Below are 70,559 nucleotides of genomic sequence, written 5' to 3'. Positions count from 1 at the left end.
GACACCAAGTTATAGGTGGCTATGCAGATTGGACACCAAGTTATAGGTGGCTATGCAGATTAGACACCAAGTTACAGGTGGCTATGCAGATTAGACACCAAGTTACAGGTGGCTATGCAGATTGGACACCAAGTTACAGGTGGCTATGCAGATTAGACACCAAGTTACAGGTGGCTATGCAGATTGGACACCAAGTTATAGGTGGCTATGCAGATTAGACACCAAGTTACAGGTGGCTATGCAGATTGGACACCAAGTTACAGGTGGCTATGCAGATTAGACACCAAGTTACAGGTGGCTATGCAGATTGGACACCAAGTTACAGGTGGGTATGCAGATTGGACACCAAGTTACAGGTGGCTATGCAGATTGGACACCAAGTTACAGGTGGCTATGCAGATTGGACACCAAATTATAGGTGGCTATGCAGATTGGACACCAAGTTACAGGTGGCTATGCAGATTAGACACCAAGTTACAGGTGGCTATGCAGGTTAGACACCAAGTTACAGGTGGCTATGCAGATTGGACACCAAGTTACAGGTGGCTATGCAGATTGGACACCAAATTATAGGTGGCTATGCAGATTGGACACCAAGTTACAGGTGGCTATGCAGGTTAGACACCAAGTTACAGGTGGCTATGCAGGTTAGACACCAAGTTACAGGTGGCTATGCAGATTGGACACCAAGTTACAGGTGGGTATGCAGATTGGACACCAAGTTACAGGTGGCTATGCAGATTGGACACCAAGTTACAGGTGGCTATGCAGATTGGACACCAAATTATAGGTGGCTATGCAGATTGGACACCAAGTTACAGGTGGCTATGCAGATTAGACACCAAGTTACAGGTGGCTATGCAGATTAGACACCAAGTTACAGGTGGCTATGCAGGTTAGACACCAAGTTACAGGTGGCTATGCAGGTTAGACACCAAGTTACAGGTGGCTATGCAGGTTAGACATCAAGTTACAGGTGGCTATGCAGGTTAGATACCAAGTTACAGGTGGCTATGCAGATTAGACACCAAATTATAGGTGGCTATGCAGGTTAGACACCAAGTTATGGGTGGCTATGCAGATTAGATACCAAGTTATAGGTGGCTATGCAGGTTGGACACCCTGTGGTAGACACACTTGTCCCTCTCTTCTTTGAGGTCCTCATAACGGTCATTTAGAGGGACTGGTGAATGCTGGGTCTAGGATAGCTTACCACAGGCTAGGTTCTATAAATGCCAGTAGAGCCTAGTGGTCGAGATCATAAACTCTAGAAGTAAATCTAAGTAGAATCCAAGATCTAACCCTGTTGTGGCTGCGCTTCCCATGTAAACTCTTTACGCTTCCATATTTCTGGTCTCACCAAGTAGTTTCTACAGGATGCAGAGTATGTTCAGAAGTCTGCATGGCAGAAAGTTAAGGACAGAGCTGGCTGGTGGTGGGAGGCTAACTCTGGTGGCATTTGGGATCAAGGATGGGCAGCAGCTGGAGGCTGATGTAGAGGGGCTGTAACGGGAAACCCTCAGACTCACATGGAGGACCTGAGGATATGGAGGGAAAGCCAGCTACGGTGGCAACTCTAGTGGCTGCAAAGTCAGCCGAGAGCAGCTGCCTTGTATCTCATGGCCCCACATTGGTGAAGTATTTATCTTCTTATTCTTTTATCAACAAAACCCCAGGAGTCAGATATCAGGGCAAACACCTGATTGATGTGGTCATATATTATTTATGATTTATTAAAGCTTGCCTGAGGATTCAGAAAGCAAAGTCAGCAACAAGCCACAGAAGCCAGGCACACACATTTAATCCCAGAAGCTAGAAGCTAGGAGGTGGTGATACACACCTTTAATCCTAAAATTCAGGATTAAGAGGTAGAAAGATCTCTGTGAGTTCAAGGCCACCCAGGGCTTCACAAGATTGATCCAGTCCTAAAGAGAAACAGCTCACACAAAGATGAACTCCGCACCTGGGATCTCACACCTTTAATCCCAGCACTAGAGGGGTATAAAAGATAGGAGCAGGGTCTTCAGTGGTCAGTATCAGGCATTTTATTCTCCAGCCACATTGAGGATAGAAGACATTGAAGTCTCAGGATTCTCCAGCTACGCTGAGGAGAGGTTACAGTCTGAGGTTTGGTGGAGCCAGGATCACCTTTCATTCTGAGGTAGAGTAAGAGTTAGTGACCAGCTGCTTTGCTTTTCTGATCTTCAGCTTGAAGCTTGAACCCCAATATCTGTCTCTGGATCTTTAATTTTTCGTGCTACAAGATAAATGGCAGAGTGAAAGACCCCCGAAGAGGTACTTTCGTAGAAGGAGACCCGCACCCAGGAATCAGTGAGACCACAGACTTGGATGCAAAACCGCAAGAGGTTTTATTAGAGACGCGGGTACCCGGGGCGACTTAGCTTCTGTGTGGCTAAGTGCGCCGAGCCAAGGGAGAGGGGTCCTTATATAGGGAAAAAGGCGCAAGCTAGAAGCAGGGATTCTATTGGATAATTCTAATGAGGCATCGTACAGAGCTATTCCCATTGGTCAATGTAAATGAGGCGCTATACAGGGTTATTCAAATGAGGCGAAGTATAGAGTCATTCAAATGAGGTGAAACACAGAGTCTTTCAAATGAGGCGAAATACAGAATCATTTCTATTGGATGGTTCAAATGAGACACAGAGCCATTCCAGATCAGCATATTCTCAAGGTCTGGTGTCTGGTACAACAGATTCAATTCCCTCCGCGTCCGGATAGCTGACCTTGGGACGGAGTGTTCCCCATCAGGTGGGGGTGTGGGGGCGGGGCCCCGGGCCGGCCTAACTGGTGCTCTCGCCCTCGGGCCAACGCACCTGGTGCTCGCCCTCGGGCCGGCCCACCTGATGCTCGTTGCTCGGCCCCAACCCCGAGGCGCGGTGCGGGGCAGGCAGGGGGCGCGAGCCCTGCCGGGGTGAAGGCTTGGGAGGCCCTGGCAGCTCCGCGGCCCCCGTGTCCTTGGCCTTGGAGGCGGCTCCCCGCTCGCAGCTCCTGGACAAGCAGCACCGCTGCTCTCCCAGCTCAAGTTCCCCTTCCAGGCGCCGCCTGCGCTGCATTCTCCAGCCCCTGGCCGAACCCTGGCCCTGCCCTGCTCAGTCCCCGCCGCGCTGCCCTCAGTCAACTGCTCCTCCCGCCTGCTCCAGAGAGAACACCCAGCACCGGCACAGGCGGGGAAGACAGAGGGGCAGGGGGCATGCAGAAGCATTCCGAGCGGGTCTTTCACAGAGAAGTGGCCAGTGAATTCCTGTCTGTCTCCTTCCTCAATCCAAAAGGACTGGAAAATTTTATAAGCCCCTCCCTAGTACTTCCATTGTCTTTCTGTCCTCAGTCCTCCAGAACCTCTATGTCTGATTTTGGTCAGCTAGTAGCTAGCTTCACCTTCTGATTCAAAGCAAACTTTATTTTCAGTCTCAGGAGTGTCATAGTGTGATCCAACTACCCCACAAGTGCCATTCCCTATGAGCTTCTTGGGGAGCAATAATTCAAACCACTACACCAAACATGGCTCTTTAACAAAATTATCACTTATGGGCCCTAGTTAGGGTTACTATTGCTCTGATGAAACACCATGACCAAAAGCGGGGTGGGTGGGGGGAGGATTTATTTGGCTTACACTTCCACAGCACTGTTCATCATCAAAGAATTCAAGACAGGAATTCAAACAGGGCAGGAACTGGAGGCAGGAATGATGCAGAGACCATTGAGGAGTGCTGCTTACTGGCTTGCTCCTCATAGCTTGCTCAGCTTGTTTTCTTACGGAACCCAGCACCACCTGCCCAGGGATGACACCACCCACAATGGGATGGGCCCTCCCTTAATCACTAATTAAGAAAATGTCCTACAGGTTTACCTCCAGCCTGATATTATGGAGGAATTTTCTCAGTTGAGGCTCCCTCCTCTCAGATGACTGTAGCTTGTATCAAGTTGACATAAAACTGTCCAGCACACTTATGTAAGGTTTTAAGTCCTCCCACACAGTCGGAACTAGGATGCTAGAGAAAGGTAAAGGTGACTGACATACCTTTGAGGAGACCTAAGTGGGGGACCAGTGACTTTTAGCCTCACCTTGGGCTACTCTAACTCTTAAATAAGCCCTCAGTCTATGGGCTGATATCCTTTAAGTGAGAGACACAAAGATCTTTCCAGTAAGACATAGAGGCTAGGGGGCAAATGTCATTAAAAGCTTTTAGAAGCTAGGCTTGGTGATGTACAACTATAATTTCCAGGAGGCTAAGGCTGAGGGATCTTGAGTTCCAGAATGGTTGGGCTAAATAATGAGTTCCTATTTATTTATTTTTTGAAGAGTTATTCAAAATGTTGAATAGCCCCTGGAGGGGGTGGTCCTATTGTTTTTAACAAAATCTCAATTGTTTAATTTTACCAATAAAGACTCAGGGGCCAGATACTGGCATGAAAACCTGCTAGCTCAGAGAGGCAGGGCAAGCACCTGGATGACCAGCTGACCATCCTCCTCTGCCCATGTTCCAGAAAGCTTCCTGCTACACTGTCTCAAACAAAATTCCTCAAACTGAATGTCCCTCCCTTCCACTTCCTGTGCATTTCTCTATCCATCCTCCTGACTTCCTCTTACTCTTTATGGTTTTTTCCCTATCAACTGGTTGTTTGCTCCACTTCTTAACTGGTTGACTTTCTTTAAACCTTTTTACAATATTCAAGCAGAAAGCTCTTGAATTAAAGGTGTGTGTTAGGGTTGAGCCACACCACAACTAGAAACAGATTTTTCCAGTAAACAACTCAATCTCTGGGTTCACAGTGTGATCAGATATCCCACAACAGGGTACAATAACCTAAATGATTTTTGTGTGTCTCTAAGATTCTACTCTGTCCCACAAACCCAGAATGAGACATTACCATGTGGCTAGGGAGGAGTGGACACCCCTATACATGTTCTGCTCAGCGATTAAAACATGGCTACACTCAGTGTTGAATGAAATACAGATACTCATCAAAAGGCCAGTACAATAACTGTGTGGGCAGAGAAAGCAACTGTGCTAGGATATGTTTTCAAGGTAGGAGCTGGGGTGCAGTATACATGGGAAAGGGGAACAAAGAGGACCTGAAAGGAAGACACCTGAAAACTGCATGTGCTCCTCCAAATTTAGGAGCCAGGGCACAGGCTATGCCTGAGGGATGGGCTCATGACTACCTGTGTTCCAAACCTGGGGCTCCATCCTGGATTCCTCAGGAATATAGCAGAGCCCTGTGCAAGATTTACCTTTTTTAAAAAATTATTTTCACACTGTGGTGGTTTGAATAGGTATGACCCCCATAAACTCACGTGTTTGAATGCTTAGCCAATAGGGACTGGCATTGTTAGGAGATGTGACCTTGTTGGGGTAGGTGTGGCCTTGCTGGAGAAAGTATGTCACTATGGGGCAGGCTTTGAGGTCATATATGCTCAAGTCATGCCTAGTGTATCAGTTTACTTCCTGTTGCTTGCATTATCAAGATGTAGAATTCTTAGCTCCTTCTCTAGCACCATGGTTGCCTGCATGTTGTCATGCTTCTTGCCATGATGCCAATGAACTAAATATCTCAAACTGTAAGCCAGCCCCAATTAAGTGTTTTCTTTTATAAGAGTTGCAAAGGTTATGGTGTTTCTTCATGGCAATAGAAACCCAAGACACACACATTATATTTGATCATGTTTTCCCCTCCCTTAACTCCTGCCAGATCCTTTCCAAATCTCTATCCATCTGTCTTAGTCAGATACCATGACCACAGCAACTCTTATAAAGGAAAACATTTAACTGAGGTGGCTTACAGTTCAGAGGTTTAGTCTTGTCATCACGGAGGGACATGGCAGTGCATGTCAGATACGGTGATGGAGAAGGAGCTGAAAGTTCTACATCTTTGATCCAAAGGTAACAGGAAGTGAACTGAGACACTGGGTGTGACTTGAGCATATATGAGATCACAAAGCCCACCCCCACAGTGACACACTTCCTAGAACAAGGCCACATCTACAAAAAGTCACACCTCCTAATAGTACCACTCCCTATGAGCTTATGGGGGACAATTACATTCAAACTACCACACCACCCAACTCCATTTTTATTACAAACAAACAAACAAAAAACAGCTGGGCAGTGGTGGCGCACTCCTTTAATCTCAGTACTTGGGAGGCAGAGGCAGGTGGATCTCGGTGAGTTTGAGGCCAGTCTGGTCTACAAAGCCAGTTCCAGGACAGCCAGGGCCATTACACAGAGAAAACCTGTCTCAACCCCCCTAACCTAAAACCAAACAAATAAAAAACAAAAACAAAGAGCAACAAAACCCCCAAAACTCAAAATCCAAAACAAGAAAAATCCAAAAAACAGAAAAGTTCCAAAAGTTTTGTTTGTTGAGATTTACCTTCCCCACAAAGCAGCAGAACTAGGCAAGCAGAGGACCAGGCCAAGGACATCATGACCATGGAGGATGCCTGTCCATTGATTTCCCACGTGTGGAACAGAGCAAGTCTGCTGAGCAGCCAGGGAGACAAGAAGCTGGTCCAGGAGAAGTGGGGAAATCTTATGCTTTCAAAGCAACCTAACATCCTCAAGATCTCTTCATAGTTCTATTTATATGGCGAACATCTGTGCCCGGAATCAGGACTGTCTCCAGGCAAAGAAGGTGGGAAAATGCCTGGGGCAGTGTAAGAGACATGAGTGCTGCCATCACATGGCAGACGTGGGGCACAGAAGAGCTCTAGCTTCGTTTTCACTCCAGATGCGCTGGCTTTAGATATTGCTGCTTGAGTGATTGTACTGAAGGCAGATGTATACAAATAGATGCTTGGTCAGGGTGGGGCTGGAGCAGGAAGATGGGGAAGAAAAGAGTGAGTGTGGGGTAGCACCAACCAAAACTAAGTGAGTGAGGAAATTGGATACTTTGCATTAATTTAAAAAAATAGCTGGGCGTTAGTGGTGCACACCTTTAATCCCAGCACTCGGGAGGCAGAGGCAGGCAGATATCTGTGAGTTTGAGGCCAGCCTGGTCTCCAGAGCGAGTGCCAGGATAGGCTCCAAAGCTACACAGAGAAACCCTGTCTCGAAAAACCAAAATAAATAAATAAATAAATAAAATAACGGCCTGGGGAGATGGCTCTGTGGGTAAGGATGCTTGCTGGGTAAGGATGGCGACTTGAGTTTGGACCCCCCAACACCCACATAAAACTGAGCTGTGGTGGCTTCAATCTGTAACACACACACACACACACACACACATACACACACACACACATACACACACACACACTCACACACAAATACATACCCATGCTGAGAGAAGGGGCAGAGACATGTGGATCCTCTCTGGCCAGCTAATCTATACAAAATGGTGAGCTCTAATATTAGTGAGAGACCCTGCCTCAAAAAAATAAGGCAGAGTGTGATGCTGGAGACACTCAGGGTCTACCTCTGGCCTAAACACATGTACATACTGAATAAATGAATGAATGAATGGGTGAATGAATGAATGACCACCCAACCAGACGATACTGCTTCCTGGAGAGGTCAGGGGAAAGACAGTCCTGACTGTAGAAATGGAATGGCAACTGCCTCTCCACTCCAGACTTCCCTGAGAGGGTACCCTTCTCCTCATTCAGGAAATAGGAAAGATAGAAAAGCGTATTTCTTTACAATGCAGATAGATCCAAAGAGACAGTCCCTACCAGCTCTGTCTTCCTCATGTATCTAGATCACCATGTTCTCTTGTTTTCCCTCTTGCCTGACAAGTTATTCTTGGTTTCTTTTGCTAAACCAACCCTTTCCACTCAAACCTTAGCATTCTTCTACACTCATCCCATTAATGTCCATGCAGGTTAATTTCTGTCAACTTGACACAAACTTGGACATGGCTGGAAAGAGGAACTCATAACTGAGAAACTGACTCCATCAGATTGGCCTGTGGCCATGTCAGGGAGACATTTTCCCAATTGCTAATTGATGTAGGAAAGTCCAGCCCACTGCAGGCTTAGGAAAGGAGACCTGGACTGTAAAGAAAGGTAGCTAAGCAACCCAGAGGAAGCGAGCAAGTAAGCAGCGTTCCTCTATGGTCTCTGCTTCAGTTTCTGTCCTCAGGTTCCTGCCTCGATTCCCTCCATAATACACTGTGACCAGTAAGCCATATAGATCCTGAAGGGTCCTGACCCTCACCCAGCCCCTGCTTTAGCAGCCATGACAGGCTGCAGAAAAAAAACCAGCAAGATGTGCTGAGCTTCCTGACCTTGCCCTCTTCCCAATTACTGGGTGATCAGATACCCTCCACATGGCAAGAAACCATTCAGAAGTTAGCTGGTGGGCTCTGGATGTGCTTTATGGTGCTTTATGGTAAAAGTGGTGTAACAGTGACTAGCAACCACCCTGGGAGGGCCTATAGGCCATAACAACCAGTTGACCAATCAACACAGGACAGGTCGTCCAAGCTCAGAAGTGCACCAATCCTGAGACTGTTGCATACCCTAGACACTCCTCTTGTTCCTCCCAATAAATTCCCCTTGGGGTCCTTCTCACTCCACCTGCCATGTGGAATGAATAGAGGGTCCAAATTAATGGAGTTAACTCGCCAAACAATAAAAGACTCTCTGCTTTTGCATCAGACTGTGTCTCTTGGTGATTTGGGGGTTCAGAATTTGAGCACAACAACTCTTTCCTCCCCAGGCTGCTTTGGTCATGGTGTTTATCACAGGGAGAAAAAGCAAACCAGGACAGGTCCCCATTTGGTTTCATAGTTTTCAGTAACATTTATTCACTGATGACTACGACATTTATATTTCCAGGCCAACCATTTCCTATGATCTCAGACTCACACACTCAGCTGCCTCCTCCCACAGCTCTGCCTGGCTCACAGGCATCTCTAACACACACCTCTCAGCCTTCCACAGAACTGTGTCTCCTGCACACTCTCCCAGTTTAGAAGCATTCCCATCTGTCTTGAGACTCAGGATGTAGATCTTGGGTTATCGACTCTCTCCCTTCTCTCATTCCAAAACAGGATCACAAGTGAACCTTGCTAGCTTTATCTAGCTAGACAAAAGGCTCCCCTTCTCACTCTGTTGCTACCATGGTCTAAGCTACTCATCATCTGATAGACTCCTGACTGTCTCTCTGCTTCCTTCTCTGTGGTTTCAGGTTGTTCTCAATAGAGAATCCAGAATGGACTAAGAAGAGGCCTCCACAGGTAAAGGACTTGCTGTGTGAGCAAAAGAACCTGAGTTCAAGCCCCCAGAATTCATGTGCAAGCTGGAGGCTGGAACCAATGAAAATCTGTAATTCTGGAGTTCCTACAGTGAGATGGGAGTCTGGAAGGGAGCATTGTGGAAGTCCCTGGGCCAGCAGGCTTGGAGGACACAATGACAAATAACATAGAGGCCCTGTGTCAAATGGGTGGAAGGTGAGGACCAACACTGAGATTGTTCTCTGACCTCCCCAGGCACATCATGGCAACCGTCCCCCACATGGTAAATAAATAAAAGTAAAAACTGCTCTCTTTGTAGACTCCACGAATGGTTTCCCATTTCTTTTAGAGGAAAACCCCAGCCCTACAGTGGCTTATGAGGCCAACACTATCGGCCAACCAGCCTCTCCCCAGTTCCTTTGAGCTCATCTCCTACCCTCCTCGGTCCTCCTACACAGAAAGAATGATCATCCATGCCTCCATCAGTACCTGCTGACTCCTGTCCCAGATGGTCTTAATTTCTTCAGGGATTTGCTCTAATACCACCCTCCTGCAAGACATTCTCTGAGACTTGACTAAGACTGACTTCCCAGAATCCTACATTCCTGCTACTACTTCACTTTTGTCCTCCATGTTTATCATCACCTAACATATACATGCTTTTCCATATCCTAACACGCTCCAGGGTTCCCCAGAGCCACACGATCAGTGTCTGGCATCAGGGTGCTTTTATGAAACACTGAGTAGGCAGTGGGCACTAAAACTAGAACAACCTATTTCTTTCTTTTTTCCTAAGTTAGCGTCTCTAGTCCCTCACTGACTAGTGGTAGTAGCACACACCTTTAGTCCCAGTGCTCAGGAGGCAGAGGCAGGCAAATCTCTGTGAGTTCAAGGCCAGCTTGGTCTAAAGAGTGAGTTCCAGGACAGTCAGGACTATACAGAGAAACCCTGTTTCAAAAAAAAAAAAAAAAAAAAAAAAAAAAAAAAAAAAAAAAAAAAAAAAAAAAAAAAAAAGCTGGGCGTTGTTGGCGCACGCCTTTAACCCCAGCACTTAGGAAGCAGAGGCAGGCGGATCTCTGTGAGTTCAAGACCAGCCTGGTCTACAAAAGCTAGTTCCAGGGCAGCCTCCAAAGCAATATAGAGAAACCCTTTCTCGAAAAAACAAAAGCAAAACAAAAAAAAAAAAAAAAAAAAAAGAACACGGACTCTAAGAGAGTCTGATAAAGCTATGATTACCCTCATCAAATGTTCCTTTTTGTTAGCCCATGCATGTATCGATTGGTTGTTGTTTAATTGCTACTATATATATATATATATATAATATTATATATATATTATATCTTGGATACATTGTTTTTTTCACAAGCAGCCATCCCTTCCCAGCTGATATGTGGGTGCTGGGGATTTGAACTAGGGTCCTCTACCTGCTAGACCATTATCTCCTACACCCTGGATATGAATCTTGTCTGATGTACACTGGACGAAGATTTGTCTCTTCATTCTGCAGGCTGTCTCTTCATTCTGGTGATATTTTTCCTTTGCTGTACAGACAACTATGCTTTTTTTTGGCATGGTTATTTACAATCCATATGGTCAGACTGAATATCTTCCATCATTTCCTTCCTTCTAACAAGCTCTCCACCATGTATAGCCAAGGCCTTCCCCAAATGCTCTTTTGAACATACATACACACACACACACACACACACACACACACACACACACACACACACACACACAGAGAGAGAGAGAGAGAGAGAGAGAGAGAGAGAGAGAGAGAGAGAGAGAAACCCATCTGTGAGCTGTGAATGAGAAACTCTACCCAGACACATGAGAAATGGTGTCTGGTTAAGCCTAGTTTATTGGAAATCCACGCTACAACAGGAATGTGTTATCATTCTCTGTAGCACTTGATGTTTCTGAGAAAAGCCCAGGGATGGCTCACCCTCTCCTGACTTCTGTATCAGAGCAGCCATGCAGATGCATTTGTGACTGCAGCTGTGGCCTCCAGGCAACAGTGCCCAGAGGCAATGAATCCAGTTTCTCTTTGTTATGAAACACAGGGAGGTCACACTCTACTCTGCCAATGCCCAATTTTCCTTCCCCCATGAGAGATGAAAATCTACTCTCATGGGGCCGCTGTAGTCTTTCAAACTGAGAAATGTCTCCTAAACTTCCTGCTTTGAACTTCATTTATCATTTTAAGCCATTCCTGTCAATCAGGAAATGCTATTTTTTAAAAAGTTCAGACTAGGGCGATGGCTCGGTGGATAAAGTGCCTGTTGTGACAGCATGAGGACCTGAGTTCGGATCCCAGGTATCCATGTAAAAATCCAGGCATGGAGGTGTACACCTGTAATCCCAGCAATAGGAGGCAGAGCACATGGATCCCTGGAGCTCAGTGGCCAGTTAGTCTAGACTAGTCAATAAGTTCCAGGTTCAGTGAAAGGACCTGTCTCAAAAAATAAAGTGGACAGTGGTGGAGGAGGATACCTGGCATTGACCCAGGGCCTTCACTAACATGTCCCCACATGTGCACACAGAGGTTCACTCTTCAAATTTCTATTTGCCACATTTGGGTGGTTGGCTGCCCAAGGTGGAAGACCTACATCTGGCTGCCTCTCTGGTATGTGATTTTAGGTTACCTGACAGAAAGGGAAGGAGGATTCTTAGATCAATACAGGCAGAGCTCCAGGATGGGTCCTACTGGCACTGCAGTTCTCTATGGCGCAAGGACAACCACGAAGTCTGGCCAGGCTTTGCATTTCTCACAGGGATGGGAAGGGGAGGGGGAGGAGGGGGGTGTTAGAGGATTAGCTCAGGAAACAGGGTTACTGAATTTTCCAGAAATGTTTGAAAAGAGATACCAGACTAAGTCCAGAGGTGATTCCTTCTCAGTAGCTGAAGGCCTTGCCTAGCCAATTAAAAAACAGATTTTTCTTTGGGCCACTAGCTCACACAAAACAACATGGAGATTTATTATTACTTATGAAAGCTCGATTTGGGCTTAGGCTTGTTCTAACTAGTTCTTTTTGTTTGTTTGTTTTGTTTTTTGAGACAGGGTTTCTCTCTGTAGCTCTGGAGTGTGTCCTGGAACTCACTCTGTAGACCAGGCTGGCATCCAGATCTGCCTGCCTCTGCCTCCTGAGTGCTGGGATTAAACGCCCAGCTCTAACTAGTTCTTATAACTTAAATGAACCCATATCTTTCTCTTAATCTATGTTCCTTCACAAGGCTCAGTTACCTTTATCTGTACCGCCCATCCTGCTTCCTCAATGTCTGGCTGGGGAATTCACCTGTTTCTTCTTAGCCTTCTCTCTCTGGCAGGAAGTCCCACCTATCTCTCCAGCCTAGCTAATGGCTGTTCAGCAATCACAGCAACACATCTTCAGAGTGTGCAAATATCCCTCAAGAGCCAACTGTTTGGCCAAGGTCCATGTTTGGACAGATCCAGAGACAGGGGAATAAGAAGAGTGCTGCAGACATGGATAGCAATGTGGAGAAGGTTCTAGACATAACACGCTGGCTCTTTGGCTATGGACTGTGAGACTGTGATATAGTCAGATGTCCTCCACCGATTTAGGAAAAGCAAGGTCTCAGCACCTCTGACAGATTCTATTGAAAGTGAGACGCATACACACACACTCTCCATACAGGATCTGGGGGTAGGGGGCTTGAGAGGGGAACTAGAATCAGTGTTTGAATCTTTCTGAGGGTTGGGCGCTCTTATGTTTAGATGTGGGATGAGTTCCCATTCTCCCTCTGAATTGGCTATAGTTTGGGGGTATCCCCAGGGATTGAGTAATCCCTGACAAAGACCGGGAAGCTGATTGGTTCCTGCCACAGGAGTCCATCAGTGAGAGATTACACACACACACACAAACACACACACACACACACACACACACACACACACACACACACACACACACACACACACACACACGGGGCAGGAGAGCCTACCAAGTCATTGTCTTGAAGAACCTGCAAGTTGGCCACCTTAAATGTTTAAGTGGAAAGCACACTGATCTACCTGAGCATCTTTTCACCTACTCTCAGCTGGGATCATCTTGGTGCCAACAAGAGCTGAGCTGAGCCAGAGCACACAGCCTGTCCATCAGCCATGTCACGGAGGCTCTGTAAGCAGGAGTGAGGGAGAAGACAGGGCTGTGGAGAAGGCTCTCATCCCTCTCTCCACCCAGACGTCTGCCTGTGGGCGGCAGAGGCAGGCTCTGAGGAAGCAGTGTTTCTGCTCTGAGGTGCCTCCACATGTGGGCCCAGAGGCAGATACTCAGCTGTTGGGGAGCACTGCGATTTCACCAAGCCCTGCACTTCTCCCTCCTCAACGGGTTGTTCCTACTAGAGAAGACATGGAGGTGTGTGCTGACGAGCAGACTTGAAGTTAGCCTACACCAGCATTCTAAAGTTGGCTCCTGAAAGTGTAAATCGGATTCTGGAACAATCCTTAATTTTGTAGGGAGTGGGTGAGTGGGCTTCCCACAGCCAATCCAACCCTCACGGGCTTTCTAGAAGCCATATTGGAGGGACACAGCACCATGTTGGTTCTCCTTGAAATGTAAGAACAATAACTTAAGAAGAGAGTACCCTAGCTGGGCGTTGGTGGAGCACGCCTTTAATCCCAGCACTCTGGGGGCAGAGGCAGATGGATCTCTGTGAGTTCGAGGCCAGCCTGGTCTACAAGAGCTAGTTCTAGGCCAGCCTCCAAAGCCACAGAGAACCCCTGTTGGAGAAACTTGTCTTCTGGAGAAAGATTTATAACTTGTTGAATTGACCTTGCCAGAGACACTGGAGCTATGAGACTGTGGTGGGCAGGGTGACACTGCTTGCTGAACTTTTGGCTGTGTATGTCTCTTGCTTTCTATTTATTTAAAGCATAACTTCCATTTTATTTATCACGTTTTTTTCTTCTGTCCTTATGAAGTCAGCTTTGGTGGACGTTGTGGTGCAACATCATCATCTAACTTGTGGTGGGAGTGGCCCATCTTTCCAAGTTTCAGCAGATTCCCGACTACCTTGCCAAGATCGCACCACTCACGAAATGCAGCTTGACGGAGTTTGGGAAGAACATACACATTGTCCCTGGTGGCAGAGGCTTCTGCAATGCTCCTAATGACAAACTTAATGGCCTCTTCCTTGGGCAGTTCACGCAGCAATTTTTTTTTGGCACAACCGTTGTCTTCTTCCCTTAGTCATCTTGGAGTCAAAACCCAAAAGAACAGCCATTTATTTTTTAATTTAAAAAATTTAAAGAGTGTGTTTCTGTGTACATGAGGGCATGTTCACAGAGGCAAGAAGAGGATGTAAGATTTCCTGGAGCTGGAGTTACAGGTGGTTATGAGGCCACCATCTTGGATTTAGGTCCTCTGCAAGAGCCTCAAGACCCCTCAACTGCTGAGTCATCTCTCCCAAAGAGCTTTGCTTAACCAGAGAACTACTTTTAGCCTCATTACAAATTCCACTCTCTGGGCAGTGATAGAAAGACGGGTGTTCTTAGCAAGTTTTAGAGATGTGCCTTAGAGAGCCGCCAGAGTATACAAAGACTTCCCAGGGTTCCTCTGTGACAAACCCACTGCCTGAGATTCCTTCACACTTTCTGCTTCCTATTTGACTCAGTCTGAAATTCCTTTCTTCTTCAAAGCCTGGAACCCCAGCTTTGCCTGGAGGGCTGATTAAGAACTCTTCAGGCCACTGCAAGGACAGTATGGTGCTGTATCCTCATGTCCCAGACAGAAGCACCACAGGTATCCTCCAAATAGAATCTCCCCTGCTAACAGGGGGGCAGGGGGGTAAGTGGGCTTCCCACAGCCAATGCAATCCTTATGGGCTTTCCAGAAGCCACCCAGGAGGGGCACAGCTACCAAACTAGCTCTTTGACAGGTAAGGATACCTCGAGAATAAAGCAGGGCACCTGTTGGGGACCACAAATTATTTTGGAAATATGTTCCACCTGGCCACTATTTTCTTAGAACTCAGAACTTAGTGTCTTTTAGATATGTCAGCTGATTACTGCTGGATACCTGGCCTAGGTGGGGAATGGCTCCTATTCTTTATAACAAGACTTGGGCCAGGGGGAGTCTACGTCTACCCTGAGGGCTAGTGCTGGTATTGGGTACCTGAGGGCTTGAGTACGTGCTACTAAGGAATGTCTCTAGTATTAAAGTTAATTATTTGCTATCAGCCTTTTATATAGGATAATGGATGTCTTCTGCCATTACCCCCACTTCTGGATGGTTACTTAAAATGGTGCTTCAATAAACCGTGACCTTTAGTATTTCCTGGGAGCCCTCCAGATATGACCAGATGTTTGTCTCATCCTTAGAGCCATTGGATGGATAGCTAGGCCTTCCCTCATCCACATACCTCCACTCAGGGTCGAACCCAGGATTGTTAGGCTGGTTCCGATTGTAGCCCCAAAGACATCAGTCTGGAATAGATGGCCCCTGTGGCGTGGGGATAATACAGACAGGACCATGACATGCACCTAGGATAGGAACCAGTTATTTTCTCCCCGTCACTAGAACAGAACTTGGTTCACCTAAGAACTTAAGGACAAGTCCTATTGTCACCCAGGTGACTAAAGGCAAACCATAAGCATTAGACTGTTTGGCACCACCAGTCCTTTTTCATGTGAGAGGGCTTGGTTTTTGGCAGGGCAGGCCTGTTGCATCTCAATCTCATTTTGAGCTCCCAGGCTCTGCTTTTTCTCGATTATGGTTCCAAGAGCTTCCTGGGATACATGGAGAAGCCAGTCTTGGTTGTTCAGATTTGTGGAGATCACCAAGCAGCAATAGGACCAGAAGGCTGTGTGTTTTGCAAGTACATCCATGTCTACAGAAGCCAGGTCAACCTTGGCGTGTCATTCAGGTCTGTCCACTTCTTTGAGATAGGGTCTCTTAATGGCTTAGAACAAGTAGGCCTGTCTGGCTGCTCATTAAGCCCCAGGGATTGCCCTGCATTTGCATCCTTATTGGTGACACTAAGTTCAGCTCCACCATGCCTCTTGCATGTGATTTCTAGAGCTGAAAAGATGCCTCCCAGGCTCAGATGGAGATAGCTTCCCAGACCCACATATGAGGGTTGTTCTAGTGATGAAAGGTTAATGCTACTCAGAGGTTTATTTATTTATTTATTTTTTGACAACTTCTAGTAGTTAAGGGACCAGGGAGGGGACAATTAAGAGACCATAAAGCTGAGAAGCCTGACACCTGATATCATGTTTATTTCTAAAAGTCACAACTTCAACATTATGAATATGTTTCCAGGCACAGGACATGCAGATTCCTCAGATGTCACCCAATCTGGGAATGGGGTGCACACCTGGCAAGGCTGGAAGCTCTTGAGATGGAGACCAGCCTGGGCTACAAAAGAAAAACCAAAAAGTACCACCCTACACAATAAAAACCAAAACAACAACAAAAGCCAAACAAAATAAAGTCAAACTACTTTTTAGTATTTTTATAAATTTATTTAAAAAAAAAAAACAATTGCAATGACATCAATGATCACCTGTACTCCCCTTGGTGGTGGGGAGACCTACATAGTTGAGTTCCAAAGGAAAATCAAGACATTATTATCAAGCACCCTGTAGCCATGAAAGGCTGTTGGTGCAGTGTCTAGACGCTGGCGTGTCCCATTACCAGTGCAATTAAAATATATACATTTAGTTATCCTGCTCAGGAAGTACAGAGATGCAGTAGACCAGGGGCCCACCCCTCCACTCACTCTGTGTCTTTGAAGCCATCACTACAATTCCAAGAACAAGTAAAAAGAACTAAGTTAAACAAACAAAATCAAAAAATCAGCCCCACCCCCATGGGCTATTATGTTGTGTTAGAATGACCACAATGAAAGGGTTATGAGCTAACTGCAATGCAGTGACAACATGGAAACCCAAGCATCTGTTTCAAAGGAAATAAAACTCAAACTCACTTTCCTCAAAATGAAACTCAGCAACAATATGAGGTTAAGATATGTACAAACTTACAGACACAAATAAATAGCATTCTACAATTGCTGGCTTAAGCACTAGACATTAGGTCTGAGGAATCCCTGAACCCTTCCTTCCCTTAGAACCCTTACCACCACAAAGGTAGAAATTCCTCATGGTTTTCAGTAATATCTGAAAGCTCATGTGAAGAGCCAGAAGTTTCTAGTAAGTTTACTAAAAAAGGATTAGCCCCCTCTGACATCTGGAAGCCAGGAGAAAATGGCAAGATTCCTGGGAGAAGGGAGTGATGGCTTAATTCCTGCTTCTCCGATTAAACTGGTCTCCCTGTGATGTTCCTTTATAAGGTTAAAATCTTTCCCATCTTTAACACAGAACAAAGTCAAAGAGCCAGTCTTCAGACTTGATTGGTATTTTAACCAACCCCCAAAGTCTTTGGAGTGACTGCATTTGGCTTTGACTGCAGAGCAGGCGGCCAGCCCTTCTGAAAAATCAACTGTGGCTTTCTCCTCCAGGCCTCAGCATGCACAGTAGATTCCGGGCTGGGTGTGTGGCTCAGTGGTAGAGTGCTTGTCCAGAAAACGGATTTCTGAGGCCCAGCTCACCCCCGGGGACTGTGGCCCAATTCCTGACCCTGCAGGAATCTTCTTCCCAGTCTGTAGTTGATCCCTACAGCACAGATGCACGTGCAAACCTTGCTGCAAGGCCACAGAGAAAGGAGAAAACGAGTGGAAACTGGCACCAAAGAAATCAGCTGCCATGGGAAGAACATTTACCCTCTGGGCCAGCAAAAAGAGGCGGGGGTGAAGCCCAGTCTCTCCTCCACTCTGAGCTCCAGCAGTGTTCCAGTCTGCATCCAGGACAGCTGCCCCAACAGTGCTTTTTCAGACAATATAAGGAGCACACCTCCAACCTCCCTTTTAGTGCATGGCAGAAGGTTGTCAGTGTGAATGTAAGTGACTTGGTCTCTTCAGCGTTAGACCCATGCCTGGTATCCAGCCACTGGAGAATCGTGCTCTCTGGCAGCACTCGGGCAGGCAGGACACTTCTTGCTCTCTGGACTGAGATGCAAAGATCCTTTCGTTCCCTACTCGCTGTCATAAAGCCCATGATTAAAAATCCTAGGTTTGCCTCTGTTGAGACAACTACTGTAAACGTTGATACTTCAGCACAGATGTTGCGAAGTTTTGTTCTCTACTGGGAAAATCTGCTGCAAGGTCCACTTACTCTCTAAACTGTCTTTAAAGTGACCCAATATTAATGATGGCCTAGATGCCCTGTTAACAGGGATGAGCAGACCACAGCCAGAGCTAGAAAGATTCAGTGATGTACCTTTTAGATCCTCAAGGTCTTCTATCCTTTTATCCTGAGTCCAAAATATCCTCTTTGAACTTTCTTGGCTGAAGTAAAACACACCAACCTAGCACGTGGGCAGACAGGTTCTCATGACACGGATCAGAAGACTGCAGCCCAGCCTGTTGCTCTGTGCCGTGACACGAAGCTTCTTTGCTTGGGAGGCACCTGGGTGCAAAGTGTCCATGTATCAGCCAGCCCGACATCCCCCAGGGGACGGATGCTGGTGAGACTTCACAGGAAGGCATGAGCTGTGGCTGCCTTGACCGTAGACCAGGATGAGACGGCTACTCTCCCCTACTGCAATGGCTGACTGGTTGGCCTTATACACTCAACTTAAGTGCTTGTATACGTAATGCTGGGCAGGTAAATACCTCCTTGTATCATCCAAATTCACAAAGGTCAGTGTCACCAACAGTCTCAAACAGGTCCTGAATGAAAGGGTGAGACAAAGGCTTGCAACTTCAGTTCATCAGCCATCACTGCAGCTGTAATACTGAGCTAAGCATTTTCTGTCCTGAGGAAGGGCAGAGTGCAGTCGTCAGTGTCCCATTGGAAGAGTCAGTCCATTTCCAAGAACAGTGGAAACAGCAGAGAGGAATGTGACTGATCAGCTCTGCCGCCCTCCTTCGGTTAGGAAACTCGGATAATCTGTGTCATGGCTTCTTCATCAGCTTGGTTCGGATCCTACAGATAAAGACAGCACAATAGTCCTTCACACCAGTAACAGGAGTTCCTGGTTCTTACAACTCATCCCAGGGAACCCACACAACTTTCAAGTAAAGGGAAGCTCCAGACTGATCTCTACTTCCATATTTAAACACAACTCTACCACAAAGAGGCGGCAGAACCATTCCCTAAAAGCACTACGGCCTGGCCTGGCTCCCCACCAAGCACTGCATTCATAAGCACCCTGACCTGTGCTACCCTTAAGGTGCAGGTATTTGGGTAGCTTGGACAAAGACCCAGAGCAAGCACTATGATATGCTGTATATTTGAGTCATTATTTTATATATGATGATCTCAAAATAATGGAATCCTAATAGTATTCTATTCCACACATGAAGAGACACACTAAAGAGGCTAAGGAATTTACCAAGACCCTCCTGTAAGCATGGAAAAAAGGAAAGCCTTTAATACAATGGCCTACAGCTGGTAGTTCCTAATCAGACATTCGCAGACAGCAACAAGAACAGAGGAGCTGTCATGCTGAAAGAGACCATCAGGACTGAAGGAAACCATCAGTGCTCACTTGTGGACATGCCAAGGAAGCCCAGGCTGCCTTGAGCAGACTGCAAAAGCCTTCACTATCTGATACAGAACTGCCTGTGGTCAACTGAAGAGACAGAGGAATTCCATGCTGATGATAGCTAAATAAGTCAACAAAAGGAATCCATTAACCCAACCAGTATTTACGTTGGGTGGTGGTGGCCCATGCCTTTTGTCCCAGCACTCAGGAGATAGAGGCAGGTGGATCTCTGTGAGTTTGAGACCAGCCTGGTCTAAAAGAGCTAGTTCCAGAACAGCCAGCCTCCAAAGCCACAGAGAAACCCTGTCTTGAAAAACCAAAATCAAAACAAACAAAAAACCAACCAGTATTTACTACTGAGTATTTGTTCAGAACTGGATCCTAAACTAACCCCAACAAACACAAGAGAACAAAACCTTCTACTTTGATGTAACTTATATTCCAGTAAAGGAAGCAGTGTGGACGAAACCAGAGAAAATCTCTTGATGATTTTTATATTTTAAAGAAAAGGAAGAAATTGTAGGAAGATATGAGAGTAAAAGAGCTCTATCTAGAGATGAGAGCAGGCTAAAGGCCTTTCAGAGCTAAGCCAGGTCTAAAAGTAAGGGAGACAAAAACTGCCTGTGGTGGCACATGCCTGTAATCCCAGCACCTGGGAAACTGGGTCAGGAACATTTCAAATTTGAGACTGGCCTAGGCTACATAGTGGAAAGAGATACCTGTGTAAAAAAGATGCAGAAAAGAGCATTACAGACCAGAAAGTGTAAAGACAAAGGACCAGGTAGAACAGATACATGGGTAATCAGCAAGCAAAAAGGATCAAATGAAGATAGAAGTAGGTAGACAAGCTCACTGGCCAGAGCCAGGACTGTGGGTATTTCAGCACAAATGCCACAGGAGATTGCTGAGAAAGCAAAGGCGGGGTGGGGTGGGGGATGGGGGGATGAGGGGATGGGGGGATGAGACATCATGGAAACCACACTAAGGTGTGGGGATGTGAAGTGGGAGGCCAAGAGTGGGAGACAGTGGATATACTAATGCACAAAGAAAGAGGGCCAGGCCAGGCGGGCATCAGTTAGCCGGGGACAGCAAACAGATCAAATTATGTTCCAGAGATAAAACCAAAAGAGCTTCAGAATCCAAACCATCCAAACTTTTAACAATCGGGTGGTGACAGGCCACTTGTAGAGATGAGGCACTGGTTTGGTAATAGACTAATGAACCAAGCACTGCATTTTGGACATATGGATTCAGAAACATCTAAGAGGTAATTAGTGGACTTCTACTCCCTAGATCTGAATTTAGTCGATGGGCTTATTTGTGGAAGAAATAGGGTTGAACCTAATGTATGCCAGTCAAACACTCTCCACTACTGAGTGAGCTTACACCCTTAGACCTTTATGAGACTGAGTCTCACTAAATTAGCTCGTCTCTCACTCTATAGCCCAGGCAGGCTCTCTACTTGTTATCTTCCTGCCTCAAGTTTCCAGAGTAACTGGGCTGACAGGTCTGCACCACCAGGGCTGTCTCAGCTGTGTAAGTATTGACTTTATACATATAAAGACTTTATTCATATAAAGTTACTTATTTCTCAAAAAACTCATGCCCCATATTCAACTGTAAAAGATGGTGACAAGAAATCATTCATATCCCACAGACCTGAGGTTGCTAGTCAGTAAAACAACAACTAAAGTTTACTGGAGTGCTTAACACAAGACCGCCACATAATAAATATTATGTCACCTACTTCTAATATAGCATGCTAAGAAGATAATAAAACTTTTCCTTAGAAAAGAAAGAATCGAGAAGATAAAGCTTCAGAAAAATAAGAAGGTAAAGGCCAAAACTTTTAGTGCTTTTAAAAAGAAGGAAGCTAACCAACGGCACCACATTCTGTGGAGGACACATTTCCTTGAATGCTGAAGAGAAGGCAGGCAGCTGAGAAATAAAGGGTTCCACCTCCTTACCTGAATATGAGGACCATCCTTTTCCTTTGGAGAGAAGAACCGGCCCCCTTCACCACGCTTCCGTGCCATGGCATGTCGATGCCGAGACTCATGGAGGTATTTCTGAAGAAAGAAAATGAGACCATGTGACAGTTAGTGAGAGCTAGCTAGTGGTTACCCAGTGCACTGAGTCAGTTGGTAAGACAGTGGCAATCACAGGAACAATGAAGACTGAATGGTGGAGAAAGCTCTGAAGAAATAAGGCAGCGGGTGGCCACATAAGCACCATAAAAAAAGCACACGCCTTTAATTCCAGCACTCAGGAGGCAGAGGCAGGCTGATTTCTGTGAGTTTGAGGCCGGCCTGGTCTACAGCCAAGGCTACACAGAGAAATTTGAAAACAGTGAGAACAAACAAACAGTGAGGGAAAAGTGAGGATCCTTACTGTCCTCCTAGCACTGACCCTTCCTTCCTCTGCTTCAGCAACCGACCATGGTTTGGTTGAGCAATGGTCAAGAGGAGACACCATTTCTATGCTATCTGTAGGTTTGTTAGACTGGGGCACTGGATGGTGGCTAATGTGATGGATGGACTCCTTTAAAAAGAGAGGGCTCCTTTCACATTATACTTTGCCTCTTGGCTAGAGTCCAACAGCCATATGACTATACTGATGTACAAGCACCTGGACTTCTTTTCAGGAGAAAGAGGGAAATGTGTGTGTCACCGTTCTGACAGCAAACCTGCATGCATTCCGTTGTTTGGAAGTGACAAGGAAACACTGTATTTTAGATGACTCCCCCTCCCCAAGACCAGGTTTCTATGTGTAACAGTCCTAGCTGTCCTGGAACTAGCTCTATAGCTCTGTAGACCTGGCTGGCCTTGAACTTACAGAGACCTGCCTGTCCTTGCCTCCTGAGTGCTAGGATTAAGGTGTATGCCACCACCACCCAGCTTCAAGACTATCTTACAAGGCAGAGCAAATGTGCTACTTCCTGCCTGGCACTCCCCACGGAATACGCACCCTTCTTTCCTTTGGGATTTTCCCTTCTGCCTCTAGCTTAGCCCGTGCTTGTCTCCTCTTAAGGATTCGGTGATATTGCTTGGCATTCACATACAGGGGCTCTTCTTCCAGCATTTCTGCTCCAGGTAAAGGGATTCTCTGGATAGCAGGCACGGAGCCAGCTCCTGGCACCATCTGCATCAACAGGAGACCGGACTTTATTAGTAGCATGAAAATTCTAAATAAAATTGCACACTCACATCTATCTTCCATTGTATCTCCAATGTTTATAATAGTCATCAGAGTGAATTATGCATCTTGTGAGTGTAGACCACTGTTAGTACCCAAGGGTGGCGTTCAACTCTAAGAAGTTCACACCACAACCAACTTCACAAGAGACATCAACTTGCAGTTCAGAGACAGAGAACTTGTGGAAAGCTTCACTGCCAGACAACAGAAGTGGGGGAATGTTACGATAAATCTTTCTGCCAAAAGCCGCCCGAGTTCTGCCCGTTGCGTGGATGGACAAAATAATACAGAGACATATTAGGTACAAATGCTGCTTGGCCAATGACTAGGATTTCTCATCTGTTAGCTGTTAATTATCATAAATCTATATATTTTATAAGACTTATCTTATAGAGGATGCCCTCCATTGGCACCCTCTCTTGCCGGTGGCTCACATCCCACCGTTGGAGGAGGCGAAGGGGAAAGGGGACACTTCCTGTTTCTCCTTGCTTAAATATGAGTCTCCTTGCTATGTCACTTCCTGCCTGGATTACCACTTCTCTACTACATTTCCCAGAATCCCCTTTGACTCCTAGTCCTGTATAACTTGCTGTCTCATTGGCCAAACAGAACTTTATTCAACAATCGGTAAGATAAACATACACAGAAGTACATTCCCCATTAGGGGAAGCCACTTTCCTTACCATGACCATTCCTCCTGAGTTGACCACATTGCCTGCCACTGGCAGTGTCACAGTGACAGTCCCTTGTCCACTGCTGGTTGTGTTGGTATTGGCTCCTGTCTGAACGATCTGTGCTCCTGCCAAACTGGCTGCTGGAATGGTGATCATGCCTGAAACAGGGACTGTAACTTTAAGAAAACAAAACAAACAAAACAAAGCAGAAGGCACATGGAACAGAAAGAAGGGAAGATGGTTAGTCCCTTCCATCTGGCTCCTGTACACCCTTCCTGCATAAATGTGCTGACAAACACCAGGAAGAAAGCAAATGCCCTCTCATACTCCTTTACTCCATTTGCTAGGTAGTATGGAATTCCACATAAATTCTACTCCCTCCCATCATACTGTACATTCATCCCACCAATGGGATCACAAGGGCAAGATCATGTTGAGGCCTCCCTACTGCTGCTGCTTTTCTATGAAGAAACAATCTGCTGCTGGCAGCATGCTTGCCAAGGCTCCCTCCAGTGTGAACAACAAACAGCTATTGTATTCTCTGCATCTAGTATGCTGCAAAATCTTGGTCTGAATGAACCAAACCATCATGGAATCTGACTGAGATGGCCTTTCTGGACTTAAGTTAGCTTCCAAAGCATTTAAGTCTACTTTGAGCACGTTTCCTGTGTTTATGCATTTCTTCCTAGAGTATACCCCTCCCTCCCTCCCCCTCTCTCTCTCTCTCTCTCTCTCTCTCTCTGTGTGTGTGTGTGTGTGTTTCCATCTCCTTAGCTAGGTGGAGACTCTTTGAGAAGCCCTCTTGACTCTAAAAACTCTAGTCTACAACAGCAACGTTTGATCATAATATGGTGATAAGAACTGACAATCACTGGAGATCTGCTAGAAACCTTGTTGTTTACATGTGATGTGGACTTCACAACAACTCTGAAGCACCTACAAGTACTCAAAGGCTAAAACTAATGCCCTGCAGAGTTCCAGGGCAATAGTGGTAGCTTACCTTGCTGGAGAATTGTGCCATCTGCATTAACTGGCTGGTAGACAATAGTCTGCCCTTCAGCAGTCTGGGCCACTTGTTGTCCCTGGACAGCAATCTGCTGTTGTGTCTGTAGAACCAAACAGTGACATAATCCACAGAGGCTAAAGGCCCACAGAGAACCCAGTACATTTTGATAGTTTTCTTCTGCATTCACATTCTTCTGTGTGAAGTAGATGGCTTACTGCTTGCTCACCTGAGTCTGGCCAGCGGTGACTGCAGTCTGTGGCTGTTGAATGATGATCTGCTGGGTCTGACCCTGCTGGCCTTGCACCTGCACAGCCTGTCCACCCTGGATCTGGATTTGACCAGGGGGGACCAACTGTATCTGTGGAAGAGAATATACAAAAAAAGCTTGGCACCAAACTGATACAATTCCTTTGGTTCCTTATTTTTGTTTTCACTTTTTATTTTATGTGTATGGTGTTTTGCCTGCATGCATGTATTCACCATGTGTGTGCCTGGTGTACAGAGGCCAGAAGAGGGGATCAAATCATCTGGAAATGGAATTACAGATGTCTGTGAGCCACCATGTGGGTTCTGGAAATCAAATCTGAGTCCTCTGGAAGAATAGCTAGATTCTTTTTTTTTCTTTTCTTTTCTTTTTTTTTTTTTTTTTTTGAGACAGGGTTTCTCTGTGTAGCTTTGGAGCCTATCCTGGCACTTGCTCTGGAGACCAGACTGGCCTTGAACTCACAGAGATCCACCTGCCTCTGCCTCCCAAGTGCTGGGATTAAAGGCGTGCACCACGAATGGCCAGCGAACAGCTAGTTTCTTAACTGCTGAGCCATTTCTCTAGTCTCACACCTTTGGTTTCTGCAAATTAGCTGAATAAATTCCTCTGGAGACCAGGAAATACATAGAGGCACATGCCTGTCATTCTACAACTTGGGAGGCAGAGGTAAGATGATCAGGAATACAAGGCCAGTCTTAGGGACACAGTGAATTTGAGGCTAGAGTATGAGCACATGAGACTCTGTCCCCAAAATTACAACAGAGTAATAAATTCTTTGAAGAGGATAGGAGTTTTGTTCTAATAGTAGCTATCAATCACTGAAAAGCTTGTTTCCATTTTTTAAGCCATCCAATAATAATATTGAATATTGTTTGGGATATCAGCAATTAAAGAATTGGTATATTCATTTAAAAAAGACAATTGCTGGCATGGTTATTTTTTAAAAATACATTTGCTTAAAAATACTCATGTGCTTTATAAATGAATAAAATAACTTTCAAAATATATTCTTTCCAAGTCAAATGTGAAGCTAATGGTAGCCAAGGTCAACACTTTGATTAGGTCCTTGAGAGAGACACAGATCAGCTGTCAAGATTACTGAGACACAGAAACTGAAATGCACAATCATCAATTTGATTGGATAAAGAATCACCATGAGAACAAGGACTAGGAATGTCTTGTTGAGAGATTTCTAGATTACATTAACTGAGGTGGGAAACCTATCTAACTGCAAGTGGCATCCCATGATTTGGGGTTCTGAAAGGAGTTGAGAAAAGGGGAAAGCAAGCTGACCCACAGCATCCCAACTGCAGATGCAATGTGACTAAGTGTTTCATGTTCCTGCTGCCATGCCACGTCTTCCCTACCGTACTGGACTGGTATCTGTAAACTGTGAACCAGACAAAAGATAACTAATACAAAATGCTTCTTGCTGTAACAAATGTGTTACACAGCAGTAGATAGATAAGGTGATATGGCATATTATATATATTCCTGTTAATCTAGTTCTAAACCCCTCACCACTACTCAGTGTTGCCATTAATGTTCATCTACCTCTTCCAGACTTCTCCTTTGGAGTGCCAAACCTCACAGGGCAAATATGGAAAGCAGGAGACCCTGTGTGGTACCCAAACCTATTCTTTTTCTTATCTTAATTGTCAAGTTTTAAAAGTTTTTCTTTGAAATCTTGTAACAACTGACGAAAGGGAAAAAAGTTTTACCACTTTGCTCAATGTGCAGGAACCTATTTCCTTTACCACTGAATACAAACCTCTTAAGATCCAATGAGAAAGCATTTAGGAAGGCCCTACAATGCAAAATTTCTAGTACTTTATACTCAAGAATACCCCCAACCTAAAAAACCCAGGAAGCCCAGCCACATAAACAAAGTCATTATCCCTGGCCCACCTGTAGATCTCCATGTCCCTTCTCACCAGCTTTGTAATGGTCTGTCACTCTTCCTTGACCCTCTCAAGCCTTGCTTTGCTGATCTATCAGCTAGGAGGTTACTTTCAGCTTGGGGGGATTCTCCAAGCTACCTTCTACCCACTGAGTTTGTAAAGGACATGCCTAGAGCCTCAAGTTCCCGAAGCTCTCCGGTTGACTGACTCCTGGTAGAGGGAATCAGGACATGGCCCCAAGTCTTAGAGACATCCTTGGATCTTTTGGTTAGGCTAAACACTGCCTAAGTTTTCTTAAGGACCTTTGAGTACTACTTAACTCAAAATCATACCAAACTTTGCTGATGTACAATCTAAATACTTAAAAATACTACTTACCTGCTGTAAGCCTTGTGTTCCAGACACAGGTACCTGCATAATAGTTTGGCCTTGTCCACCTGGCACAGCCTGGACCATGATGGGTTGGCCAGTTGATGTAATTAGCTGGCCTCCACTGACTTGTACCATTAATGGCTGTCCCTGGACCTAGAATGAAATAAAACACCAACAATGAAACAGTGTAAGACACAAGTGGCTTCACTAAGACATTCACTGGTCACTGGAACTGTCCTCCTACTTAGCAAGAGGGGAGACAAGACAGACTTAGGAAAGTCAGTCCTCTCCCCTCCCCCTAGACAGGGTCATTCTATTCTATGCAGTGCTAGCTGGTCTTGAACTCAGAGATCCTCTTGCCTCTACCTCCCAAGAGCAGAGATTAAAAAGTCTTTTTACATGCCCCCCCCCCACTGTGTGTGTGTGTGTAGGTTGTGTGCATATGCTGCAGAAGGTGGGATGTCAGACCCCTGGGAACTCGAGTTCCAGGTGATTAAGAGCTGCCACATGGGTGCTAGGAACTAAACTCCGACCCTTTGTAGTAGCAGTATGTGTTCTTAACCACTGAGTCATCTCTGCAGCTCCAAGAATGTAAGTCTTATGCTCTTCAGATATCTGATATTTTTTTAAGTGCCAAGATAGATATTCAAAAATAATGGAAATTATCTAGAATCTGGAAAATCTCAATAGATAAGGCATTTATCACCAAAACAAGCTGAATCCAAGAAAACAGTCAAGTTATCAAAACTGTTTGAATTCTCAGTTTCGCTAAAGGCTGGAAAAGCAGTAATGAGGGAGAGGTAATGTGGTGGGAGTGAGAAATGAATCAAAGTGCAGCCCCAACTCCAGAGGCTTAATAGGATAAGCTCTGAAAGCTCACTTGAAGGTTCTCCTGGGCCTCACGCAAAGGGAACCATGAACATTCACCTCCACTTCATTCCGAGGAGTCCAGGAATGGCTGCTGCTTCTACCACTAAAGACTCACGGACTGGGCAGGCCAGTAATCCCAGCACTCTGAAAGCTGAGGTTTGAGGACAGATGGGTTACACAGTGAGCTCCAGATAAGCCTGATAAGACCCTGTCTCAAAAATCAAGCCAATAAATTAAATAAATAAAAAAAAATCAAGTCAAAGCAAGACTCTCCAGAAATACTTTCCAGTCAGTGATCATCACAGTAGAGTTCTGTGTACTGCATCTTAAATCTTTGCATAGTTATTTTAATTATCAAAAGCAATGAAACACTGAAATCAGACAGCTACTGTGTGTAAATGATTTCCAATCTTCAAGTCTTCACTCTAGAAAGGTAGAGGCACACATGCTGTCAGCTCTTGAACCCCAATGTGAAAACTCAGGGAGAATGCCTTTCAGAGGTCCAGACAGAACTGCTTTGGAAGTGTGGATGAGTAACAGGACAAACCCAAACTCTCCCTTAAGACTGTCTTTGCTTGAAAGAACTATTTGTAACAGAAAAGAACAAAATACTCATTCTTAGTTCTTAGTTCCAGCAGCAGTCTACTCCAAAAGTACCAATCAACTGTGAGACTGATGAATTTGTCCTAGATAAGGAAGATGGTGAGGCTCTCTGCTACCACTCTCCATGAGAACCACCAGGAGTAGCCCAACCTCAGGGCTGTCCCGAGAAACTCGTGACTTTGAAAGAATTCATGGCTTATATTCTTACATTCTCTCTTCCTAATTCTCCATTTAAATCCCCTTTGCTACACCAATGCTTTTGTATGCTGTGTTAGGAAACTTATCAGAAGCCTTACTACAGGAGGAAAGAACTATTTAAAATTCTCCTAAAATGATGAGACTTATAGAGGAAAATTCCCATCACTTCAATTTTTTTTTTTAAATGCAATCTAGACCTATTTAAGCTAACACAGCTGTGTTGTTACTGTGTGTTGTAAGGGTGTACAGTTCCCCTGTGTCAAAGTGGAGGCTAGAAGCTGACACTGGATGTCATCTCCTACTGCTCACTACATTGTTGCTGTGAGACAGTCTCCAGGGCTCCACCAGCCCCAGGTTCTGCCTGTTTCTGCCCCTAGTGCTGGGACTACAGGGGCAAACCCACATATTTGTGTGGGTCTATGGACCCAAACTTAGGTCATTGCAAACAGTTCCCAGAGCTGACAAATTTAAGGCAATAGTTTTCTGATTATCCATCACCCCCCCACACACATACTAACAATATATATATATATATATATATATATATATATATATATATATATATATATGCGATAAAGGATGTGAGACTCTGAAGAGCTCACTGTGTCTACAACAGACGATAAGGACTCATGCATGAGACAGAAGCCACACAGTTAAGAGCATGTTACATTCCCATTCTATGATGGTTAATGACAATCCCAGACACCCATCTCATGTATTAAAAGATGAAGCAAGCAGGAACAGAAAGCTGCTGCACTCCCTGAGATTCCAACTGTGTAGGAAGACAAACAAAATCAACTTCTTGTATCTTAATTTATGTGTATGGCCACATGTCATCACCAAACACTACTAAGTGGCAGGGTTAGAGCAGGTTGAAGGGGTCATGACCCCTATGAAAGAGTCAAATGAGACTTTCACAGGGGTTGCTTAAGACCATCGGAAAACACAGATATTTATATTACGATTCCTAACAGCAGAATTACAGTTATGAATTAACAATGAAATAATTTTATGGTTGGGATAACAACAGTATGAGGAACTGTATAAAGTTGACAGCATTAGGAAGTTGAGAACCACTGTCTTACAGGAAGGGGTAGTTACTTTCCAGAGGATCTCAGCAGCACTCCCTGTAAAGTGAGATGCTAGTTTGAACTTGGCAGTCCCACTAAGTCATTCCAATTCAGTGGAGGAAGACATCTGAATCTCGCCAATTTCTCAAGACCTTTAGTTCTCAATGGACCCAGAAAAGACCAAAGTTGCTACTCTTGTTTTTTGAGGGAACTTAGGATATTTAAATTGACCATACACGACAGTGAAGACAGCTTAGGTTAACTCCAGCTTCCAGCTTTTTTTTTTTAAACTAGTTTATTTAAATTTATTTTATGTGCATTGATGTGAAGGTGTTAGATCTCCTGGAACTGGAGTTATAGACAGTTATGAGCTGCCATGTGGGTGCTGGGAATTGAACCCGGGTCCTCTGGAAGAACAGCCAGTGCTCTTAACCGCTGAGCCATTTCTCCAGCCCCCCCTTTTTTTTAAAGGATATTAATGTAACCAGCAATAACTTTTATTTCATTTTTTAAGAGAGCCCAATCTGGTCCCAGACTCTCACTTCTTCCGCCTCCATATCCCAAGTGCTGGGACAGGTGGCATGTACCACTATGCCCTATGCTAGCCCTTAAACATGCCCATCCAAGAGATAAGCAATCACTTCTGCAGAGCTTGTAATGAGACAGGAAAGGGTATTCAGTCCTCAGATAAACTTTGCTCAGTGTTTAGAAGACAAGTTGCGCTTTTAGCAAAAAACAAAATACAGTGCAGCCAAGTCGGTCCATGTACACACTCACTTCGTCAGTGTTATACAATTTAGGAAACTTTACCAAATGGCTGGACTGGCATCTAAGTAATCTAAAGCCTCCTGTAAAATGTCTTCCTGTTGCTTGTTTCCTGGCACTTCTAAAGCAACACACTTAGCATGTACTTCTCAGAAAACAGACACAGCATCACCAGATGTTTTGGCATAGGACACTGGCATGTTGGCCTCAGAGACATGTTAGCAGCACAAAAGGCATGCGACTTTGCCATTCAACTTGAGACCCAAACACAAAACAGCAGCGGGCAGGCGATGTTCATGCAGTGTGCACAGACTCAGAGAGGGCACCACTACCTGGAGGGTCTGGACTTGCTGGCCTGAGGCGGATGCCACCTGGGCCTCAGTCTGCAACTGGACAGCAGTGACACCACCCTGCTGCTGAGAAGGAACAGGAAGAGCTTGGATTGTATCAGGATGGAAACAGACAGCTCAAGATCTGAGATCACTTGAGGGAGGCTTCATCCCACACAGGAACTCTCAAAGATGTAGACTCTCCTATAATCAAGCTGTCATATGGCAAGATCTGTCCCCAGAGAGGGCCTTACAACATACTTCAATGACTTAAAACACACATGATAACAGTCCTTCCTTTTTCCAAAAAATAGGAATTTTAGTTCACTGCTCTACATTATAAACATTTCTTTACTTTTTAGGGTCACAGGTTTAAAGCCTTGAAACTACAGTAAAGAGTTCCTGGGGCTTAACTGCATCACCTAGGAAGAAGGAACTGTCATGGCAATCCAAATTCCAGTCTCAGAAGGCTACTGCTTCTAAGTCCCCAAATGAAGACTTAACTCCTATCCAGCTGACTGACCTGTTAGAGGCAATGTTTTCAGAAAGCCACCTTACTTTCTGTCCTGGGGAAGTCCTGCCTATGTGGAAGGCCCCTCCAAGGCCATTAGCTAAGGAGGCTGCAGCAAGCTGCTAGTGCTATAGCAGAGTGTGGACCAGGAGACTAGGAAGGCTGGGAGCCACCACTCAGCTAAACCCCCTTTAATTCAGAGTAGCCCCTCCCTCTGACCAGTGGGTTGGAACTCACCATCAATACTTCTGTCACCCTCCCACTATTCTGAGGAGAAAACACACCCAGAACAATGGTATTGGTCTGTCATCAAATAGAAACAATGTCTTTTTTCCCCCAAAGCTCAGGAATGAGGAGAAAAGAGAAGGTTCCCGACTACAAACCCAGGCAAAAACATGGCAAATGTTCTGTGTACCAATTCACACATCTGGTCGACTTTACTGTGCAAGAAGCCGGCAGCAGGAGCCCCTTTTCAATATGTACTTATCCACAGAGCAGCACCCAAAGTATTATTCTAACATTAAACTACAGCTGTTCAGAATAAACTCTGGTCTGTGGCAGAACAGACTGCCTGAAACCTGACTACTGTCTATTGTGGCTAAACCCTTATTTTATCACAAGTTAGCATAAAACAAAGGGAACAAGTAGACTGAATCCAGAGAAAAGCAGACTTTCATTTCAATAAGCTACAAAGGGCCAATCTACTTTTAAAGTGATCTTCACAAAGAACATATGCCAAATGGCAACAGACTGTATCTCAGTACAGTACAAGTCACAAGACCTAGGACTTACAAGGTCTATTAGGGCCCAAGAACTTCCACAGAGTAACCACAAACAGCCTGCTGCTGCATCCATCACCAGCTGCAGTACTGTGATGGTCAAAGTACACTCGATCCCATACCTGCTGCTGAATCTGGCCAGCCTGCACCACGATCTGCTCTGTGGAACTATTGCTGTTTGTGGTATACTGCTCCATGCTCTACAGACCTCAGGCAGCTGCCAGGTAGGGATTCCTAGTAGAAGGGGAAGAAGAAAACCTAAAATGAGTCAATCAGTAAAGGCTCTCTTAAGACACAATAATTTATTTTCTAACTGTATACAACATTAATAAGAAAACCAATACATGTTTATATATTCACTTTTTTTTTTTTTAAAGAGAGGACTATATAGCACAGTCATAAAACATTACAGTCAGCTGGTGGTGCACATCTGCAATCCCAACACTGGAGAAGCTGAGGCAGGAGGCTGAGAGTTTGAACCAGCCTGGGCTATACAAACCTTCTTCAAAATGACTAACCAACAGAACAAGAAACATGGTACTGTATTTTCACCTTTAAAAAATGCTTCTACTTATTTTTTTTCCTGGCAACTTACCTTATATATTAGCTATCTCTGTGATGTTGTGACTAGAAACCTAACAAGAGGAAAGGAATTATTTATTTTGGTTCAGTTTTAGTGGATTTTAGTTCACTGTGGGTGTGAGGTTGAGAAGTACATTTCATACCATGGTGAACAGGACATAGAAAATACTCTAAGAGGCCAGGATAAGATAATAGTCCCCAAGAACAGACATACCTCTTAGTAACCCACTTCTTCAAACTAGGCACCATCTACCAATAATGACATCATATAAATGCACCAAGGGATTATTCCATCCAAATCAGAGCCCCCAGGATGCAACACCGTCACACATACCCAGGTGTGCCTTATTAATTTGCTGTTCCTCAACCCAGTTAAGCTAATAAAAGCGATCACTTCTCAGTATCACCTTTAATCTGGGCCACACCTTCTGCTGATAGCAGCCTATATAAAGGACACAGGAAAGGAAAAGCAAGGAGCTTTCTTTCACCAACTCTTTGCCTGCTTGTTCTTGCTCCTTCACTGGATTAGAGCCTACTATTTCAGGATTCCTGACCTACACTGAAGAACAGCTGAGACATCCAGCTTCAAGGACTGAACAACTGTTGGATGCTGGGACTTTCTCTTGGTAGACCTTGTTGGACTACAACTTGTAAGTCATTCTATAAATCTTCCATCCATATAAATACACATATGGTTCTGTTCTGTTCTCCAGAGAACCCTGACTAATTCATGTTATATTACATAAGTCAGACTGAAAAACCACACATTCTCCCTCCTTGGCCATAGGCACCTTTGCTTGTGTGGAAATGGGTGAGTGGATGTTTCTGTGAGCAGAGATCATATAACTAGAAGAGGGCACAAAAGGTGTAGAAGAGGTGTTAAAGCAGTAGGTAGAATATAAAGGAAGTTTTAAGTGTCAGTGTGTGGGCACACTGGATATTGTTAGGTACCTTTCCATTTCTAAGAAACAAATTGACCAAGAAAAGGTTCATTCCGGTTCGCTGTTTAGGCTGTGCTGTAAAGTGATTATGTTGTGATTTTTAAAAAGCTGCTCACCAAGTGGTGGTGGCGCACGCCTTTAATCCCAGCACTTGGGAGGCAGGGGCAGGGGAATCTCTGAGTTATGCCAGCATGGTCAACAAAGCTACACAAGGATACCCTGTCGTGAAAAACAAACAAAAAATGGCCCAGATTAAAGGTGAGTCTTTCTACCGCAAAAGATATGGATTAAAGGTGGATCTTCCCACTTCAAATAATTCAGTCAAGAAAAAAATCCTCACAGTTATACCTGGCACCTTAATTCTAGACAGTCAAGCTGACAACCAAGAATAGCCATCACATAACACTTCCCAGATTTATCTGCTTTTCCTGCAGATTTAATTTTTTCGGCTGAATAAAATTCCACTTTGCATATACACGGTATTTTCATTATCTATTCTGTTGTTGACACATCTAGGTTGGTTCCATTTGTCAATTCTTAGGACATGGCCACTTGTGTCCTATTCAGGAGATTCTTATCCTTTTACTGCCATATCACCCTGGACACACCTGATCTTGTCTGATCTCACAAGCCAAGAGGTCAGGACTGATCAGTCCTCAGTACTTGGATGGAAGGCCATCCTTTTCAGTCTATATCTTAAGTGTTTTCCTCCAGTGGTAACTTACTCTTGTGATTAAAAAAGAAAAAAAGGCAGAAAGATGAATCAGTATTTAATATGGCTAATGGCAGAATCTAAGTAATAGGTGCATGGGTATTCATAACATTCTTTCAACTTCATTGTCTAGAAATTTCTGAACAAAAATGTTGGGGGAGAATACTCAATAAAAATAATAACCAGGTGCTGAGCAGAAGTGGCACACACCTTTAATCCCAGCACTCAGGAGGCAGAGGCAGGCGGATCTCTGTTGAGTTCAAGGCCAGCCAGCTCTATAGAGCAAGTTCCAAGACAGCCAGTGCTATTACAGAGAAACCCTGTCTCAAAACACCAAAAATAAAATAATCAGGCTCATTATCCATAACAAAAATAGACCACTATGCCTTTAATGTAGGCTACAACAGACTTACAATGGGAAGATGATATAAAAAGCAACATAACTAAATTTAATCACTACTTTATTAGCAACCTAAGTGAAAGTGATTGCTACTTTTTAAAACAATGGTTTTTACACTATGTATGTAACCTGTCTGGACCACTCTGACCCCGTTTTTCATTTTATATTTTTGTCTTTGTCTTAATCTAGAGTACGCATATGAGAACATAGTTGGTATTTGTAATTCTGAAAATGCCTTCTTTCCCTTGCAGTGAAGTTTCAGTTCCATCCATTTCCCTAAAGGTAACATAATTCTGTTCATAATGTATGTTTTTCTTTATCTATTTACCCATTGATTGGCACCTACACAGACTCCTTAACATGGTGATTGTGAAGGTACTGCAATAAAGTGCAGTGACTTTCTTTATTTGTTTATTTTGAGACAGGGTTTCTCTGTGGCTTTGGAGCCTATCCTGGAATTAGCTTGTAGACCAGGCTGGTCTCGAACTCAGAGATCCACCTGCCTCTGCCTCCCTAGTGCTGGGATTAAAGGCGCGCACCACCAACGCCCGGCAAGTGCAGTGACTTTAGCATATGTTGATTTTGCCTTCTTCAGGTGTGGTACAGCAGGATCACATTTTTTTTTTTTTTTTTAGTTTCTTGAGGATTTAAGACACTGTGATGGCCATTCTTAGTTATCAACTTGACTACATCTCGTATTAAAATCCAAGCAGCTGGGCACACCTGTGAGGAATTTTTCTAAATTAAATCATTTCAAGTGGGAACACACCTTTAATCTGGGCCACACCTTCTGGTGTCAGCCTTTATAAAGGACATGGAAGAAAGCTTTTGCTCTGACTGCTTGCTCTCCCTGGCCAGTTCATTCCTTCACTGGCATTACAGCCCATTTCTTCAGGATTCTGGTATGTATGAAGACCACCTGAGACCCCCAGCTTTGAGGATTAAACCACTACTGGAATTCTTGGACTTTCGGTTGGTAGACAGCCATTGTTGGACTAGCTGGACCACACCTGTAAGCCACCTTAACACACACAGTCTCTCAGTTCTATTTCCTGAGAACCCTAACACATGCAATTTCCATATACTCTCTACAGTGGCTGAACTAGTTTATATTTCAATCTATAATATTTAAGAGCTACTCCCTCAACGGCATTCTCTATCTTCTTTTTTCTGGTTTTTCGAGACAGGGTTTCTCTGTGTAACAGCTGTTCTGGAACTCACCTTATAGACAAGGCTGGTTTCTGCCAGCCTCTGCCTCCCAAGTGCTGGGTTTAAAGATGCACACCACTATTCTCTATTTTCTTAGTAACAGCTATTCTGACTAGAGTGAGAATTACAGTATAGTTTGATTTGCATTTTCCTGTTGGCTCAGTATGTTATTTTTTATACATCTACAGGCAATTTGTAATTTTTTGAGAAATACTGCTTAGGTTATTTTGGTTTTTAATTTGAGTTCTTTCTATATTCTGGATATTAACCCCATCAGATGAAAAGCTGGCTAAATCTGCAGATTTTTATACCAGCCTTTTCTGAGCCAGTTGAATGAGTTGGTTCTTGAGAAACTCCTGGCACAATATGGAAATCAGCTAAACTAATAGCTCTACTAGGGAAACCAATGCTTTCCCTTTGGGGTGTGTGTGGGGGGGGCAGGGTTTCTTTGTATAGCCCTGGTAATCCTGGAACCCACTTTATAGGCTGGCCTCAAACAGAGATCCACCTGCCTCTGCCTTCCAGGTGCTGGGATTAAAGACATGCACCACCACAGCAAGCACAATGTTTCCAAATTTTACCCACTGTCTAACAATGTATCTGTCTTTAAACTAATAGAGTTAAGGCTACAAAACAAACAAACAAAAAAACCCAAGCATAGCACTATTCAAGTAAAACCCGTGATAACAGCAGCCTAGAGAGAGAAGGAAGATCAGAGTTCCTTGGGCCTGAGAAAGAGAGGGGGAGGCTGACTGGACCAGCTGTAAGTTCTCATTTTCCTGAAGTAGGGACTATACAGGTGTGGAGAGCTTTAAAAACTCACCAAAAATATATACAGTGATTACACTGTGATGTGAAAAATGGAGATTAACATCCTCTGTATTCACACTCACTAGCCCCAAGTCTCCTTCCTATAAGGCTTTCCTTCTCCTTGGCTAAATTTCCATAAATCTACATCTTATCGGATTAAAATGTTAAATGGAGCTTGAAGTGAGCAAGGATGGTTTTTAACAAGCAGCATTTACTAGTTTATGCCACAAACAATTCCCTCTCAGGCCATTGAAACCCACTGTACTTTGAAGGGTAAAAGCAGAGGCAGCTCCAAATATTAATGCAGCCACTCTGCATTAATAAGGGAGCAAAGGTACTTGAAGCATGACATTCGGGTTGCTCATGGTGCCTGCTTCTGGCAACTTCAGCCAGCAGAACTGCTACACAATCAGACATACTGTCTTCCTCAAGCACTTCTTTCCCAAGACTATGACAAAATCGAGCCAGATGGATTTAGACCGTCTCGAAAATGTTTTTTTGGAAGTGAGAATATAAATGAATATGAATGAGAATGGATTTATTCTGGTCTCTGGTGCATTCTTTCCACAGCATTCCCTGCCCATTTAGAAGGCACAGAAGCAGTTGGGCAGTGCTTAGAAAGGTAATTTATCTGAAGTTATTAGAGAGCTGAAACGTTCAGAAATGCAACCACAATGAGCATAAATAATATCAACACAGGCTAGTGAACTTGACAATCACAAGCATCAGACTAGGATCTTTGAAGGCTCCAAATCTGCTCCTTTTTTCTACTAACAATATACCATGAACTTAAATAAAAGCCTCTAACTTCAATGAGGCTTTCAAGTCTAAAAAGGAACAAAAATGTTTATTAGACTCCCAGGAGGAAAACAAAGTAAACAGGAATTTTGGAGGACAGAGGGTTCTCCAGCTCAGACTAAATCAAGGAAATTGCCTGTGAACTAACTAGCATGTGAGATCTTAGGTAGGTGATGACAGTCTAAGCTGAAGTACTTCTCTGGGAAAGTCTCAGGCTGTGTCTAGAGAAAGCGAGTCTGCACTACTTTTTTCCTAAAAATGCAGAGGCAGATGAACAAGGAGGCTTCACACACTTGGGCAACTGTGATCAGAGGATAACTCCCCATCGACAGCAAAGACATTTGGCATTTTTGAAGAGCCCAGATGCATCCAATTTTAAAATACTAAGGTCAGAACACCCAGTCCAAAGACAACTCTATCTTTAAAAAAGATGGAAGCTGTGCTGCGGCTGGCCCATTTACTATTGCAAACGTAAGAAATAAGGTGTGCTGGTTAGTTATTGTCACCTTGACACAAACTAGGATCTTGGGGATGAGAAACATCAGAGAAAATGTCTCCTTTAGACTGGCCTGGGGTAAACATGTGCAGCATTTTCTTGAAGACTGTGGGAGGAGCCAGGGTCCAAGCCCCTTGGATGTATCACCTCTGGGAAGGTGTTCTGAACAGCACCCCATAGCCTCGTCTTGAGTTGAAATAAACTTCCCCAAGCTGCATTTCCTGGTGCTTATGACAGAAAAAAAAAAAAAAAAAGGCGAACTAGAGCATAAGGGAATTAAGAAAACAATTTAACAAATTGTTAAATTTGTTAAACGTGGGCCCGGAACGTGGGAGCACAAGGACAGGTCGGGGGACGACGTCTTCCTAAAATGTGAATACAAGCTGTTTTGGTTCAGGAGCACTGGATTAGTTTTCTCAAACCCACCAGTTAAGTGTGACTAAAGAAACCACACCTCCTCACCCTGAAGGGCTCCTGTCAAATGACGGCAACTGATGCTTGCTTGACCTGAGTAAAAACAATTTCCCCCAACCAGAGAAAAATTTCCTTTTCTTCCTTTTAAAACAAAAAACAAGGAAAAAAATCCCCCAAAACTCAGTTATTATTATGGGATAGAGTCCTTAGGTCAGTAATTTATTCTTTTTTATTCAATGTTAGGGAGAAAATCCACTCTACATCACTTTTAAGCTCCAGTCAAAACTGTTTCCAAAAATTCCTTTGTGAGCTCTGCAAGGGTTTCACAATCTGGACTTTCCCGCCTAAACGCTCAGTACTACTGGCCCTTGCTGAGTCCGACAGCACTATCTGCCCTGTCTCCGAGGACAGTATCCTCCAATCAAAAGTGTGCCGATGAAAACTTGGCTGGCTTCTTCACAAAAAGCGCACTAACCCCCAGGTACTGATTTTCAGCAGCCAATCTCCACCGAACCAACAGGCGCGGTTCTTACCTCAACCCTCTCCCCCTTGCAGCACAGCACTTGAGTGACGGCCGCCAAAGACTACTAGCTAGCTGCACGTGAAGACTCTCTCTGCCCGGAGGAAAAGAACTCAGCATCTAAGTTTTTAAACATCTGTTGAGAAGACTTTCCCACGGGATTTGGAAATATATTAGAAGAAAAGGACAGGAATGGGCTGAGCTGAGCGGAGCCTAACACTTAACTGACACAAAAGGTTAAAAGAAAACAGAAACAGAGAGCATCCGAGGGAGCAGGCTCGCAGGAGGAGACACGGATAATAAATAGGAACTGAGATGCGTCCCCAGTCATGAAGCATGCACGGTTATCAGCCTTGGCAAAGGGCGAGGTTCCAAACACCGAGCGGCAAGAGGAAGCAGCGCTTGGTTAGACTCCAGCACCGAGGCGTGCCGGCACCGCCGGCCGAGCGGGGCGGGAGGAGAGGAAATGACGAGCCAGAAAGGGGTGGTAACGGCGGCGGGCCGGAGCCCGGGGTGGCGGGCCGGGAGGAGGGGCGCGGCGGGCGAGCGGGCGGGCGAGCGGGAGCGCTAACGGCCCCGGGGTGGGACTCAGAGGCCGCGCAGCGCGTCCCCGCCTGGCCTCGCTTCAAATCTGCCGACCCAACCGCCTCGGGGCTCAGGGGACACGGGCCTCACCGGGGCCCGGAACGTGGGAGCACAAGGACAGGTCGGGGGACGACGCGGGGAAACCGCCACGGCCCGTAACGGGCCGGCCACCCGGCCTGCCTGGACCCGAGGATCCGGGCGCGGCGGTGCATCGCCACCCGCACCCGCAGAGGGTCCGGACCCCGAGCAGCCCGGCTCCAGGGCGCCATCCCCGCGCGGGACGACCCCTCCGGGCCTCCACAGACTCCGAGCCGGGGCTGCCGGCTCCCCAGCTCCCGCAGCCCCGGCTCGACTCCCGGGCTCGACGGCCGCCTGGGCCTCTCCTGAGTGGTCAGCGAGACCCGCCAATCGGGGCGCTGGGGCCGGCTCTGGGCCGCTGGATATTGGCTCCTCATACTCACCGTGCCTCGCTCCCCCGGTTCGCTGCCCGCGCTGATTGGCTCCAGTACCGGACCCCGAAACCCAATCAGAGGCTCCAGCCGCCGCCGCCGCCGCCACTGCCGCTGCCTCGCAAAATGGCGAATCTGAACAAAGGGGAATCGGGCCTCCCTCCAACCGCCTTCGCGCAAGCGCCTTCGAGACCACGCCCCATAACCCCGGCCAATCTGGCCCCGCCCCCCGCGGGAGCACTGCGCAGGCGTCCCGGGGGCCACACCCACTTCCTAGATTGGACACCGCCTTCCGGCGGAGCACGACGCAGGCGCCTTCCGGGGACGCCGTCCTCGTCCTCGCAGGCACCGCCCCGAGCGGTGCACTACGCAGGCGCCAGCACGCCCTCCTCTTTTCCAACTGTCCACCCGTTTCTAAGCGGCCACTGGGGCACACCCCCTGGGGCCGAACGCGCAAGCGCTCCTCCTCTCAAGCCGGGGTCGGCGTCTTGGTACGCACGTCAGAGCGGCGGCGGGAGACTACGGAGTTTACCGCCGGAAATCCTGAGGCTTTTACCACAGAGAGCGCGCTCAGCTCGCCAGCTAGAGAGGCTCGCTTCCGCCCCGTTCAGGGGTGGGGGCCGCCATCTTGAGAGCGTGCGCGCAAAGGCCTTGGCGGGATTGGCTCCGCGTCGGGGCTCGCCTGTTGCTTCCCGCCTACCGCGGTTTCGTCTCAAACCTCTCCCTGCGAGGAGGAGGGCCTGCCGACGGCCGGTCCCTTTGCAGGTGAAGGGTGAGCCCGCACGCACCGTCCTATGGGGTCCCAGCACCGACCCCCGTAGGGTAGGAGGAGGGAGAGACGCTGACCTCTCCGCCCGCGCTCAGCGCACCTCAGTCGGCTTCACTCTGGTGGCAGCTCAGCGGGACTGTAGCCATGTCCCTCCCGTTTTCTTCTGAGCCCCAAGTCCTCTGGGAAAAGGCCACACTGTCCCACACGCGTCCTGCTAGGAGAGGGTTTGCAGTAAGGAGGTGTGTCTTGGGACCGCCTTTACTTCGGCTTCTGGATGAAGGCTGTGTGGACTCTCCCATTCAGAGATACAAGTAGAGGATGGGGGGAAACTACGTGGGTTGTCAGGGTGGTCCGAACACGCCATCATCAGGCTGCCTGAGCGTTTTTTTTTTTTTTTTTTTTTTTTTTACTTGCTTTCCTTTTCCATTAGCAGAAGAAACTCTTAATTCTGGAAGTAGCGACTCAATACCATGGCCAGCCTCCTAAATGAAGATCCAGAAAGAAGTCGAGTGCGTGACAGCTATTAAATTTATCGGTGAAGTGAAATTCAGAGTAATTGAGGTCAAAAGCATAAACACTTTCTAATTAAAGCAATAATTGGATTGTCTCCTCTCCCCGAGCCCCCTCTCCCCCGTTTGTTTCTAGCTGGTTTACTTAGGAAAGGCTAATACAATCCCAGGCAGAGATCATCCATCACTTTCCTTTTACAGATACTTTAATATATGGTGGTTAATTTTGTAAGATGGGAAGGCAGGGAAGAGGTGTGGGTGGGGGCTCTGTTGAAGGTCTGAAAGGAGCAGTCTTTCTGTTTTTAACAAGCTTTTTCTTTCCCTTTGCACATTTCAGATCACATACGTGAAAGGGGATCTTTTCGCATGTTCCAAAACAGACTCTCTAGCCCATTGTATCAGTGAGGACTGTCGAATGGGTGCTGGGATCGCTGTTCTTTTCAAGAAGAAATTTGGAGGGGTGCAGGAACTGTTAAATCAACGTGAGTTTTCAGAGTATTGATCCTAGCCCGCCACATCCTGGCTGTAGCATGGTTTGGTCTCCATTACACTCTGTGTACATGTGCATGCAAAGAGATTTTTAACAGTGCTTTTGACTTTTCAGTTCGCTTTTAATGGCCTCTGGTTTGGATCTTTACCACACCAAATCAGAGTTCTTGTAAAAGTTTCCAATCTCTTTCTCGTGTGTGTGTGTGTGTGTGTGTGTGTGTGTGTGTGTGTGTGTGTGTGTGTGTGAGAGAGAGAGAGAGAGAGAGAGAGAGTTAGTTCATAGTGTGGTGACCCATGTGTGGAGGCCAGAGGTTCACATTATCTGTCTTTGAGCACAGAGCTTGTCCATTTAGCATGAGCTGGCCATCAGGTCCTGGGTACCCTCCTATCTATTTTTCCAGTTTGGGGTATACCTGTGTGTACCCTGACACCCACGTTTTATGTGGGTTCTAGGGATCAAACTCAGGTTCCCATGTTTGTTCAGTAAATACTTTACTGAGCAATTCATCTCCAAACCCTCAAAAAATTTCTTCTGAAATATTTCACTTCTCTCAAACCTTTGGTTAACTGAAGGTGTTATCAAGTTCCTTATGTGTTGCTTGGAGGTCAAGAGCCTGTACTAAATATTATTCTGCTTGTCCTTTCTCAGAGGCAGAGTCTCATTGTGTAGCCCAGACTGACCTGGAACTTACTTGCTGAATAACCTAAGCTTGTCTTGTACTCCAAGCAGTCCTCCTGGCTTAGTCTCCTGAATGCTGACATTACAGGCATGAGCCATTCTTCAAAAAGTAGTTTGTACTGGAAGTGGTATCAGATACCTCTGATCTCAGTGGTCAGGATATGGGGAGGGGTGTGGGTGGATCACTGTTTGAGGCCAGCCTGGTCTACATAGGGAGTTGCAGGCCAACCAGGGCTATGTACTTAGACCAATGGAGACTAGTTTGGAAACTGCTTCTTTACAGACCTCTCCACCACTCTACCAGTGATTTTAAATCAGAACTATACATTACAGTACATCTGGAGTTTCTGAGTTAATTTCTCAGACCACATTTCAGGCCCTTCCCTCTTTAAAACAGCGACTTCTCCAGACTTCTAAAATAATAACTAAGGACCTTAAGAAACATTTCTCAGGCTGGAGAGATGGCTCAGAGGTTAAGAGCACTGACTGCTCTTCCAGAGTTCAATTCCCAGCAACCACATGGTGGCTCACAACCATCCGTTATGAGATCTGGTGCCCTCTTCTGGTGTGCAGATATACATGGAAGCAGAATGTTGTATACATAATAAATAAATCAAATAATAAAAAAAAGAGAAATGTTTCTCATTGTTGGGCAGGTGGATCTCTGCATTTGAGGCCAGCCTGGTCTACAAAGCAAGTTCAAGGACCACCAGGATTGTTACACAGAGAAGCCCAGGTTGGGGGGGGGGATGTTCCTCATAATGTTTAATACAACGCTGTGAAAGTCATTTTTGGGATGGGGAAGTGGTTCAGTCTTGTAAAGTTCTTGCCGAACAAGCATGAGGATAGGAGTTCCATCCCCAGAACCCATGTGTTTTGTTTTGTTTTAGTTTTTAAAGCTAAGTTCAGACTTATTTGCTTCTCCCTTGGGAGGTGGAGGTAGGTGGATGTCTGGGGCTCACTGGCCAGTCAGTCTAGCTGATTCAAGGAGTTCCAGTTTCAGTGAGAGACTTGTGTGTGTGTGTGTGTGTGTGTGTGTGTGTGTGTGTGTGAGTGAGAGAGAGAGGGGAGGAGGGGGGAGGGAAGGGAGAGGAGAGATTGAAATATAATATGGTATGAGATGTGTGGGGTGCTGGAAAAAATGGCTCAGTGATTAACAGTGTATATTGCTTTTGAAGAAGACCTGAATTTGATTCTTAACCTCCACATTGGGTATCTCACAATTGCCTGTAACTATGGTTCAAGGGGATCTGATGTTTCTGGCCTCTACAGGTATCTGTACTTGTGCATGCGCGCGCGCATGCGCGCGCACGCGCACACACACACACACACACACACACACACACACACACAGATCTTGTTGAATGAACATGTTTGACAGATTTTGAATAGTGGTTAATTCTAAGACAATTTCAAGACCGTTAACATTAACATTTTTTAAGTGGGAAGATGACGGTGCACTTGAAATTGGGGTAGGTACACTCAGGTCTATAAGAACTTTTTTTTAAATCATAAGTGTGGAGATGGATGTTTTGGTTTTCTTTTTCCTATTAAATAACTGTTTTTCTTAGAAAAGAAGTCTGGAGAAGTGGCTGTTCTGAAGAGAGATGGACGATATATATATTACTTGGTAAGGTGGGGCCAAATCTTCATACCGTATAATATAGGCAAATGGGCTTCTCTGTGTTGATCACAATGCTCTATCCTAGACAGCAAATGATGCCAAATAGCTTTCAATCTGACAGGAGCTCAGCTCCAGAAGAGCAGGCTGCTTGGAGCCCTGAGTTGGGCACAGCAAGCTGCTCCACAGCCCCATGGTGAGACTGCTGTGCTGCCCACCATAGGCCTGTGATCCAAGAGTGGCGGGGTTAGGGAGACCCACTGCCCTTTCTTAGTCACAGTGAAAGCAAACCTTGTCTCAACAGAGATTTCCCTGAGGGACTCTAACTCTAACCTTCCCTGACACATGCAGGGCCACAGAATGCCCTGCTCCTCTCCTGGCTGCTGTGGGAATGTGGGATTCTTTACCTTCCTCAACATCTTTGGCCCCAGAAGAGGTGTGGCTTCTTTGCAGCTTGTTTGGGATGATTTAGAGCAAGCCCACTACAAATCTTTTCTGGTCAGCAAATAGAGTCAGGAGATCAGTACCCTGTGAGTGTTTTGCTAAAAGCCTGGAATGAGTGTCTGTTAGGAGAACAACCTCTTACTGCTTCCTTTGTGGGAAAACGAAAAGCTGGAGAGCATGGTTTCTAAATGAGCAGACTTTGGGGGGCCACTAGGGCAGTGTGCGCACCTTGACACAGGTGTGCCACTTATCTGCACAGATTTCATCACTTGCTTAAGCATGGCAATAGCACAGCTTTCCTGTGCCGTGGTTTTCCTTGTTACAGGGCAGAGTCTGTTTCTCAGTCATTGGTATGATTTTCCTGTGGCTGCAGGACATTGTCATCCCTGCTCTAGACAAATTCAGTGAATTAATCTATTTTTAAAAGTATTTTAATTTCAGGATGTAGAGGAATCTGGCAGCTTCCTCACTGACTACCTTTTTGGGAGGTGGAGCTAATGAGAGTTTGAATCTTTTCTTTTGTGTTCAGATTACAAAGAAACGGGCTTCACACAAGCCAACATATGAGAACCTTCGGAAGAGCTTAGAGGCTATGAAGTCCCATTGTTTGAAGAATGGAGTCACTGACCTCTCCATGCCCAGGCAAGGAAATCCAGGGTCCTAACTGAAGATTGAATTGATTGGTGCGGTTTAATCTCTAACTTGCAGGCCAAGCTGAGAGTATAGATAGATGTAAAGGTAGACATACCCCTGCTCTTCAGAGCTCCCTACCAAGTGACTGTGAGGCCACAGCATAGCTGTTTTCTAGCTTGAGGTGAAGAATCCTGGTAAATAATGGGAGGCACACACCTGCCTCAGCTCTGAGGGGAGTGCCCTTGGCGTTGAGACACATCTGTTGAATGCTTGAGTTGTGTTGAAGTGCTGGCCTCTGCTCCTGAAGCAGTGAGGAATCACTGCACAGAGACTGAGCAGTTGCAGTTCCTTTCGGGCTACTTCTGATCTCACAATTGAGTTTTGTGCCAGGAAAGTTGTCAGTGACCTCTGTCTTTTATGCTGCATGCCTGCTTGCCATTCCAATGGATAGCAGTCAGGGACTGTCCCTGATTTCCCATGGAGGACATAAATGACATTGGGTGTTCAGTGACCCTTTGCTTCCTCAGGAACTGGTCCATACCCCTTCTCTTTTTATTACCCTAGTAGTTTTCAGTCAATGCTGACTAAGCTCAAGTGACTTTGGGTATGACCACAACATACATACATACATACATACATACATACATACATACATACATACATACATTATGTGCATTGGTGTTTGTATGTCTGTGTGAGGGTGTCAGATCTGCTGGAACTGGAGTTACAGACAGTTGTGAGCTGCCATGTGGATGCTGGGAACTGAACCTGGGTCCTTTGGAAGAGCAGCCAGTGATCTTAACTGATGAGCCATCTCTCTAGCCCATCATCCCTTCTTTAATATACTCATGGCTCATGTGTCAGAAACTTTTTTTTAAATAGCTATTCTTGAGAAAGTTGATTGTCTTGCTATCAGGTGAAGTTGGCCTTTGTCCCTAGGCTTGTTGAGGACCAGTATGGTGTCCTATTAAAAGAAGAGTCAGATGGTAGAGCTTACAGGTTGACCAGTAGGCTGCAAAGATCTCACTTGGGCCACAGCCAGCATTCTGGGCATTCCATTTTTTACTTCCTCTTGGAAAGGTTCTCCACTCCCTTGCATCCTCCTTAACATCCCATTATTGTGTGTTTTAGATGTATGTACATTTTCCCATCCACTGAAATTAGTTTTTATCAAAAGAGGGTAACTTGGCTAGTGCCTTGTGTCAGAATGAAATAGAAGTCATAAATAATTGGAAAGCAAAGAGATATGACAGCCACTTAAGAACTGTCTCGAGTGGCTTCACAACAAGAATCGACTATAGATTCTCCATTGTGGCTGCCTGTAGGTGTGAGCCCAGAGAACTGTGCTTTGGATAGAGACCAAAGGAAGAGGGAGGAGAAGTCTCCTAAATACTTTTATCATAACCAGCGGAAGGGGTTTGTTTTTTCACAGTTGGTCTTAACCAAAAAGCCAGGGAAAGATGAGATGTTTTCTTCTGTTTTCAGGATTGGATGTGGTCTGGATCGTCTGCAGTGGGAGAATGTGTCTGTGATCATTGAAGAGGTGTTTGAGGCAACAGACATCAAAATTACCGTGTATACACTCTGAACAGATGAAGAATTTGGATGAGCCCGTGGTCTTTTTTGTCTTCTCTACTTGGCTGTAGGACTAAGCAACTGTAGGACCTTAAAATGGGCAGAGGACAATGTGTGAGGAAATCTGTGTCGCAGGCCAGTTGTAGGCTTCTGTATTCCAAAAAGACTGGAGGGCATTGCGACCAAGCAGTGTGGCAGGAGGGTGAGGCCTTTCACCGTGTCAGAAAACCAGCTAAGAAACCACTGTGCCTGTTTTGCTTGTTCGCTACTGGATTTGTCTGGCTGGCCACTAGGTGGCAGCATTGATTCTAATTCTCTTGTTTTTAAAGAGAACTTGTGGAGGTAACTTGGAGAGGTAAACTGTCTTTGGCATCTTTTGTGTTTGTGCACTTGGTGCTAGTGTGCTGTCATCAAAATCATCTTAGGAAAGGTCACAGTTGTTTTGTTGTAGTGACACATGTCGGTCTCGACTATCATCAAGGAGTCCGTGGGGACAGGTGTGGGGCAATAAACTTTTCTCTTGGGTTCACTAAAGTTTGTGCACGTGCACATCTGTGTTCTGGATCTTGGGGACAGGCTAAACCTGTGACTGGTTTGAAGAGCCAGGGTTCGCTGGGAAGAGCAGCAAGGTAAGAGGTGAGTGTGGACAAGGATTGTGTCCACCTGGTTAGAAGGCTGGGCTGGAGTGTTTGTGGGGTCGTTTGGTGTCTGCTGCACAGTTGAAGTGATTGGCCATGTCTTAGTTAGTCAGGAGGCCAGTGAAATAATTCTAAAGACTTGGGGCAAGCAGGGTCCCAGGTTCATGTGCACTGGGTCTCAAGAGCACTACAGTGATTATTGGTCCCTCTTCTCAAACTATGGACCAATCTGTCTGGGAGGCGGGAGGATAAAACCTAAGCATTTAGCCAGTATTCTTTCATTAGAGCTATTGGGGAACTAAGAACCCTCCCACCCACTGTGGTTGTACTAAAAGGTTGCACAGCCAAACATAGGCAGTTTTACTCTAGTGTGAATGCTGGTTGCTCAGGGATGGGTGATTTTTCCAGTGGGGTGAGGGGAGAACCAACTAAGTTTTACAGAAGGCTTGTGGGAACACGGTAAAGTAGACATGTGTTCTTATCACACTGCAGCCTGATAGGAGGCCATAGTTCAAGAACAGGTTTCACTTTTTTTTTGGTTTTTTTTTTTTTTTTTTTTTTTTTTTTGGTTTTTTTCAAGACAGGGTTTCTCTGTGTAGCTTTGGAGCCTATCCTGGCACTCTCTCTGGAGACCAGGCTGGCCTCGAACTCACAGAGATCTGCCTGCCTCTGCCTCCCGAATGCTGGGATTAAAGGCGTGCGCCACCAATGCCCAGCCAGGTTTCACTTTTGTATGTGGGAATAGACAAGTTCTACATGTTGCTGTGGGGGGAGTTTGTTACAAACCTAGACCAAAGCAGCAACTGTCTCATGTCCTTTTTTTTTTTTTTTTTTTTTTTTTTGTTTCTCTGTGTAGCTTTGGAGGCTGTCCTGAAACTTGCTCTTGTAGACCAGGCTGGTCTCAAACTCACAGAGATCCATATGCCTCTGCCTCCCGAGTGCTGGGACTAAAGGCCACCACCGCCCAGGTTTTTTTTGTTTTTTTGGGTTTTTTGTTTGTTTGTTTTGCCACCTTCTCGTGTCCTTTAAACTATAGGGAGAAATGTCTTAAGTTCATGAAGTAGATGAGGTCAGGTGATGGGCAGAAGCTTATCTTATTTCACTCTGGAAATCTTCCTTTCACTACTGTAGATTCAACCTGTAGCCTTTCATGTTAGACTGTTCCTCTACCAAACTGCACCTCCAGTTCTCACAGAAACATCTTAAGCTTGGTCAAATCATTAGCTCTCTATGCTTCCTTTGCTTTTAGGGGGATTATAGTTAATAGTTAATTTTTGTCAGGGAGCCTAATTGACTGTTGGTGACATCCTGGGCCTTGGTGGGGATGTGTTTAAAGTGCCTTGGGGTCAAATTCCATGATTCCTTACACGTGAAGCCTGAAGGAAGGAGACATGGCCTGATAACAGAATGAACACAACCTTCTTGGAAACCCAGGCTGAGTCTGGTTATCACCCAGGCATGTAAGTGTGACTTTGTTTCTGCAGAGCACTCCACAAACCTTTTGGGATATGACACTTGCCACCATCCTGTCATTGTTTCCAAGTGCTTCTTTTTGGGATCTCACAGTGTGTCTGAACATTGCCTTGGTACTTTGGACCTCTCTAGTGAGAAGGAAATTGCTTACTGCTTGGCCATCAAGGTGTGGATATCTCATAAAACTCAATGAGCCTTGCGACCCCCACCATATTAAATCTTCAAAGGAAAGGAAAAGCTACAGTTTACAAATAATCCCAGGAGAAATATTTTCTTTATCTTTTCAGTAGTGCTGGGGATGGAATGAGGCCCTTGCATATGTTAGGCAAGTACTCTACTGGCAAACCAAACCTCCTCCTTCAGGAAGAAATAAATGTGTGGCTCATTGCATGCACATGGATGTGAGAGGACCAATCACGGCTTCCTTCACCTTCCACCTTGTTTGAATCAGAGTCTCTTGGTTGCCACCGGGTATACCAGACTGGCTAGTACACCTGCAGGGATTCTCCTCTATCTTTTATCGTGTGCTAAGCTTACAAACTCATGCTACTGCATCCTGCTTTACGTGGGTTCTGGGGATTTGAACCCTGGTTCTTGTGCTGAAGCAACAGCTTTACACATTGAGCCATTGCCATCTCCCCAGCCCTAGGGAGAAAAGGTCAGGACCAATGGTGAGAAGTCAGCTTGGAGAGTTGGTTCTTCATTGTCAAGACCTGGCTTTATCTTGCTAATGCCATGGCTGGTTCTTAGCCTGAAACATCCCTGTGCCCAGTATCCACTCACTGTCCATGGGAACTTTCCATTGCCCAACTTTCTTAAAAGAAGAGGCCACAAAAACCACACTATTTCCTTTATTGATGATGCTATTTGGCTTTAAAAAAAAACAAAACAAAAACCCAGCCCAACTCAAAACACTTTTCTGAATGTATTTCACCTTGAATCTGAGGATCTTTGTCTCAGGCAGCATCCCTGGGGAGGCCTTGTGCCCACATACAGTTGCTTTTCTTGCCTTCATTTTCCTTTCCCCCAATAGCCACATTACAAAAGGCATGGTTGAGTGAATGACAGCCTGAGGTGTGCTTAGAGTTCTCTGAGGGAGGGCCTTGTCCAGTACAATGGTTGGTGTCAAATGTTCAACTCCAGGTATAATTGGGAAGACAGGCATGTCCTGGATGCCATCCATGTCACTGCTTCTCTGCTGGCAGCTGGCAGACCTTCATGGAAAACAAAGCATGTAACTGAGAGCCTTGCTGACCCCCAACAGCCAACCCTCTAATCTAAGTAAGACTTCTTTGTACTTTCCTTAAAGAGACCCTGGCTGTTTCCTCTGGGGCCTCCCATGGTTCTTGGCTGAGCTAGGGTTAGGATTGTTTCCTTTGTTGCTTTGGTGTGGTTACAACAGTCCTGGAGGAGATGTGCTTGGATTCTGTTCTCTGAAGTTAAATATATGGTACAGAGATTCCGCTTTGCTTTGCTTGAGACGGGGCTCTGCTGCATAGCTTTGCCTGGCCTGGAACTTACACCCAGATCAGGCTAGTCTCATACTCGGAAAACTCTGCCTCCCATGTGCTGGTCTGCCAGTCTTAAAGCAGATGAAATAAGAGACATTTACTTATTGGATGCTTTTTAGTGAACTTTAAGAAGGGCTGTCGTTTAGGGTCATTTGGACTCTACCATAACTTTTTTGTTAAATTTGACCTTCCCCTTGGGAACTTGGGAGACTCACAGGTATGCACAGGGAAGTGTACTAATGGGTCCAAGAATACTGGTCCTACCTGTATACACAAGCAGGAGTAATATTCTAGAATACTGGTCCTACCTGTATACACAAGCAGGGGTAATATTCTAGAATACTGACCCTACCTGTATACACAGGCAGGAGTAATATTCTAGAATACTGGCCCTACCTGTATATACAAGCAGGGGTAATATTCTAGAATACAGGCCCTACCTGTATACACAAGCAGGAGTAATATTCTAGAATACTGGTCCTATCTGTATACACAAGCAGGAGTAATATTCTTTTTAAATTACATTTATTTATGTGTCTGAGAGGGCATGTGCATGTTTGGAGTCAGTTCTCTATACTGTGTGGGTCCCACAGATCAAACTCAGGTCTTCAGGATTGGTGGCAAGCACCTTTACATGGTGAGCCATCTCGATAGCCCAGAGTATTTTAAAATGAGCTGACTTAGACATGTACTTTGCCTTCATACTGAATTATTTACTGAGTATCAGTGATCCCAGATTAAGACTTTTGTTTGAGAAATTCATAATTTTAAAGAAAAAAACAAATCCCTGAAGACTTCCTAGTTTGATAGCTTGCAGAAATGGCCTGTAAGAGTCTTTAAAGGGGCTGGCTAGATAGCTCGGTCAGTTCAGGCTCCTGCTGCTAAGCCTGACACCTGAATTCCCACCCCCAGAACCCATGTGGTAGAAGCAGAGACCAAACTCTGGCAAGGTGTCCTCTGACCTCCACATGTGTGTCATGACACATGCCCCCTCCCATACACAAATAAGTAAAAAATACAAATTTATAAACACTGTGTTATTCAGCCAAGCACTGAATCAAACTCCTGGAATCCAGTTGTAGAGAGGGAGGAGTGATGAGCAAAGGGATCAAGACCATGCTGGGGAAACCCACAGAACCAGCTGACCTGAGCAAGGGGGAGCTCACAGACCCTAGTCTGACAGCTGGGGAACCAGCATAGGACCGAACCAGGCCCCCTGAATGTGGGTGTCTGTTGGGAAGCCTGGGCAGTCTATGGGGCCTCTGGCAGTGGAACCAGTATTTATCCCTAGTGCATGAATGAGCTTTGGGAGCCCATTCCCTATGGAGGGGTACTTTCTCAGCCTAGATACATGGGAGATGTTCTAGGTCCTACCCCAAATGATGTGTCAGACTTTGATGTTCCCTCATGGGAGACCTCACCCTCCCTGGTGAGTGGGTGGGAGGCATGGGAGGGCGGGAGGGATAGGGAACTGGGATTGGTGCGTAAAATAAGATTATTTTTAATTTAAATAAAAATTTATTTTTAAAAAATGTGGTATTTTTGTGGGGGAGGTTTTTAATTGTTGCTATTATGATGGTTTTGGGGATAGAGTAGGAAGCCCAGGCTGGCCTATGAACTCTGCATTCTCTTCAATCCACCTCTTGGTTCTGGGAACACAGGCATATATTATTATTATTATTATTGCTGTTATTGCCAGTGGTGCTGGGAATTGAATCCAGTATGTGTGCACATTAGGCAAGCATTTCACAACCAAACATACTCCAGCACAAATCTTTGAGCTTTGTAAGCATTCTACCACTGAACTACACCTCCACTCCAAACTCTTTTCTTTGTTTGTTTTTGACTCTTGTTTTGAGACAAGCTTAAATTAGCCTGAGAATCGTTATAACCCAAGATAACCTCTAATTCATGATCCTCCTGCCTCTGCCTCTGGAGTGCTGGGATTATAGGTACATACCACCATATCCCTCTCTCCCATGAAGACTGCAAAAGAAAGCACCTCGGTTAAAATTACACCAGTGGTCACCATTCTGGTGAGTCTTATGCTGGCTACACTATTATTATTGTGGTACCTACACTAATAAAAATCTTTGGGGAATTGTAAAAACAAGTTCTGTATTTTCAGGGGTCACCCGTGACATCTGTCTTTACTGCTGTCATAACCCAGTGTCCTGTGTAATTTTATGTGAACCTACCTCATGACTGCCCACAAAGTCTCTGCCCTTTTGCTAAAAAGAATAGACTGAAAATGTGTCAGCTTGGACAGGAAGATTCGATGCTCAGCCTGAGGATGTCTGAGCACCCCACGTGCATGCCTAATAACTAACACCAACACAACCTGCCAACACACAGCTCTGGAACATGGGGATTTTCAGAACGTGGCTGTGAAGCAGCATCTTCTCTTAAGGGTATTAAGAGTGAGAAACATCAAACATAAATTGAATGATCTTTACGAACACATGCTGCGTCCATGTTTTATGAATACAGGAGTCGTTCCAGAATTAAACTTGGGTAGGAGTGCAGTGAAGAGCCTTCATCATCACTAGATTTTGATCAGCAACTCTGGCCTTGGAAAGGGGTTCAGCCACAGCAGTTCCATAGCAGCAAACTAGATCAGACCAAATTCAAAAGATAGTGAAGGCTCTTTTACCCTTTTTCCTGAGGATAATTGGCCTGTTTCTGTAAGAGTCTAATTTACCCTCAGCAAGAGGCCAAATTGGCCTTAATTGTGTCCTAATTATTTGCCTAAACAGCTCATCTTTATTTCCAGTTCTCCTATCACCTCTTGACATCTGTAGGAGGCTACTTCTGAACTGCTGTTGCAGTTACAAACATCTCTTAACCCTTTAGACATTCCAGTATAAATAGCTCACTGCTCTCACCTCATGGCATTTGACGCTCCATGAGTTCCCTGGGCGATTGATACTCAAGAAGAAGAGTGCCCTGGCCTTATACATCCACCCAGCAACCACCGAGCAACTCAAAGAATAACCCTTTGAAAGCAGGAATGCAGAGCTGGCTAAAACCAGAAGATGAATACAGACTTCAGAGCACTGTCTGCTCTTCAAGAGGACCTGGGTTTCATTCCCAGCCCCACCTGGTGCCTCACCACTGCTTGAAACTCCAGTTCCAAGGGGATCTAATGCCCTCTTCTGGACTCCTTGGGCACCAAGCATGTACATGGTACACAAACACACATACAAGCAAAATACTCATACCACAAAAAAAAAATTAAAAAAAAAATGTCAAAAGGGAGTGGCAAAAAAAAAAAAAAGCAAGAAATTGTCCCAAGAATGGAAACTGCATTCATTACAGAAAAACAGGGGTTGTGAATTTGGGAATAGGGATCCAGAAAGTAGCCACAGTGAGGGTCTTGGAGTCCCAGAAACTGAAGTTATGGGTGGTTGTAAGCCACCATGTGGGTGCTGAGTCAAATCTGTGCCCTCTACAAGAATAGCCGGTGCTTGTAACCACTGAGCCATCTCTCTAGCCTTTTTTTTTTAAATGTATGCGTATGCCTGTATGAGTATGGGCAAGTGCATTCTAGTGTCCAAAGTCCATAAGACGGTGTTAGGTCCCCTGAAGCTGGATTCACAGGCAGTTGTGAGCCACCCAGTATAGGTGCTGGGGACCGACTTTACAGGAGCACCAGTGTTCTTAATGGCTTAGCCCTCTCTCCAACCTCAAGATGTGGTTTTAGGTAGAGGGATTCCGAGGAAAGGGGAAATGAAACTGTTCTAGAATGTTTCTACAACCAGTTAATACGAAGCAGTGCACCTCTTGGAACTGTATTTCTACCTGATCTCAAGTCTTCTACCCAGGTAAAAACAGAGATGGCGCAGGACGCCAGGAAAACTCACAGAGGTTGAGCTCCGCGGCCTACTTCAGGATATCTGCCAACTTCTCCTCATAATATAGGAAGTTCTCCTGAATGTCCTCCCAGGGCTCAAAGGCCTTGGATTCACCCTCTTCTTGCTCCACAAAATTCTGCCAGATGTACTCGAAGTCCTGAGGTTTCATGATGCGCAGCTTGCAGCCGGCCTCCTTCAGCTTTTTCAGAGCAGCTTGGACCTCTGGCTCCTCCCACATGAAGAGCCGGCCCACCAGGATGAGCAGGCGCAGGTTCTTGGCCTTGCTGAGGGTTTTGAGAATTCGGTCGGCACAGGCTGCACAGGGGCTGGAGGACACATACCAGGTGACATTGTACTTGAGGGCCGGGTCGAAGGCCGGCAGGATGGTGTTAAAGAAAGCCTCCTCGGCGTGGGCCCCTGCGTGCTCATCCTCCAGGTAGCCCCGGGTCGCCTGCACTTGGCCTCCCTTGCTCTGTGCTTCAACCACATAGCAGAGGAAGGTCTTGTTCCGCCCGGAACTGTACTCCACATTCCGGAACTGAAATTTAAAGAAGTTGACAGGCAGCCGCTCCCTGTAAGTTAAGGAGACAAGGCAGGAAGAAGACGGGAATGATGAGTCCTTGTTTCTAGAACTTAAATGGGGCAGGTCTCCAAGACCCATTCATTCTTACTGAAAACGGGCCTTGCCTATGCTAACACTGATATATATTCATTGGTTAAGAGTTCTTGCTACTCTGCTAGGGGACTTGTTCCCAGTATCCATGTTCAGTGACTCACAACCACCTGTAACTCTAGTTCCAAGAACTCTGACACCCCCTTCTGGCTTCCAAAGTCACCTGCACACATTCAGTGACATACACACATCAATGTAAAAATACCCACCCTTTAGAGACACAAAGGTCTTTTTATGTAGTCCTGACTATCCTGGAACTATATAGGCCAGGCTGGCCTCAAACTCACAGAGATCCTCCTGCCTTTGCCTCCTGAGTGCTGGGAGTAAAGGTGTGTGCCACCATGCATGGCCCAAAAGTAAATCCCTTTTACAAATGTCCCAACTCCCTCCCTCCCTCTCATGTCTCCCTCCAATGGGGTCTAGTTAGCCCAACTGGCCCGAAACTCCAGGTTGTCTTGTCTCGGCCTCTCAAGTTCTGGACGGCAGCCATGTGCTACCCCTACTCTGTCATCACACCCCATGTCACGGTGAGCTCTCAAGTCACACAGAGAATAGCAGTTTTGTTTTGTTTTGCTTCAGACAGTTTCACTGTGTAGCCTTGGCTGCCCTGGAACTTGCTCTGTAGAGCAGGCTGGTCTCAAACTCACAGAGATCCACCCACCTCTGCCTCCGAGTGCTAGGATTCAAGGTGTGTGCTGCTACTGCCCATGGTGAGAATAGCAATTTTATGAGGTAGGAGGTGGTGGAATTTCTCACGAGGAAGCAAGACATTTTACAGAGCGTTTCATGCCTTTCATTTCTCTTTGTAGCTCTCATAGATTGTGTTTTGGTCATGGAATGGCTTGTATCTCATAATACAGTGTTCTCCTACTGGCTGTTTCTCAATTGAAAGGGTGTCACGTCATCAGGGACTCAGAATTATCTGTGAGACAAGTCTACCCAAGGGTACCTCTGGGTAGGTAAGGTTAGGTGTCATGTTGGATCATTTGGCCCTTGGCCTCCACATGACTGTCATCTAGATCTAGTTAGACAGGGAAAATGTAAATAAACGGTCAAGAATGCTAGAGCATTGTAAAAGTGGACAGGAGAGGACATGGAGTATGATGGTTAGTTTGTCAACTTGACTAGATTTCAAACCACCCAGGACACACATCTCTGGGCATGTCTGTGAGGGTGTTTCCAGGAAGACTTGCCCTCAAAGGGAAGAGCTAGCCTGGATTTTAGGTACCAAACTAGGGGCTCAGGCCTCAGGTTACACAGGAAGGGAAAAAGAGAAAGTGAGCCAACCAGCATTCCTTGCTTCCAGCTCCCTGACTCCCTGCTGCCCTACTCATGCCTCCCCTGCTCGGAAGGGTATCTCTTCAGACTGTGAGCCCAAAGAAACTGCTCTTCAGTTGTGTCTTGTCATTCATTTGGTAACAGCAACGAGGACAGTCTTTGGACAATATATGGAGAGTCTTGAAAGTTAAACCTGGATTCTGGAGGAAATAGAAAATGTTTTCTTGAAGAAAAGCATGACATCCAGGGAAGACCACAATGGTGACACCAGGCTGATGCAATACATCTGGGCACAGCCCTGGATCTAACGAGCCCACTAGACATCTTTCAGCAGTGGACTCAGAAGATTTAAAGGTTTAGTTACATCAGGCAATAAATGGAATAGGAGTGGCTGGGCGTTTTTAAAGAACAGCATTAATAAAAAGGAGAAAAGGTGTCAGAGTCAATAGTGGTGTTCTTTTAAAATATATACATACATACAGGCAGACAGGCATTTATTGATTGTTTATTTATTTATGGGGAGGAAGCACCTGTGCTACATCACATGAGAGAAGTTTCTCACCTTCCACCCCATGGCCCAGAGGTTCAAGGTTAGACTATCAGGGTTGATAGCAAGTGCCTTTACCTTGTGGATCTCAAAGATTGTTTTTAGTTTTCTTGTTTGTGAGTGTTTTCCTAAAATGTAGACCCATATAGGTTTGGAGGCCAATGAAAATGAGAGTTTTCAAAGTCAGAAGTGGAAAGTGCCAGCTAGAGAGGCCACTTAGCTTGTTATAACCAGTCACAGAGCCTGGAGTGTGGCTCTGTGAGAGCACTTGCCTAGCACATGAGACTTCCAGCACCACAGAATAAATGTTTAATCTCTGCACCTGCTCCAAGACATGCTGCATGGCACCACTAACTCACAAGGTGCCTGTCTGCACCTCCTCTTTCCTCAGAAAGGTCAGCAGACTCCAAGCTGCAGGGAATCCAGACCTTGGCTGCTTAAGGTGAAACAGCCAACTGGAAGAGCTGAGGAAGCCCCAGCGATTTACCTCCCTGTCCCCTGCTGGCAAGTCAAGTTTCCAATATGGAGATGGGTCTGTCTGAGGACCCAGCCCCAGGATTCTTCCAGGGTTATATTTAGCTCTCTAGGTACCTCCATCCATCCCTAGCTGGAAGTGTTTATTATTTACTTAACATTTCGGCAGGAGCGATCACCTGCTGTTTTTCCTTTTCTTGATGGAATACTCCCTATTGCATAGTTTCATTCACCCACTAAACCACCCTCAGGCTCTACCTGTTCCTCAGGGTCCCCTCAGTCCCCGAAAGAGATTCCTGTTCCTGAGAACACAGAGCCACCTTCTATGCTAGATCCTGGGGGAGGGGGAGTGTTGGAAGGATTTATGACACTTTGTAGGCTGGGGCTTTTAGAAGTAGCTGCCCCATGTGGTCCTTTGTTTTTTTTTTTTTTTTTTTTTTTTTGTTTTTTTTTTTTTTTTTTTGTTTTTTTCCTTGAAGCCCACACCCACCCCATGCCCAAAGCGCTGTTCCAACTTTGTCCTCACTAAAAGCAAGAATTTGGCCCAGCCCACAGTAGCAAGCTGACTGAATGGATGAGAACTGACTATTCTTGAAGCCCCTCCTTCCTCTTCTTCCCCAAGCTTGAAGAGAGGACCCAGAAACCCTAAACCCATGGGAGAGGAAGAAAGGTCACCTCACTATAAATATCCTTTCTGGCCTAGTCCTGCCAGCAGTCCCTCTCCCTCATCGGGCCAGAGTCTAGCTGCTTAGGGGAAGACCTGCCTCCTACACTCTTCCTTTGACTTGGCTAGAACCTGAGCTTGCTTGGCTCCTCTGGCTCCTCAATGGGTTTCTTGGTCAGAAGGAGCATAAGGGTCAAATAAGGTTCTGTGGGTATCCTATGGACTACCTCAACCAGGAAAGAGCCTGAAGAAGGCTGAAATGATTGCAGAGAGCTGGATAACATGGCTATCTCAGGCAACTGTGGGAACACAGGGTAAGCCAAGACTACTTAACTCCATAGGGGAAGGAAGGAAGGAAGGAAGGAAGGAAGGAAGGAAGGAAGGAAGCAGGGACATCTAATTTCTCAGTTGTGAACCTTTTTCCTAATAACACAATATGGCTAAGTATTACTGTCAACCTCAGTAGGTTCACTGTTAAAGAAGGAGTGGACATTCTGTCTCTCTGTGCAATTGTGTACATGTATGCATGTGTGTTGGAAGGCAGGCCGGAGAGTGACAATGGCGGTAGGTCTTGTTTCTCGGCATTTAGTCACTCATTCGGTAGTAGACCCTGGAGTGTGATTCCAGTTCCCTGTTTAAGGCACCACTCACACTGGGCATTGCAAGGAGCAAATAGAAAAACACCAAATCCTCATATCTAGCAATAATAATACTGCTACTGCTAATAATAATAATAATAATAATAATAATAATAATAATAAAGTGTGCTGAATGAGAGAGAATTAATGTGGGTATACATAGTATGGATTTTTTCTAAGGTGTATGCTTTAAACATTTGTGTTCCTAAGCACAAATCTACAACCAAAGGGGGCAGCACTGCAGTCCCAAGAAGCTGGTCAGAAATGAAATATTTGCTACAAAGTAACCTGTGGAATAGAAAGTCTACTCAGGACAGATGGAATGCTGACTTTGTGTCAGCCCTGGCGCCCCCATCTCTGACCCTGTGTTAGAGGTAGAGTTTCGGCTTTGATACCCACCTTTCTCAGACCCGCTTTCAATGTCGATATCAAGAGTGTTAGAAATCAGGGGCTCCCCCAGCTTGCTTTAAGCAACTTAGTGCCAGCGGCTACATCATCATCATCATCATCATCGTCATCACAGATCACTCTCTTGTTCTCTCCATCTTGCCCTCTATCTCTCTGTCTGTGTCTCTGTCTCTCATGTCTCCGCTCTAAGATGGCCTTTTGCCCCCCAACCTATAAATCTCCTGCATGAGATCTGTTGTGTGGTGTGATCTTTGTGGCATACCTTGGCCTGGAGATCCACCAATGTACTCCTGTCTCATAAATCCCAGTAATGGGTCCAGTCGGGAAGAGGAGTGTAGAGCAAAACAGAAGGTTCTTGAACTAAGGAGAAAATGCTAGGTTTGCAGGACTGATGAAGTTCTGCCTAAGGCAAGCAGGAAGCCAGTGCCTTCTCTATGGGACACACTCTTTCCACAGAGCTTTGACCTCCCTGAAGGCCAGGTGGGCCATTTTCTGTTTCTAGTAGTCTACTCCCCAGCATGCTCCAGAAGCCAGGTTGGGGATTTGTGACAACTGGGGGCTGGGCATGGTGGCATATGCCTTTAACCCCAGCCCTTGGGAGGCAGAGATGGGCAGATCGATGGGCAGATCTCTGTGAACTCAAAACCAGCCTGGTCTACATAGTTAGTGCCAGGACAGCCAGAGCTGCATTGTGAACCCTGTCTCAAAAAACCTAAAGTTCAGTGGCTAAAATTTGACTTGCTGTGCAAAGTCAGGACCTGACTTTGAATCAGAGCCCAAGTAAAGAGCCAGATGTGGTAGTCCCCTTGTCGATAGCCCTGGCATTCCTACGTGGGTATGAGAGGCAGGGGCAGAAGATTCCCTGGCAGCCCATGGGCAGCTGGTGGGGCAGACACAGTGCAAAACAAGAGAGACCCTGCCTCAAACAAGGTGAGGTGGGGTCAACCCTCAAGGGAGTTCTTTGACCTCAACATATACACCATGGTATGCATGCTCTCACACTCCCACAAATGGGTGCACACTAACATGTGCTTGCACACACCTACACACACACACATACACACACTACGGTGTTGAAGGCTCACTCCACAGACATGCATGTGAGTAAAACATTCATACATACACATATGGTAATAAAAGTAAATCTAGAAGAATGAGAAGACACCGTTAAGAGAAAGCTCATTCTGCCATTTATCTTGAGTCCACTGTAACCCCTGTGACAGCAGGGCCGTGCGTGGGGGCACTAGGTGGGGCGGGGATCACTCATGGCAGAGATGGAAAGATGGGGATCATGTTGTCCTAGAGCACCCCTGTGCTTGCTGCCAGGGCATGCCTGGAAAAAATCTGTCCATGCTGAGAACTGCAAGTCTCTTTCTATCCCAATCTTCTCTGCATTAGAAACCTTCCCTGCAGTTCACTTCCTGTTACAACAGCTGGCAGAGAGCCTAACACACGGAAGTGCTCGTTCATTAGTCCATTCATTATCCTACAAATATTTATTGAGTGCCAATTGAGAGCTGGAGATAAAGTAATGAAATAGAGTCTTTGCTCTCATGAAGGAGAGCTATTCTAATAGAAACAAGCAGTAAGTGCATTCACAGGTGGCAATTATTTGTGAATATGATAGTCTTTATGGTTTGCTTGGGGTAGTGCTATGCTTTGGAGTCATAAGATCCTGAAGTTCATGCCCGATGACTCTGACCAACCTTGAGCAAAGTCCCTGTCCCTCCGAGGTTTATTTTCTATATGCAATGATTAAGTAATCCAACTTCTCAGATTTTGAACAATAGTAGACACCTGAAATCATAGCTGGTATTGGTGGATGATGCTGTCACTAAGTCTCAAGTTATACTTTTCAAACAGCCATCCTAAGCTTAGCCAAAGCACAGAAAGAGAAACTTCTGGAACTGAGACAAATATACCCAGCTTTCTGACATAAAGAGGAAAAAAGAACCCAAGTTGTAATGTGTGCTGATTTTTCTTGTGTGTGTGTGTGTGTGTGTGTGTGTGTGTGTGTGTGTGTGTGTGTGTGTGTGTGTGTGTGTGTTGCACATGATGTGTGGTGTGGACACCAGTCTGTGCATGTCATGCTACCTGTTTGGAGTCTAGAGGACAATTATGTGGAATCAGTTTTCTCCTTCCACCTTTATGTGGGTTCTGGGAACAGAACTCAGGTTGCCAGGCTTTTGTGGCAAGCCCCCTTTACCTGCTGAGCCATTTGCCAGTCCATCAGATGCTGATTTCTTTCATGTAAGCCCTATGCTATGGAGATCTCAAAGTATGAGTGGGAACCACTGGACACAGGAGGAGGAAGAGAAGGGCAGAATCTGCTCTCCAGATGGGAGGGTCTGGCTTCAGCACACCCTGTGGGTTTAGACCCTTTTCTAGAATCTTCTGCCATCTTTCTTGGGCTTGTGCTCAGGTCTGCTTTCTTTCTATTCAAAGCACCCTATGTAGACAGAATCACCACAGACACATCTCTCCCTTCATTCCTCTACAAACCCTCCTGGCTCCAGACAGTTCCCTGACAAGCACCCCCTGCTCTTCTGCTAGCTTCAATCTGAGGAGCATTTGAGACTGGTTCCCTGTGGAGTCTAGACTAGGAGTCTAGACTAGTGGCTTCCCTGGTCCTTTGCAAAGGGAAGGAAAGGGCAGCCATCTTTCCTGGCCCTGCAAAGACAAGGCCACACCTCTAGGCTATTTTAAGTATCTGTTTATCCAGAGAGGCCTAGGGGACAGATCACCACAACTCTTCCATGTGTCTAGGAAACACTCAGAGCTCCACCTCCATCCAGGAGTGCTCTCAGAGACCCAGAACCATGCCCCTCTGTGCCACTTTCTCTGAGCTTTGGGAAACCTGTAACTCATTGCCATGGGAGAACTGTGGGCAAGAAGCTTGGCTAAAAGTCCAGGACCTGACACTTCCTGGTTCCTTGGTCTTAGGTATCTTGTTCAGTCTGCCTGAGTCTGGTTCTCCTTTCTCCCTCCTTTCTCCTTGTCTCTCTGTCTCTGTCTCTGTCTCTCTCTGTGTGTCTCTGTCTCTGTCTCTCTCTCTCTCTGGATTATCCTGAGGGCAAATAAACACACTCTCCTGACTGTGTCAACTACTTCTGAGAACCTTCAGTCCCCACTGCCCTGGGACCCCAGTGTATGTTCAAATCAACATTCTAACTTTGTTGTTGACTCACCTTGCTCCTGTACCTGGGAAATCACAAGCTGCACAGAGCGAAAAGTATGTGAGTGGCCCAGGACAGCATGGCCCAGCATACTTAGGTGTCAGTAAAAGGATCCTCTACCATAGGCAAGCCATGGGAGTTGAGGACCCTGCTGGCTTGTTTGCCCTGGGCTTTCCCTGTGTCTATATTGGTCTGTGCCCAGCTGTTCTCTTAATCCTAGAACGAGAGCAGGATTAGCTGGCAGAGCAAGAGTGAAGGGAAGTTCAATAGCTACTCACATCTCAGGAACCAAACTACATTTCCCCTGGGCTCTCTCAGAAGTCAGAAAATATCTGAGCAGGAAGGGACATTAAGAATCAAGTCGGGTGAGCTTCCTCGTGTTAGAAATAGGAACATGGAGGCCAGCCTAAGGCATTACACATCAAGCATAAAACAGCAAGTCCAAACTACTACTGGTGCATGGCTTTGTCCCTCCAGGGACTCTGCGTGCCTCCACCCCACCTTTGCACATTGCTGGAGACTGCCATGAAGGGAACCACATACGGTTCAGGGAGGAAACCTGCCTCTAGTCCATCTCTGCTTTGAATTGAGCAGCCTCTTCCTCTCTTGGAATAGAAAGATGAGGAAGATGGCTACTATTGTTCATTTCTGGAGATGGTACAATCTGGACAAGAGGGGACCCTGAATATGTCTCTCCCTCAGGGAGACTGTTTGATCTGGGTGCAATTGCTCTAGGCTGTGCTGAGCTTGTGGGATGGCTTCTCTGTGAATAAGCTCCTAATGTCTGCAGTCTGGGATGACTGTCTTGATGGGACTGTCCTCTAATGTGCCATTCTCACCAAACTTCTTGGGAGTGGGTTATATGCACAGGTCCAGGTGGCCACCAGGACTCTCTCTTCTCTCCACCGTATCCACACCACCATCCCGTCTGAGGCTTCTCTCAGTAAGGTACCATTCTGCCTTTGCACATCAGAAACTGTCACCAAGAAAGCTTCCTGTAGTTTCATTCTGTGGGTACCTTCCTCAGAGGTACTCCCCACTCCCACCTCCTACTGATTACAGAGTCCAAAGTGTCACCTCAAGAAACCAAGAGTAGCTGGATCTGGTGGCACACACCTTTAATCCCAGCAACGAAAGGGAAGAGGCAGGAGGATCTCTGTGAATTCAAGGCCAGCCTGGTCTACATAGTGAGATACAGGTCAGCCAAAGTTACATGGTGAAACCCTGCCTCAGGAGAAAAAAAAAAGAAAGGAGGCATTTGCTGCCCTGAAGCCCCCTGCTAGGATGCTGGGCACAGAGCTTGTGTCTGACCTTGGCCCTACTATTCTCGTCCTAACCTTCCACAGCCTGCTCAGATTCCACACTCTCCCAGGCAGGAAACCACAGCCCCCGCACAAGGCTCACCCAGTGACGATCTCGAAGGGCGGCAGGTCGATGAGCTCCTTCAGTTTCTCAGGGTCTTCCAGGTTCTCCAGATCTTCTCCATTCTGGGAGGCCTGCGCTGCAGCCTCAGGGACCTCTTCCTTCTGAGCCATGGAGGAACTATGGCTGAGAAGCAGCGGGTTTGCGATGACAGCCGGGCCCTCGCGGCAGAGTCCCAAGCAGCTGTCAGCAGCTAAGCCTGGTTGGGGATGACAGCAAGAGGACCAGGCTTGGTGCTCTGCCCCTCAGCTGCACGCTTTATAACCAGGGCCCTCACCCCTCCCTCCCCTGGAGCTGTCTCTCTCATCTTTTTTTTTAACTGAATGACTGGCGGGTGACAAGGGTGGGGGAATGGAAACTCTGGCCATGTTTCTTCCCCTATTTATCAGCAGGCAGACAGGAAGCTGGCAGGTGGGGAGGGCTGGGCCAACTCTCCCCCACCTTTCCCCTCTCACCCTATGTTCTCAGGTGGCTCCTACCCTGACTCAACTGAGCTTTTGGGAAGAAGACCTGGTAGTGTTTTAAACAGGATGAGGCCTATGATGATGCAGGGAATTGTGGAGACCCAACCATGCCCGTCGGGGTAACCTGGGTCCAGTAAAGGAGCTCTTAGAGGGTATGAGATAGAAACCAATGGTTTGAAATGAGAATGTCAGTTTCTACTTTATGTTGTATATGCTTGTTGTGAGTTCAGGTTGCAGCATCAGTTGACTACTGGTCTTTTTTCTTTTAAAGCTGTGTGTGTGTGTGTGTGTGTGTGTGTGTGTGTGAGAGAGAGAGAGAGAGAGAGAGAGAGAGAGAGAGAGAGAGAGAGAGAGAGAATCTGTGAGAGCATGCTCAACTGTATGTACGGTGGCCAGAAGAGGATCCCAGGAGTGGAGTCTTCATTTATTGCTCTTCACCTATTTCTTTGAGGCAGGGTACCTCCTTAAGCCTATGTCTCACATTATCAGAATTGTACTAGAAGCCAGTAAGCCCCAGTCACCCTCAGGTCTCTGCACTGCTCTGAGCTGGGTTTGCAGGTGTTTCAAGGCCACCCAGCTTTTTCTGTGGGTGCTGGGATCCAAACTCCGGTTTTCACGATTGAGGATTCTCTCCAGCTGCTGACCACTAATCCTATAGCTTTAGGGGTACTCAGTTTACTGAGTTCCAGAGTTTCTAAATGAGCCTGGTAGTGGTTTAGTGGTTTACCCATAAAAGTGTATGTAAGACTCTCCATAGCCCTGGGAGGCAATGTGTGTTCTTGCCACACTAAACATGGGGACATTGAGACTCACAAAAGGGTTACTGTGCTTGCTTGAGGTCTTATAGACCCAAAATGGAGTTGGTAGGATTAAAATCCCATTTAGTGCAAAGGGCAAATGTTCAGACTTCATCCCCTTCATTAGTCCTGTGCTCATTTGACAAACATTTACTGAGAAGATGCTCTCTGCTGGGAATTGATCTAGGCATGGAGGTGCAGAACAGTCCAAAAAACTGTTAAGCAAAGGAGAGCCCTCTCTCATAGAGCTTGCAGGCATCAGCTGCCAAATAAGCTAAGTAAAATATGTGGTATATTTTGGTAAGTGCTGGGGGAAACAGGCAAGGAGTGTTCCAAAAATGACAAAGGATGGTATCACTTTTTAAAAGGTGTTTACTTTTTATTTGTTTGTTATAGGATCTCCTACATAGCCCAGGAACTCTCCCTGTAGACCAGGCTGGCCTCAAAACTCACAGAGATCCATCTCTTCTTCCCCAGTACTTAGATTAAAGGTGTGCACCACTAAGCCTGGATTTTCTTTTTACTTATTTATTTGTTTTAAGACAGGGTTTCTCTGTGTAACAGTTTTGGCTATCCTGGAATTTGCTCTGTAGACCAGGCTTGCCTCAAACTCAAAAAGAGTCTCCTACCTCTTCCTTCTAAGTGCTGGGATTCAAGGTATGCACCACCTTGCCTGGCTTGGCCCTTATTTTTTTATTTTTAATTGTGTGCTTATGTGTATGTCTCACTGTGTGTATACATGCATGTGAGTTCAGGTGTCTGCAGAGGTCAGAAGAAGGCTTCAGATACATTGGAGGTGAAGTTATGGGAGGTTATGAGTTACCCATGTGGGTACTGGGAATTGAACTCAGGTCTTCTGCATGAGCAATATGTGCTCTTAACACTGAGCTACGTCTCCAGCTTAGATTAGATTTTAATAGGAAAGGACTTTGGAAAGAAACAGGGAGCACTGTGAAGGAGATAAAGGAAGCATTCATATGCCTATCTAAAGGGAAAGTGTTCCCAGAGGAGGTAGAGAGGGTGGATGAGGAGGTAGGGAGAGATGTGTACAGGGGGATTTCCAGGTGTGGCTATAGAGGGTCTGAGAGTTCCTGCTGTGTTTGAGGAAGTGATAAGGGCACCTAAGTGGCTGGAGAGTCTTAGGACGGAAGCCAGAGGGAGAACAGGATGTGGATGAGCCATTGTCACTGAGCTGAGATACACATTCCACTTCTGGTTTTGCAGGATCAGTGTAGTGGTGCACAGCTGAGCTCCCAGCATTTGGGGGAAGGAGGCAGAAAAATCAGGAGTTCAAGGCCAGCACTGACTATATTCTGAGTATGAGGCCAGCCTGGGCTATTCGAGACTCTTCTAGAAGCTATAATATATCATCTATACTGTACTATACTATACCATACTATACTATACTGTACTGAGGGACTCATTAGAAGATCAATCAAACCAGACAGAGAAAGAATTGAGCTAGAATGCTAGAATGGCATTGGAGGACAGCTGAGCAGTGTGTAGCTCATGTGTTGAGTGCTTAGCAGCCCCCCAAGTTTCTATATTTGGGGTGATACAAATGCTTTAGAATTCTCAAGGAAACAAAAAAGTGGCCAAGACCACCTGCTGGTTGAAATAAGGACCCTAAAAATATTGGTTGCAGGCAGGGAGGCTGGGTACAGAACTTGGTAGAGTGCTTGCTTAGCATGCTAAAGCCCTAAGTTTGATTCCCACACCAAATTAACCAGGCATAAGTGCAGCACTGAGAAGCAGGACCAGAAGCTCAAGATCATCTTTGGCTATGTAGCAAGATTAGAACCAGCCTTACAGCCTACATGAGACTGGTTTTTTTTTTTTTTTTTAAGGTATTTTTGGGAAGTGGTCTAGGGTCAGACTACAGAAGAGAAATGTAGGATCTCAGGATGGGTGGGAAAGGAAAAACTCCCTTTTCCAGAGAGTTCGGAGCTGCTTTGTGCACCATTAGTGAGGCTCTGAGCATTTCTAGTTCCCAAGATGCTCATATTGTCTCCCTGCTATCCCATCAGAATGACTACAAATGCTACCTGAGGTTTTCTAGTAGGACAACAATTTACATGTTTGTCCTACATATTAAATTGACTACTGATAGTATTTGTGTCCGGAAATTAAAATATAAGATTTCTCAAGAGACTCAAACACAGGATGGAGGGAAGTACCCAGTCCACAATGCAATGTCAGTAACAGCTGATAAATAGCCAAGAGCATTTGTTATGACATAAGCATACAGCATTTAGATGCAAAGCATTTACTCCATTCTTCGATTTAATCAACATTTAGCGAGAGCTCCTATGTGCCAGGTGCCATAGTGAATATCAAGAATGTAGAGATGGATATGCAGGGCTTGAGTCTATAACATCTGGGGCATTAATCAGGCGTTCAAGCATGCCTCATCTCATTTAGTCTCACACGTGAATTATTGGGCTCACTTTGTAAGTTGAGGGGATGAATGCTTGGAAAGGGAAATTGATTTGCGTAAGATCAACATGGGTTTGTGTTCAGGTCTTCTGAGCCTAGGTCCAGTCTCATTTCTAGGGCTGCATCCAGGCACCTCTTACTCACCATCTCTGAAGTGTTATAAACACGAGGCTGGGAAGGATGGCTCAGTGGTAAAGGGATTACCACACAAGCCTGAGGACCAGAGTTTGTGTCCCCATAACACACAGAATGCCAGGCCTGTGTCTTCTCTCACCTACAGTTCCAGCCTCAGAAGGCAGAGATGGGATCCCCAGAGCGATCTGACCACCATGGCAAGACGTATTGTGTGCTCTGAGCGATGGAGGCTGACTCCTGATACCAGCTAGGGCACATGAGCAAATATGCCCAGACATATTTTAAAAACTGCATAAACACACACATACTATAAACACGCACAAGACATGGAAAAATAAAGCATTGTAAATACGAGTGCCTCACCCTCTTTTTAGCTATGGTGATGTGGAATAGGAGAGTCCCTGGTCTCTGGAGGATAATCCTGTCTGCTCACGGGTTCTCAGGGTAGGACTTTGTCCCTAAGGACATGTTCGTACATCTTGGTTCTCATGTATAACCTTGGCTTAGGAAGGGAACAAATCCCACCTTAGCCTGATTCAGGGTGGGAACTTAGACAACTACTTCACATCTCTGGGCCTTGGTCTCCCTCTCAAGCTACTGAGCTGTTGCTCCAAGGAATGGAGATGATGGCGTAGGGTGGGCAAAGCCCATGGGGTGCTGGTGATGAGCTCTGGCAAGAGTTTTCTGACCCTCTCCCTCCCCCATGGCTCTTAGTGACTCTGGGGGAGAGTGAAGAGGTGGCCTAGGCTGGCACTTGCTTCTATGGATAATTTCCCCCTAGACCTCTTTGGGGACTGCTCTGGGCCTTTCCCCAGACTGAGGACTGACAGCTTCCTTTTCCACTGTTCCTTTCCAGGCTCTCCTCCCCACTCCCTACCCCCAGGCTCTCTGGCCAATGCTGGCTATTTATAGCACCTCCTAGGGATCTGAATTCCTGGCTGGTCCCTGGCTCTCCTTTCCAAATCAGGTCAGTTTCTCTGGCAGGCCCGAGCGCAGCATCTAATCTGGAGAGAGGCGGGATCAGGTGCCAGGAACTTGGCTCCTCCCCATGCAGTTGCTCTATACTTTTTTTTTTTTTTTTTTTTTTTTTTTGGGCTAGCACATCCTGTCCCCTTTGAAGCCTGTGGGGGCAAGAGTCTATCAGTCCTCTTTCTGCATAGCAAGGTATTTAATTCAAGGTCACACAAGTTTAGTGGGGCGCTGAGATTCGGTGCCAGCCAGGCTTTCCCATTATGTCACGATGTGTGGAATTCAGCAGCACAAAGTGATGGCTTTTATTCTCCCTGGCTGCTAGCCTGACACTCTCCCTACCTAACTTATTCCTCATCAGGATATTTCTGGCTGACTTGTTTCGGGTGCCCGTTTTACTGACAAGGGAACTGAGTCCTGGAAGCTGAGTGACTGGTCTAAGAAGGTCCCTCTAGGGGGCTTCCAGAGCCTGGTTCTTAGCCTGCATCAGTCAGTTACTGCTGCTGCCAGGCTCCCAAGCCATCAGGGGAATGTGGTAGGGAGAGGAATAGGGGAACTGCAGAGCTCAGGAGTTCTCGCTGAGAAAGACGACTATGGAAAATATTTGGTACTGAGCAACAGTGTGTGTTGGGGTTACTGGCATGGAGACACCCCACAGTTTGGATGGAAACCAAAAGGGGGACACTGCTGGCATGTCTCCTTGGCCCCTTCTGCTGGTGGCAGTGGCTTGAAGGATCTTGGTTACAATGAGGAGAAGGTGCAGACTTCCCCCTCCAAGGCCCATTCCCCATGATCATTTCAGAAGACATTTAGAGTTCTCCTGGTGGCTGAGGAGAGGCCAGGGCCAGGCGCAGTATGTCTGGTCACTGGGTCTTGGAGGCATATAGAGCTGCTCTCACTGAGAAGGGGAGAGGCCAGCAGAGGGGCGGGCAGAAAATAGAAGCCCCATCAGGGAACCTTTAAATTCTTACTCTGTGAAAGAAGATACCTTAGGAGTGTGTTGACGAGTGGGTGTTTTATGTGTAGGGACAGCTGGGACCCTAACAGTGTGTTGCCCAGAGACCCAGTCCAGGCGCACTGCCCCTCTGGTCACTACTGAGACAAGGAACACAAACAACTATCTGGGCTGGGCACCAGACACCCCCTGGCGGGCAGGAGCCTGCCTTCTCTGGTAACCACTCTGTTGACATAAACATGAGGTGTCCAAGGCTTTGAGCCAAGGCTGGGGACAGGGGTAGAAGGCCAAGGGTCTCCCAGAGTCTGGCGCTGGGCTTGGAGAAGAGACCAAAGTCACAGGGGCAGGCTGGGTGTGTTCTGTTGCACAAAACACAATAGTTGCCTTATCTTGAGGGGCGCACTGCCCTGGGCAAACAGAGACAGTGTAGGACTGGTCCTGGTCACCATGGTCTTCCATTCCGGTGGCCACTCCTGGCACTACCCAAGCTACCTGGCAGTGCCCAGCTAGATTCTTTGAAGAAAGTGATCTGATAAGAAGTGTCCATTAGAGTGACTAATAGCATTCCTTTCTGAAGGGCGTTTGTAAGGCCAACCAGTGACTTCCTGGAGTAAGCTATGAGCTCAACAACCAGCATTTAGGAAGAGAATTTAGCCCTTAAAAGGAGAAAAGTTTTAGGATGGATACAGGTAGAAAGGCTTGGGACTTGGCTGGTTCCTACATTGGGTGGAGGGCTCAGCAACCTAAGCCCTAAACAGTGACTGGAGCCCTGACTAGACACATCTGAGGCAGCCTAACCAAGATGGCACCTTCCTGATTTTGTGCTACTAGAGGTGACTTGAGTGTGTGTGGGTATAATGGAATGCTTCCAAAATTAGGGTTCTAAAAACAACAACAACAATAACAAACAAACAACAAACAACACAAGTTGTCCTGGGCTGGAGAGGTGTCTCTGTTAAGAACATACACTATTGCAGAGGACCCCAGTTCAGTTGCCAGTGCCCCCACCAGGGTCTGTAACTCCAGTTCCAAGGGAAGCAGATGCTCTGGCCTCCAAGGGAACTGACATTTACACGCACATATCCCTCACACATGCAATTTAAGA

The 70,559-nt window shown here is 45.9% G+C and overlaps 3 protein-coding genes across 30 annotated transcripts; 1 reads left to right on the top strand and 2 right to left on the bottom strand.

The window, feature by feature from the left end:
* Positions 1-18,526: 18,526 nt before the first annotated feature.
* Nfya (nuclear transcription factor Y subunit alpha) lies at positions 18,527-40,387 on the bottom strand. Of its 16 annotated transcripts, none has more exons than XM_027394525.2 (10): positions 40,236-40,387; positions 32,430-32,541; positions 31,018-31,104; positions 27,189-27,335; positions 24,871-25,002; positions 24,639-24,744; positions 23,648-23,814; positions 22,737-22,910; positions 21,737-21,838; positions 18,527-19,207 (listed from the first exon to the last, which is right to left on the bottom strand). In XM_027394525.2, the coding sequence occupies exons 2-10, from the start codon at positions 32,502-32,504 to the stop codon at positions 19,154-19,156; spliced, it is 1,044 nt and encodes a 347-aa protein (XP_027250326.1). In that variant the 5' UTR covers positions 32,505-32,541; positions 40,236-40,387; the 3' UTR covers positions 18,527-19,153. The 16 variants fall into 16 exon arrangements, with proteins under 16 accessions (XP_027250326.1, XP_027250332.1, XP_027250330.1 ...); XM_027394531.2 differs by having other exon boundaries at positions 23,648-23,796; XM_027394529.2 differs by having other exon boundaries at positions 31,021-31,104.
* Positions 40,388-40,847: 460 nt separating this feature from the next.
* Oard1 (O-acyl-ADP-ribose deacylase 1) lies at positions 40,848-47,476 on the top strand. Of its 13 annotated transcripts, none has more exons than XM_027394541.2 (6): positions 40,848-40,988; positions 41,423-41,501; positions 41,839-41,983; positions 44,241-44,299; positions 45,264-45,376; positions 46,853-47,476. In XM_027394541.2, the coding sequence occupies exons 2-6, from the start codon at positions 41,463-41,465 to the stop codon at positions 46,953-46,955; spliced, it is 459 nt and encodes a 152-aa protein (XP_027250342.1). In that variant the 5' UTR covers positions 40,848-40,988; positions 41,423-41,462; the 3' UTR covers positions 46,956-47,476. The 13 variants fall into 13 exon arrangements, with proteins under 13 accessions (XP_027250342.1, XP_035306455.1, XP_027250341.1 ...); XM_035450564.1 differs by having other exon boundaries at positions 41,423-41,553; XM_027394540.2 differs by having other exon boundaries at positions 40,849-40,988; positions 41,426-41,501.
* A 6,970-nt stretch (positions 47,477-54,446) lies between these two features.
* Positions 54,447-63,811, bottom strand: Apobec2 (apolipoprotein B mRNA editing enzyme catalytic subunit 2). The gene is made up of 2 exons (XM_035450571.1): positions 63,681-63,811; positions 54,447-54,990 (listed from the first exon to the last, which is right to left on the bottom strand). Exons 1-2 carry the CDS (start codon positions 63,809-63,811, stop codon positions 54,447-54,449), a joined length of 675 nt encoding a protein of 224 aa, XP_035306462.1.
* Between the last annotated feature and the right edge of the window lie 6,748 nt (positions 63,812-70,559).

The sequence above is a fragment of the Cricetulus griseus genome (assembly GCF_003668045.3).
Source record: "Cricetulus griseus strain 17A/GY chromosome 1 unlocalized genomic scaffold, alternate assembly CriGri-PICRH-1.0 chr1_0, whole genome shotgun sequence".
NCBI lineage: Eukaryota > Metazoa > Chordata > Mammalia > Rodentia > Cricetidae > Cricetulus > Cricetulus griseus.
Note: the sequence above shows the minus strand (reverse complement) of the source record. Positions and strands in the feature narration are given on the sequence as shown.

Bases quoted from the DNA above. Each gene is read 5' to 3' on its own strand.
- Nfya (XM_027394525.2), bottom strand. From the start codon at position 32,504: ATGGAGCAGTATACCACAAACAGCAATAGTTCCACAGAGCAGATCGTG. The intron at 25,003-27,188 runs GTAAGTAGTATT...TCTCTTCCACAG, and splicing joins GAACACAAGGCTTACAGCAG to ATACAGTTGGTCCCCCCTGG. The intron at 22,911-23,647 runs GTAAGGAAAGTG...CTGTTGATGCAG, and splicing joins ACTCAGGAGGAATGGTCATG to ATGGTGCCAGGAGCTGGCTC.
- Oard1 (XM_035450564.1), top strand. From the start codon at position 41,479: ATGAAGATCCAGAAAGAAGTCGAGTGCGTGACAGCTATTAAATTTATC. The intron at 41,984-44,240 runs GTGAGTTTTCAG...TGTTTTTCTTAG, and splicing joins GCAGGAACTGTTAAATCAAC to AAAAGAAGTCTGGAGAAGTG. The intron at 45,377-46,852 runs GCAAGGAAATCC...TTCTGTTTTCAG, and splicing joins ACTGACCTCTCCATGCCCAG to GATTGGATGTGGTCTGGATC.
- Apobec2 (XM_035450571.1), bottom strand. From the start codon at position 63,811: ATGGCTCAGAAGGAAGAGGTCCCTGAGGCTGCAGCGCAGGCCTCCCAG. The intron at 54,991-63,680 runs GTGAGCCTTGTG...CTTAACTTACAG, and splicing joins CCCTTCGAGATCGTCACTGG to GGAGCGGCTGCCTGTCAACT.